General features: G+C 36.3%; 2 protein-coding genes and 1 long non-coding RNA gene across 3 annotated transcripts; 2 read left to right on the top strand and 1 right to left on the bottom strand.

Moving 5' to 3' along the window:
* The first annotated feature begins 10,913 nt into the window (after positions 1-10,913).
* LOC124408150 lies at positions 10,914-21,899 on the top strand. The gene is made up of 3 exons (XR_006929400.1): positions 10,914-11,011; positions 20,111-20,115; positions 21,888-21,899. It is a non-coding gene; the product is annotated as an uncharacterized LOC124408150 (long non-coding RNA).
* A 2,829-nt stretch (positions 21,900-24,728) lies between these two features.
* LOC124408078 lies at positions 24,729-27,417 on the bottom strand. Its single transcript, XM_046884746.1, has 5 exons — positions 27,203-27,417; positions 26,656-26,797; positions 26,488-26,570; positions 25,937-26,093; positions 24,729-25,210 (listed from the first exon to the last, which is right to left on the bottom strand). The coding sequence occupies exons 1-5, from the start codon at positions 27,254-27,256 to the stop codon at positions 24,978-24,980; spliced, it is 669 nt and encodes a 222-aa protein (XP_046740702.1). The 5' UTR covers positions 27,257-27,417; the 3' UTR covers positions 24,729-24,977.
* Positions 27,418-28,698: 1,281 nt separating this feature from the next.
* Positions 28,699-55,988, top strand: LOC124408165 (probable ATP-dependent RNA helicase DDX31). The gene is made up of 9 exons (XM_046884905.1): positions 28,699-28,920; positions 29,051-29,806; positions 29,903-30,169; positions 30,260-30,480; positions 31,644-32,475; positions 32,763-32,993; positions 42,591-42,933; positions 52,094-52,295; positions 55,848-55,988. Exons 1-9 carry the CDS (start codon positions 28,852-28,854, stop codon positions 55,984-55,986), a joined length of 3,060 nt encoding a protein of 1,019 aa, XP_046740861.1. The 5' UTR covers positions 28,699-28,851; the 3' UTR covers positions 55,987-55,988.
* The last annotated feature ends 13,493 nt before the right edge of the window (positions 55,989-69,481 follow it).

Genomic DNA, 69,481 nt, shown 5'->3' with positions numbered 1-69,481 from the left:
ACCAACAATTCCCGAGCTGCTTTCAATTCTACTCCATATGTAAGTTCCTTGATATAATTTCTTCATTGATTTTTAGTTATAAATTCTCTGTTGCTAAACCGTTCAGGATGAAATTTAATCGATTTAGTTTCCTCAGAAGTTTATCTTCTTACTCGCTATGTGAAGTGAAAAAAATTATTTCCAAATATTTCATGCCCTTGGATTACATGTGTTAAATCGTATTCCACATACTGTGAAGTGAAGCAACGATTAAAGTATTTTGAAATTCGATTTATATTCGGGACTTTTTAGTGGATTTTCATAATCAAGTGGAAATTTCGTTATCGATCGATTGTTGTAATATTCGCGCACCGCGCATGCGCGTCTAATTTCAAAAATCTAAAATTCGATCTTTAATTTTTTCAGAGCATCAGTCTGAAGTTGGAACAAACAAATTGTTCGTTAGATTAAATCGCGTTCAACATGTTCGAACCTAGATGAGTAGATATTTAAAAGTAAAACTGGAAATTACAAATCAAACTGATAATAGCAGAAATAAGGGAAAAGTGATGACCGATGCGGCCTTCGCTGGTGAATATTTTTCTCATTTTTACGAAAAAAACCGTTACCTCAGGGTGGAAAAGATACAGGGCAGAGGCCTTCGCCAACAAAGGCATAATTTTTCAAATCCGCTGAGCGATATGGACCCCGCGTATATCAAGGCTGAGAGGATCCATTTATAAAGATATAACCTCGGCCACTCTATGAGTCAAAGCTGCTTACCGTTCTCGGTAAGAATCTTTGCTCTCTCAAGATCCTAAGTGGTTATGACACCGGGCTTTGTACACCGAAGATTTTCCTCTTTATATACGTGAACTTTAGCTCGCGTTATGGTGAGACGATGACAAATAAACAGGAAAAATTGATGGAGAATATTTGAAAAATGGGTTCTTGTCGTTGTAAAACTTGATTGTACAAAATTCGTTGCCGTCAATTTACAGAGAAAAAATTGGCCATTTTGAAAATCAATGTCACACGCTTTGCAAAACAAAATAAAAAATTATTATCATACTACCAGAGTTATAAATTGAGGAAAACTTCACTAATTATGCATAAAATTGTTTACCAAATTTTTCAGCATATGAAAAGGTTATGATTTCTTCTGAAATGTTTTCTTAATAGCTTTCAGATGACAGGAAACTATTTCTAACTTTTCTATACTTTCATGTGATTAAAGTCATCCTTTATTGTTCTTTTGGAGAGATGTATATTAAGATGACATAAACTATCTTACGAATTATTTTCTGACCTTCTAGAACCGTTTAAAATCGTTAAAAGACTTTGGAAATAATTTTTGATAATAAATTCTTTTAATCGATTATTTTAATTTCATACATTCAGTAATTTTTGAAAAAAATAATTCGTTCTTGCGTTTAATTTTTTCAATTCTAAAAAAGTTGAAGCAGCAGCAGCAGTAGACCTGATTATTCAATAACAATATAATTCAATTACACGTAACATTTGTAGTTATTATCATTTTCAACGAGATCGCAAAAATAAAACTTCCCAATTTCTAAGATCAGAAAATCTTCTTCTGCAGTCTCTTTGAAAGTCTTTAGAAATCGGGAAATTTTCGCGACTATTCGCAGGTGTCCTCCTCACCCTCTGCACAGTACGAAGGAGGCGAAATTGAACGGCATGTAAGGAAGAGGGCGAGTTCGTCGGGGGGGAGGGGAGTTGCGTTAGTCACCCTCTGTCTCGGGGCTCTTCATGGCTCTCCATGGCTCTCCACGACTAAGCCACAATGGTATTAAAATTACGTATATACCAGCTGAAATTGAATTGCAAGTTGGAAATGTATCGCGTGTAGTCGTAGAACGGGCCTTTCGGGTCGGGTTAGTTAGCGCGCAAGTACACGTATCAAAGGCTCTCCGAATTCAAGCTTAACAAAGCCGGCATTGGCTTTACTAACCGTGTCACGTATACGGCGTACCTTACCTGCTTGTTACCAAAACTAACCCCTCAACGGCTCCGCAACCTTCAACCTTAATACGCCCACTGGGAGATGCTTTGCGAGCTTGTTTCTCCTCGCTTTGGATAAATCGAGCCTGCTGCTCAGACATATCTGGCTGGATAATCTTCTCCACGCAATCTTACTTTGGTGCTACACGAAAATTCATAGTTTCAATACATGTGTATATATAAACATTAGGGTGGTGCAAAAAAACCGACAATCTTTTCTTTTTTTTTTTTTTTGAGTCTCGTGTTAGAAAATTTTAGTTTTTGATGTTTTAAGATCCCACTCCAAAGGACAGTTTGAAAAAAAAAAAATTTTCAGAGGTCGCTCCACATTTTTTAAAACGTCAGAAATCGTCGTAAATCGATATTTTTTTTTTTTTAAATTTTTTCTTCTAGGTACGGTATAATTTTATAGACGAAAAGAAAATATGTTTCCGAAAGTTTCAGTTCAAAATTTCAATTTTGAAAGGTCGCTCATAATTTTTTTTCAATTTTTTTGTGCATTTTTTTTAGATCTTTTCGAGCGACCTTTTAATATTCATATTAAAATTTCATAAATTTTTTTCTCTTATTTAGTAAGAAAGAAGCGATAACAATACACCACAACATGAATTAAAAATCAAACAAAATACTGAAAATATAATTTTTTTGACGATTTTTGACATTTTTTTAAATTTAGAGAGACCTCTTAAAAATTTTTTTTTTGAGCTGTCCTTTGGATTGGGCTCTTAAAACATCAAAAACTAACATTTTGTCACACGAGACTCTAGACTTGTTTCGGTTTTATTACCATCATCAAAGCAGTTGGCATAATGATTTGAGATTCTTTAAATGGTTTTTTCCCATTTCTCGAGGGTTCAGCACATTCTCTTTCTACTAATTGTTTTCCCATTCCTCTCAACTCCATGACATTCAGAAACTAAAAATTATACTTATCGTAAAAGTTTTGTTGATTCTACGGCACAATTTATCATTTAATCAAAGTAACCCGGTTATCATAGTTTTGAGCTTTATTCAAAGCGTTATAAATCATTGTTCTAGATCACAGATAAAGTTTGTTTACAAGATATGATCGAACTGCGTAAAAAGAAAAATACAAAATATAATTTCTCTCGTGTGATGTGACTGACTATAACTCAACTATCGAAACGAACGGGATAAAATATTTTTTATTAGCAACGTTAAAAATCGCTTCCAAAGTCCGCGGTTCATGCACTGCACACTGCCTGTTAGCATGTAACGGTTCGGTTTGAAGTCGAAAGAGACAAAGACGTAAGGCGTCAATAAGCCGCATATAAAACTCGTCAGGTGGTCGTTCAGTATAAGGACAATAGACGCAGTGCGATAATATCCGCATCAGTCCTCGTTTTAAATTTAAATCCGCTAACTAAATCTCCCATTCAAATTATATAAAGGACGCGCAAAAAGCCCCAGCGTCAAATGGCGGCCCTAAGTAGCTACTTAGCTGCACATTTGGCTCGAATTTCCAACCCCCAATGCACCGACACCCCTCCCTCCCTCCCTCCCTCCCTCCCGCCACTCCGATCGCGGGATCTAGGGATCTAGGGATCTATCTCCATACGTAACACTCGAACCAGCCGCGTATCGCTACAACGAGATCTGCAAACCATGCCGATGGTCCTCGATGGATACAATGCTAATCTGTTTCGAGTGGAACCACCCCTTGTAGTTGCAGTGAAGCCCCTCTTCTATTCCACACGGCATGCGCCACACTTCAGTCAAAGAAACAAACCCTCGATATTATAGGAGTGGATATAAATTGTCTGAACGCCGAGAGAGTGATACAGTTTATTTATTTATTTATTTATTTATTTATTTATTTATAAATTTTACCAGACCAGCTCATAAATCTGTAACAAAAGGGCATATATATATATATATAAAAATAATAAAAATTTTAGAGGATCGAGGAGAGAAGAAAAAGAAAGAATTTTATTCAAAACTCCAGAAAATCAGGGTCACAGGTTTTTTGATACCATCAAAACATCAATTTCAAACTTCGTTTTAGACGATTTGGGTACGTGTACGTATACACAATTCGAAAAAGTTGAATCTGTATAATTTTTTTTCTAAATCTAAATTTTCTCTTTTAACATTCAATAATAATTTTCTTCCAGACTATAAACGATCCGTTGCGAAGAAATATTTTGCCAATGGAAAAAATTTCACAACGGCAGTAGGATTTCAGCCGGAGGGCCTGTATAGGGTGAGTCTAACGAATTTGTTCGATTCAGTTTGGTGATTTGGGCCGATTAGGCTCGAGGCGATATTATTAGGCAGGACGTGGAATCAGATGCATCTGCCGGTGGAGCTATTGTAGGTGCGATGCGTTACACGCCTGCGATAATCATCCGAGCGTAAAGGCGTGGATTCTAATTGACAAATTAAATTTCACATAGAGGAGCTAGCAGCCTGAGGTTTCCCCGAATTCATCATCATCATCATGCATGTGTGCCCACGGGATGTAGGTATAATTCTAAAATGCCGCGCGCACCCTTGATTCGTCATAGTTTTCGCATTATCGCAAATCTTACACGTCAACTTATTTTCCAAAAAAATTTCCCGCGATAATCCTCGGATTTTTGATCGATCAAAAACCGAATGAAAATGGTGTCGAATGCTCGGTGCGTTTTCGTATTTCCATAAAAAAGACCCGCGCCTGAGCAAACGTGCCTCGTATTAAGGGTGAATTATCACAGAATCAAAATAATTCGATAGCTAGGGGCGGCTCATTCGAGTGGGGTTGGCATTAGGGGTTGTTCCGACCCCTCCGTTCCATGTTAGGATAAAGTTTTGTCCGTGGATTGCTTGAGCCGATCGTGTTTTCGGTGTAAAAAATCACACGTATCAAAATTTTAGCCAGATATTTGAGAACTGCGATATCGAACGGAAAGATTTTTCCAATCAGCGTTTCGCTGCCCGGTAATTCGGACCCGAAATTCTTCCTTTAAGAGCTTTTTGTCACGGGCATTACTTTTCCTCGAGGCAAATCATATTTATTCATTTAAGTTAATTCACTGGGCGTGTATAGCTCTATTAAACCACCGTGTCGATGCTGCAGCATCGCAGCACTGCCTACAGGCTGATTTGCTCTGTGGTTTGGAAAAAATTTATCCTAGATGCAGAGAGAGCATAACGCCTAATTCCGCCCCTCATCGTCAATTATATATAGGCAATACATAGGTATATGAAAGTGGTTTTCGGCATCAATTCGAAGCGCTAATATTTGAGAAAGATTTTTTTTTACAAACGATGGAAAATTATTAATTGTCGTAAGAGAATGATCTGAAATCGGTGAACAATTTCGAAGAAGGAACGTAGGTGTACGCATAAATAAATAAAAATAATTTGAATAATCAAGATAGTATTTAGACGAATTAATTGACCTTCTTGATTAATATGAGAGGCGTTTTTTTTTTCTTCGTATCCAAGGTAAATGACAAAAAAACATTCATAGATGGTGGACCCTTCTCTTATTGAATAAAAGTTACGTTGTACATAATCAATTTGACAAGAATGAAAAATGAAAAGCAAAAAATGAGGAACCGTTCCTCGTTTTTTTTTTATCGGTTGTTTATTTTTGATATCGGGTAACGAAAAAAAATCTCTCATATAAATCAAACAGCGTGTTTTGAAGTGAACTATATATCTAAATAAATAACATTGAATGATAATGAATTGAAAAGCAAAAGTCGTTAACAAATTGACGAAAAGTTATAAAAAATTATGATTCTTCTTTAAAATTTGAGCGACCGACATTTTGTAACCGGAAATCGAACGGTATTATTCTAAAAACACAATATTCATATGGTCGTAACGAAACATGAACTAAAATTTTGTCAGACCTTCTAGCAATCCATAGAAAAAAAAATAAATAAATAATCAAAATTAATTCAGTTATAGTTCTGTATATGTATAGTTATAATTATACGAACAGACATATATCTATAGATAGACATTGAGTTTTCTATCTATATATATATATACATAGAGTCAGATAATAGAAGATATTGAATCTGCGGAAATTGCTAAATCAGGTCTCTTTCCATATCTCGTATACTCAATACTGACTTTCATCTACACTCTGCGTTAGTTAGAGAAAATCCAGACTAAACTAGAGTCTTCTGTTCCTCTAATGCAAGCTCTACCTCGACTGCACAGTACCTAACTGATAGACACAAAAGGCAGCCGCGCTAAGACGAAGGAGAAGCTTCCAGATCTGATGCACAAAGCACATGCAGATGATAATTTAATTAGATTTCAAGTTAGAAGAGCCAATCAGAGTATAGACATGGCAGTCTTTAATATGATTAGACGGAGGTGATATCGGCGGAATATCAATTACTCTAATTAACCAGGATGCTTGTGAACTTCCCGCAGCATCTCTCGGGACCGAGTGGGGTGAATAACATCTTTTGTCTCTAACTAATTAAGGGAAGGGGGGATATTCAAATTTCGTTCGGTGCAGATTCGTGACGTCTTTTCAACTCTTTTCCGCGTCGCTCTATTTCACAAAACCTTCCGAATTACACGAGTGACGTGCATGACAGGATGGGATATTCATATATATATATATATATATGCTGCGACTCAGTGACACGTATCAGGCACATTAAGCACGCGGAAAGATTAGCTCGTCAGCTCAGCGAGGACAATATCACAATAGAATGAACCGCTTCCTCTGACTCTCGACTTTCAATTAAATGCATTTTTTTTTTTTATTTTTTTTTCTATTTTATTCACCTCTATACCATTATTCTCGCAGAGCGGACGTTTTAACGCTGCTAACAAATGGGATAATAGATGCGTAAAAAGAGCGTTGGGTCATATTCTACTTTCATCAAGAAAGGTACATACGTGGGTATGAAACGGACATTTTTTTGATCACCTTACACTGACGTCTCGGTTTCAACGATCTATCATTTACGGTCGAGCAAAGAAATTAGTAAAATACAAAATGAAAAAATAGTGGAATTAGGAATTCAAGCTTGAGTGAGCGGGATTGAACTTGGTCGAGATAAATTTCGTTAAACGAATTTTTCAGTAACTCGGAGAAAAAAAATTAAAAAAATGGCAAAATTCATGAGTTGAAAAAAGCTGAATTGATTTTTTTTTTATTACATTACAACGTTCGTGTGTTTTTATAATCTACCGAATGCAAAATCTTATTGAAACGAATCGAGGAGATGAGAAATTACATGTGATTTAAATTTTAAATTATTACGAAAGAACGTTATTCCTTAATTGAAAAAGATTTTTACTAACTTCTTTTCATTCCGAAATAAAACGTGACTTCAACTCTATACGAATCACGTGACAACGCATGACATTTTCTCACATAATTCTACTAGAATCAAACTCGCATTTTCTTTCGGATCGAAAACAAGTTAACCAAAAACAAACAATTATTAAGTTAGTCAACCTCTGCCTAAGACTTCCGGACTGTGTATTTTTCGAGGCCTCAAAGAAATAGGTGATCATTAAGAAACCACGCAATTAGACAGCTCTCCATTATACCTGTCACATATACATATAGCTGCACTCGGAATGGTTGACATCGGTATAGCCAAGAGACGAACGATAAACGGCATCCGCAAAAGGCAGGATCGTTACCGTTCTGAATGTGAATTGTAATTTTCCGAAACATCGAATTTCCATAGAATTCCGGCTCGGTTCTAAGTGGAGAACGTTTGATGACGGGTATTACCATGATGCCCTGTTTCCTGCGACCGTGGCGTGGTGGTCACAAATGACGTAGGTACCGTGGGCTTCAGGATACGTGTGTGCAACGCGTGTAAGAGAGAACGGGAAATTTAACTCGCAGATAGGTATGTATGTACACACACGAAGTGCAGGATGATCGTTGTTTCTGCCATATTAATATCGTTCCCTCGGCGGACATTTTGCGTTGTTATTACGTAACAACTCTCGTTAAACAAGGTATCATTGTCATGATTACCGGATCAGAGCTGACTGCATGCGTATAATATATATCTCTGGGGATTGCAGCCACGGTGCGATTGTTTAAAATCGGAATAACATCGGTAGTTTCACCTGTCAACCGAATGTTACTATACGATAACGCCTCGAGAGATCACAAGTATTACCTAATGCTCGTCATAATCGCTATTTACTGCAGAATCAGCCATGACAGCGAAAGGACCTCGTTTGTCACTATAAACTGCAGCAATTTACGGCCCGTTGAGTTGACATTTTCAAATAATTCTTAAGGTAAAATTGTTGAACTTCAAAACACTTCGACATAACTTTCGTCTATCTTTAATGATAAGAGTTTAGTCAGCCTTAGCATTACAAGTGTGTGATCCTCTTTCGACTTACAAGTATCGTTGTATCTAAGAAAAAAAAAAAAAAAAAACTGTTGATCTGGCGGTAACGAAATATGACTTAAGATTTGGTCAGACATCGTAGCTGTCTATAGAAAAAAAAAAGAATCAAAATCGGTTCAGCGGTTCTGGTATTATAAGTTTTATACATGTATTGGAAAATGTCTTCGTGATGACGGAGTCTGGTTTTCGGCGCCATTTTTTCACCACTTAACTTAAGTTTTTCAGTTAAGCTTATTCTTCTCTTCCATTCTGCAACATCCTGTAGTTGAATTTCATTTTCAAAGCGTGTCGAGTCTGCGTTGTGTACTCTTTTTACAAACATTGTCGAAATGAAAATTTTGCGCACGCGTATATTCGAAGTGTTCTATATACTTTCAACGTCAAGACTTTTTTGCGCGAGCTTATTTGTGAAGAGAATTTAACAGAAAATTGTTTAAAACACCGTCGAACAAAATAATTAATAAACATAAAATAAAAGATATATATTTTAATTCAAAATCAATAAAAATAAGAAAGTTCTCGAATATTTTTACCGAATATCTGCAAAAACTCGAATAGAAAAGAACCTACGCTTAGAACTGCTAGAAATCATTCTGATCGATTGAACCAGCAATTTTTTACCAGAGAAGCATTCAAGGCTTCTGAGATCGCGTTTGATTCCAGAACAAACTTCAGCTTATTACGATTTTGCGAAACTCTTCTCATTGAAAGGAAAGTTCGCCTGTTGGATATCCCGTGACAGTAGGATGCTAAGTTGATTAGAGCAGCTCTCAAGCATTTCATCAAGAGATTTGAACTTGGACTAAAAATTCTCTCCTCGTTTTGTCAAAACACTGCGATCATTGGCCTTTCTTGAATACGCTTATTATATATACCATTCAAATTCAAGTACAGACATTCGAACAATTTTCTTTAATTATTATCCAATTTTTTCAAGATAAAGTAATCAAAAATTCAAGTTCAGAAAATCATTTCCCCTTTGACAAGTCAAGAGTGAAGCACAACTTCAAACGTTTCGCGTTACGAGTTCTGCAATTACTCGATTAAATCATTTCCAAATAATTCATCCATAATAAAAACTTCAGAAGTTCAATTTTATCCCTTGTTATTTAAAAAATTTCAAGGAGCTCACCTCGCCCAAAACTCTTTGAGATATCAAAAATTTCAAGGTGCCCATTATGCCCCACCATCCCCTACAGCAAAGTCTCACTGTCTTGACGTGCCTCCGCTATCGCGCTGCTAATACCTCATCACGGGAGTAAAATTTTCGCGTACGTAAGCTATTAAAATTGTATGTGCACAAGACTCGTGGAGGAGTGGGGAGGGGGAGGATCGTATAAATCGGGGGTGACGGGGGCACTTTGCGCCAGGTTCCGTCAAGCGTATCTGAAAATTATGTAAATCGTGGAGAAAAGCTTTGATAAACACGCCAGTCTCTGATCGTTATGCAGATGCGGCCCCTCTGTAAAATGGCGGCTCCCGGCAGCTCAGCTTCCTGGCTCATCTCCCGCCCCCCACCACCCCCCTTTCGACCCCTTATTCATCGCCATCGCGTTTCGGATTCTCGCCTACCGCTTTCTCTCTCTCTCTCTCTCTTTCTATCTTTCTCCCTCCCTCCACCCTAACCACCCCCGCATCGGGATGTTCATTTTCACACCCTGCGCTCGGCGAAGCATCACCAACATCGTGCGCCACCCCCGACGACTGGGGTGCGGATGACGACGGCGGGGTTGGGTGGAGGGGCTCTTGGGGGAGGCGAAACTACGCGGCTGCGTAACCTGGACGGTCTTCTCGTCCTCTCTTTGCCGAGGGGACTGAGATGAACTCGCGATTTCATTGGAAGAAGCGTCTCGGCGATACCAACCACGGGATTACTCACTCTTATACCGCGTACCTGTAGAGCATGTATGTACGCATGCTTTAACGACGCCGTTTAAACACCCTTCCGTCGAGCCCCGTGCACTGACGGATGTCCACGAAACGGCTGTGGAAAGTTCGTTTTTGCTTTCCGTTTTATGGTGATCGTGGAAAAATCGTGGAATCATGATGTATACTTACTAGGGTGGTCCTTAATTATTTAGGGTGTTGACGAATTTTTTCCGCCCCACCCTCCGAATCAAATTCAAATAATTCGGAAACAATTGACTAATTTTTTTCAGATTTATACCTCAACTCTGAGATGGTCCGATTTGTGATCGAAGTTTCTTATGGGAATATATTTTCTTGCAAGAGTAATAATGTTTGAAAAAATCTGTAACTGCGAGGTTTTAGTGGGCATTAGTGATACTATCTGTAAAAAAAATTTACATCACGATACCAGCAAATCTAGACGAATTGAACTTCCTATAAATGTAAATAAAAAGTCAGATTTCGAGGGTGTGCAATTCGTCGAGATTACGTGGCATGATTATGTGGGAATTTTTTCCCAGACAGCAGCACTAATGCTGACTAAAACCTCACGGTTACAATTTTTTTTTAAACATTATTACTTTTACAATAAAATATATAGTGAGAAAAAATGTTTTTCTCGTGTTATTTCCATAAGAAACTTTGATCACAAACTGGATTATCTTAGATTTGAGGTAAGAATCTGAAAGAATTAGGTAATTGTTTTCTAATTATTTGAAGTCGATTTGGGGGATGGGGTGGCAAAAATTCTTCAATACCCTAAATAATAAGGACCACATTGAATTTCTCGAATTTAAAATTATCCTTCCAATACGCTGTCGAAAAGAGACGTGAATTTAATCGAATACATGAAAAATTCTGCATTTTGTTAACTTACAGTTTACCCTACGAAGCCCTGTTTTTAAACACTTCCTATATTTTTTACAACCAAAGATTGACTCAAGACACGATAAGGATTTTTTCACTTGTTACGTTACAGGATCAAAGTTTTTCGCGCACTATTTCTTTTAATGTTGAATAACTCCGTGGAAAATAATCTTAAACAATATTTGACAAAATCGTTTCAAAGGAGAAACTCGAATCTATTATACAAAATAGTTATTTTGAAAAACTAAAGAAAAAAAAATGCATATTTCAATTGATTTTGCTTAATACTTTTTAAAAAAACAGAAAATGAATAATAAAATTTTTAGATATCGCCGATATCTGACTGGAAGTAAATTCCGTATTACATCTTTCTTTTTACTTTCGCTTTTTGTCGTGGATACGCAAGAAGCTAACTACTGCGGAGTGCCACGTTGATGGTAGGACAACGACTAGCTGCTAACGTGTGGGTGCAATTATCATCGAGATGCGCGCGTAATTAGTATCAAGTGTTAAAATATTCTAGTGTTTCCGAGGAAAGCTCTGCGCCCATCTAAACAGCCGCCTGTTACTTACTTACCTACCTACGAGTTATTCAAACATCACGTGCATGAATAAAACATGACTCGACACTCGAGACGTGTTAATGCGTCTCTTTTTACGGCATGACTTTTTAAACAGAAGCCCAGAAGCGAGGTTTGTCGAACATTTGAGCCGACTGGGAAGAGGAGAAAAAACCAACACCTAATACTCCGATTCTTACACGAAAAAACCAGGCTACTTGCATTCCGCAGGAGCATAACATCTCGCTACTACACAATCCGCGCAACAAGAAATCGATTCGTATATTGAGATTTGATATCACTTAATACTCATTAGATATACCGCGGATGTAATACGCTTGAAATCCGTTGCGTAAGAAGTAATTTATACCATCTGCACGTACTCTAAATAATATAAATAATATACGATATTGATGCTTGACTAAACGATCTGAATTATGTTTTTCACCGTTGGTTGTATGAATTTAAGAAAATTAATTGCTAAACTAATTAGCGTTGAATTAAGATTCAAAAATAGCGCGGCCACTTATTTGCATTTCCATTTTTTATTTCATCAATGTGATTAAACAACAAAAAAAAAAAAAAAAAAAGAGATCACTTCTCATTGCTAAAGATATCTTCACTTCTGGAATTAGGGTAACGTGAAGAAAAAATGTGGAAAAAATATACGAAATTTTTGAGAAAAATCTGTAAAAACAACGAGCCACATTCCTTTCAAACATTTTTCAAGAAAAGTTTCGTCAAAGTTCAACTTGAGATGCAAAAATTAATGAACAGAGATTATAAATTGGAGATAAAGTTTGATTATAAGGTGGTTTTTGTTGTAAATAAAAGCATCCGGAAAATATCGGCAAGGATATTAAATGCGTTGGAAAAAATGAAAAATTAGCACAGTTTGAATATCGTTGGATAATATAATTGAGGAAAAACGATGTTGAGCAAGTTGCTTAAGGATTGATTAACGATTTTTGTTTCACAGAAAAGCTTTTTAGTTTTCTCGCGTAACGCAGGCTGACATTTGAGACGCTTTTCATTAATTATTAGCAATATTGAGGGGAAGAACTGCATTAAACGACATTTGCATTTTATCGTTTGATGGTGCCGTTCGACCCGTGACTAGATCTTCGGTCGAGATAGAAGCGATCTGTAATCCCTTGAAATAGGACCTGTTAGGGCAAACTGCGGTATCTCCGATCACCGAGGAACCGATCTTATCGCGAATGCAGCCCTGCTGATGGACCCTTTTGCTCCATATGCTGAGCTAATAAGCCTCCTAATAACAAAACCACCCCTCGCAGCCTGTCACTAAATATTTTTCTCCACCAACAGGCCCGCCGGGAATTATTGGCGAAAATCTTTCGTCCTTTCTCCCATCGCTGCATCGCATCGCTTCTACTCCTTTTCTCGCTACATCGTGTATCACGTTTCGAGGGTGATTTCCGTTCCACTGCAAGCCTGCCCTTCGCTCTTGTTGTGGATAAAACAACCCCTAAAATAGGTGGAATTCAGAAAATAATATTGTCAATTTCTTTATGTACGATTAATTTCTCAATTTTTTTCCTTCGAAGTAAGACGCGTTTAAGTCTGATAAATTCTTAGCTAAGATCAAGGCAATAAAAGGTTATTTAAAGTATTTTTAGAGTCACTCAATTCGAATAAGATTTTCTGGATCTGGATAAATCTTATATCATCCTTCGAGTTAATTTTACACGATTCAAGTCAATATTTTTGGGATCGAAAGGGACTTAAAGTACTGGTGAGATACTTACTTGTTCGTAGTAGAAAAAAAAAAAAAACTAACCAATCAATTAATTTCTTGATCGTAAGAAATTTATTAAAGTCAAGTTTAGTCAGTGTCTTGTTTGAGCAAAAACTTTTATTTTCACGGCATGGGCACTGAAAAGTCGACTTTTTGTGGCAGTTTTCGTTCCGTAAAGTGACGCTTTATACGGCAGCGAACAAAGTTGCGGAATAAAGTCTTTATTCCGCAGTTTTGATGCGCAGTTCGAAGTGCGCATCCCAAACTGGCGAATAAAGTAGCTTCGTCGAACAGATCGCGACATAACCTCACTCTTCGTTTTGCTTTTCAATGCCTATACCGTAAAAAATATTGTATGTGGCATGCCCGTAAACCGTTTTTTGGCTCGGATAATTTCAGTACTCGCTTCCGGCTCGCCTTCAGCTCGTCCTGAAATCTTTATCCTTGTCAAAAAAAAAAAAAAAAAAAACAGGCGGTTTACGGGCATGCCACATAAATAGCTATTATCCACTGAAGTTAATCAAAGAAAAAAGTAATCTTCTCTCCCTCTCTTTCTCTCATTGAATTGTCAATATCAAAAATCTACGACGTATTAAGTATCTGCAAAGATATTATACACTTGGAGAAATTCTCCTAAAATTTTCAACCCCATAGGTTTTTTTTTTTTCTTTTTTATAACGATTACGCAGATAATTTTATCAAATTTCTCGAATAAAATTCGTATTCTCTTACCAGACATGTGTTTTTTCTTTCTTCTCTTTTTTGACTAACTTCTGAACTTCTTAGACTTAAGACTTTTCCACCACATTAATGTAATTCTCATACGCGGTCTCTCTTTTTTTTGCACAAAAATATGAATCAGCGTGACGATTGTTCATTCATCATAAAATACTGCACGGGTATGTATAATAACGAAGTTATTCTTCACAGCGAGCAGGGTTATAAAATTATATTGGTTGTTGACGTAATTTTTGCGGGAGGCAGCCAGCGCTTAAGAGCTTAATAATCCCGTTGACACTTTTGACGGTGCAGTAAAGGGGCTTCGTGTGTCGCCCCGGAATTGCCTGCTCAATAATTCAGGGCCTCGTAATAGAACTTGTCTGCGGACTCGATCTATCATAGGAAATTGCTCACGAGCCTGAACGTGCAAGTACCTACCTTGTACGGATGGCGAAAGTTATCCACGTTATAGAAAGATAACGGTGCAACGCGTTACAAGCGTAATCCGTCTCTCTTATAATTCATAAACACCATTTCCAACGATTGATTAACTCGGTAATAACCCTTCATAACCCCACGTCTCGTACCTACGCATCGTATTCGCCGTTACGTCGAACCTGGTATGAAAAAAAAAGAATTCTCCAAAAATCTGACACTGCGTTGTATAAATGGTAAAAAGACGTAAGAAATAGGCAATAAACTCGAGAAAATTAATGAAAATTAGGCTCAAAAATTTAATTTTATCTTAATTATGTACATCGATCGAATGTCTGAAAAAATAACCGAAAACTGCAGGATATTCAAAGTTGATTTATGAAAGCTCAGATCGAGGGGTTGTATCACTTGTAAAATCTATGGGGTACAAACTTTCACGAATCTTTTGAAATCCTGTGAAATTCCATGACATGCCTTGCAATTTTTTGAAACCATCGAAATCTCTGGAAATCGTTTGAAATTATTTGATATCTTTTGACATGCCTTGAAATTTCTTGAAATCATTTGGAATTTTATGAAATATAGGACATCTTTAGAATTGATTTAAAATCCTCTGAAATCCTTGAATTCGTATGAAAACTCTTGAAATCTCGTGAAATTCCATTACATCCCTTGCAATTTTTTAAAAGCATCGAAATCTCTGGAAATCTATGAAATTATTTGAAATCTCATGGAAATTTTCAAATCGTTTGATATTATTTGATATCATTTGAAATTTTCTGTCGTCCCTTGTAATTTTTTTAAACCATTGAAACCTTGCAAAATCTATGATATTATTTGATATCATTTGAAATCTTTTGAAATCTCTTGAAATTTTTTGGATTCATTTAGAATCTTATGGAATCCATGAATAATTAATTTAAAATCCTCTGAAATCCTTGAACTCGTGTGAAAACTCTTGAAATCATTTGAAATCCTGTGAAATCTTGAAATTTCGGAATTAGGTGTACATCAAAACTGACGAGTGATTAATCCCTCGACTCAGTTTGATGTATTTTTACAAAGAATTTTTTAACTTTCCTTCGAGTTTATTTGTGAATGTAAAAATCGGCTTCTCCGTACAATTTAGATGATTCAGAGAAATGGATTATTTCAAATTCGATTATACAGTCAACTATTGTAATGTCATTATAACATATTTTTAGTATTGCAAAAGCTCATAAGCAAATATACCGTTTCAAAAATTTTTGCTCTTAAAGTTTTTCTCAACGGCTAAAAAGTATCGACAGAAGAAAATTCATTTCAGCAGTATACATACTTGCAAGAATTCATTTTGTTTCATAGAAAAATACTATTGAAGGTATAACGTGATATGTCCATGTATATATAGCGCATTCTATGCCAAATCTTCACATGTCCTCTATAATTTTGTTCGCGATTTTTTATATTGTTGTTTTAACCGAAGGTATTAAGTTTTTTACAATTTTATTTTGAATCGATTTAAATTATCTAAAATTTAAAAAAATGTACATATAATTAAAAATTTCTTCAAGTGGACGAAAGAAATTTCGAAAAAAAATGAAATAAGAACGTTAGCCAACTCCGGCTTAAAGCTGAAAATCTTTTATATGTGACACATGATTTTACAGAATTATGTAATACCCTTAAATCGTGTCGATCAATATCTCCATTTTCAAAAATTGTCGGCAATTCAAGTCGATTCGAAAACTCGCAAAAAAAAAAAACTGAGTGCCTTCGAGAGTGAAAACAGTGATGTATAAAAAATCGGGAACGAAGTTAAAGATGTCGAGGGTCGGGTCCAGGGGAGTTATCATGGAATGCCCCATACATAGCACGGTATGCATGTAGAGTAGATTTTAAATTCAGATGCTGGCGGTATGGAAACTGAGAGGGGCGTTGGTGCGAGGAGGGGGTGGAGGTGGAGGTGGAGGTGGAGGAGGACGGGTATGCTCGACAAATTAGCACGTTTTAAATCCAATCTGAGTTGAAAGCGAACTGCTTTGCATATCTCGCGCACGCCCAACATTTGAGGTGTAAAATATTAAATCCCGCGCGCGCACTCTCCGCGAGTTTAAATTTGAATGTAAAAGTGCGCGTGGAACGAGCAGCCAGCGAGCTCGACGGGCTGCTTTGCATTCTAAAGCCAGTCATTGCTTCTGAGCTTTGCTTTTGACTTCACGTGCTGCAGACGGGGAAAATGGCGTCCCGTCGGCCTCCTCCTCGCACTCTTTACCATCTTTATTCTTTCACAATCGCCAATTTTTCTCCAGCGTGCAGTGTTACCGATTCAATGTTACAATGGCGGATGTTGACGCGGCAGCTGAGTCGAGAATTTTTACAGAGATAAATTCATTCCTGAATTAGGACACTTCGTAATTCAATGCCACGGGCTCGAAGGGGTCGTTCGTTATTTTTGACGCTATAGCTGTCTATTTTTTCTGCTTTTTTTTTGCTGCCGTGATTTGATCGTTTCATTTTCAAATTTTAAGCGTAAATTGAAATAAGAATGTGTTGGAAATTCGACTTGATGAGCCGTTAAAAATGTTATTGGGCTCATAAAAATGGTCAAAGGTAGCATGAATTTTCGTGAGTTTGGTAACCTGTTAAAAATATAAATTAAGGTTGACGCCTTGGACAAATGTGTTTTTTTTTCTCTGCGATAAAACTAGTAGATTTTAATTTTGTGGGTATTAAAAGGGTCTTGATTTTATTTCTAATTTGACAAAATCGATTTGTATTGTTACTTGCATAGATCGGAAAATCGTGATTTGTTATTAACTGCGACCTGAGTTGCAATTAGAAATTTTATTCATGCTGGATGATCTAGAAATTTTTTTTAATGGCAATAAACTGAGACCGTATAAAACAGTCTTGTTCACAGCAACGACAGAGGAATGACATTATAGGTACTAAAATTTTTTCATTGAAAATTCCACATAGTTCGTCCGAATCTAATGAAAACTATCTCATTTCATTTGCAAATAAATTTCCTACAAACCGTCTGAGCCAGGTTTTTTCTCGATCTTATTAATTGTTGTTTTTTCAAGCTGCTTTTTAATCGACATGTGCAATTTTTCCAATAAACGGATGATAAACCAGTGATTCAACAACAAACACATCATTTTGCGATATGAATTTTCCGGTGAAAACAAATGATAGAATAAACCGTCAATTGCCGCATTAAAAAAAAAAAGTAGGCGCAGTTCAAATTCAGCGTTCGAAAATAATTTAAGAACACGTTGTAGACCTGACTGTACGCTGATCCTTGCATCCTTAAAAGATTGAATCAGTCGGTCAGGGATCTGAAAATTTATGTACCAGCGATAGTTGAATTTTGGGATAAATGTGATGGTATTAGTGATATCATTGCCTTCGACTTTAGGTTGGCATCACTGACTTCACTGGGATTGAGTGACGCTAAATGTATGACGCGTCTGTTTTGATGGTATAAAAAATACGCAGCACGACGCGTTATGTTTCAATGTATCCTGAGTCCTTTCTGCTGCAGGCAATTCCTGGCACATTGTCGAGTCAACATATAGATGTGGGTCATGGGTCACTACTGTTGGTGGTTAATGTACTATTAAATGTAACCATTGTGTTCACCGTCCACGGGGTTCACAAATTTACTTTGTATCCATTGACCGTTGTAGGAAATCTCCCTTTCGATGGAATTGCGGGAAAGGCGCGTGCACGTGTCTATCGAAGCTAAAAGTGGAGAGAGGAGAGAGAGAAGACTGCTCCAAAATTTTCCCCATTGCACTATACATTTCGGTTCGTACCCTTAATCTGACAAATTCGAAAGTAATCCCTACAAGCAAGGCAGCAATACAGACGCATGCGTATCGGGTTCCACTTTTGACTGCATCAAAAGTACCGTCGATGCAGTGATTTGCAGTTTTCTTTTTCATCGTTCACCCCTTTACCCGAAGTCGGTTTGTCAAAATGGTCATTAAGAAGGTCGGTTGGTTGAAAATCAACACCTTTTATTCATTTCATTACGAGATACTCGCGTGAATTTAGTTCTCACCAAAATTAGTATGCAGAGTGAATTCCTAACGACTAGACGGCACGTTGTCGTCTGCTAAAATTTAACGCGCACGTGTTAGAATCTGAGAGCCACTGTTTACCAGGGTGACCAATCATCTCTAACCCTAAAAATTTCGACAATTCTTTTGCGAATTGAGCACAACTGTCGTCTAAATTTCTGACCGTTGGTCACCCTGGCAAACAACTGCTCCGGGATCACAGCGCATGCGCATTAAGTCTCAGCAGACGACGGACCGTGCAGTCTTTAGAAATTCACTCTTTTGTTTTCCACGAATTCACTGGATAACAATTTTTTTCATTACATATTATTGATTATGATTAGTAATTGAAAATATTGAATCAATTATTCAAAAAAACACGAAAGTCTGTCTGAGAGACTTTCAGAAGGACTGCTGCTCGCGTGTTTTTGTACGAGAAATGGAGATCCGGCGGCGAATCGCGCGTTTCAAAAAAGAAATAAATGAAAAGAGAAAAAAGGAGGGAATAAAAAATCGACTCTCCGATGAGGGGAGAGCCTGGCACGCGTATTCATATGCTAAGACGACCCGGAGAATAGCCTCAGCATTTTGCCAAACAAACTTTTCACTCAATCGAGAATTTACGGCGGCCGGGGCTGAACAGTTCCGTATATGTATGTAAGTATACCTACATCGAAGCTTCGCTCTCACTTCCGGTTCTTCCCTCGATTACCCAAGCGATTGGTCCAGGCCCAAGGACGCGGAATAATTTTCTCTACAGAAAGAAATTTGGAGAAATCGTTTTATATTGTTCACGGATACGTAGAGATAGATTCACTTTCATCAGGGGTTGGAAATATCCATTATTTAAACTATAGATAGACCAACGATCGTTATTAAATAAATTAGTTCATGTCAGCTGTGGGATCAAAACGATGAATTAGAGTGAATAAACGCGATTCATTTATTCAATAATCATTTCTGGGTATTTATTTGTTACAAACAAGTTTTATTTTTGCTTTAGGGAATTCGAAGTATTTAATATCTGCAGAAAAGCTTAAAAAAAAAAATCTAACATTTCCTGAAAATTTTTTTTTTCTCTCCTCAAAGCAAGTGTTCAACTCGATGCCAATAAAATCGATAAGAATTTTTCAGCGAGGAATATTATGAGGTATTAATTACTTTTACAAGTGGAATTTTCATAGTGTCAACTGATAGAACTTTGCTTCATTTTCTGTCGCAAAATTTCCACCAAAGTGGGAAAAAAATTCGCTTCAACTATGTTACACTATATTTTTTCTCATGATAAGTGTAACAAGTTTCAAGAAAACTTATTATTACTATTATTATTATAGTACGTTTATTTAAAGTATTTGACTAAACACTGTAATAAAAAATCATTCTCTTCGAAGTAATTTTCAAATTTCAATTCGCCATGGCGCGCAATTTAATCGTGAAGTCAAGTAGCCGAAGTTATACAGATTACATTATGTAATACATAGGTGTGATATATACATATGTACATGGACTCGCACGTCCTTCCAACCTCTTGCAGGCGGGTTACATAGGCAGCTCCCTCAGAGGGTTAATAATTAGCAGCGTGTAATTAATCTCGCGTGTATGACGGGAGGCTTGTAACACCCGGGGTAACACAACATCCCACTTCGCCGAAAACCCTTCGAAAAACAATTGACACGCATGAAATTGATTGATAATCACACCCTAATTATTCCCTCTTGGATTCGCATGTTACACTTTCGTCACCGGGTCGCGAGTAAGAAGTTTTAATCAGGCTTAATTCATCCAGCATACGGTCTGCGGGCTTCATTAGGCATGTAATGAATAATAAGGTAGAACCTTCCGAAAAGTCATTATGAGCTCATTTTTTATAGTTTTATATAGTTTTAATATTTCATGTAGATTTTTTTCGATTTTTTATTATTCAGATCAAATATTGTAAGATTGAGACGATAAAATTTTCTACAGAAGTCCACACAGCAATTTTTTACATTTATGTACGTTCTTCTTAGAGAAACCAGAAATTTAACCAGGCGGAAAGGAGCGCTTCTGACTATTTGAAATTCTGAATACCGCCTGATAATCTCTGGAAATATTTATAATCAACATAAGCTTGATTTAATTCTTATTAGGAGAGGGATTCAGCGATCTCAAGAACCATGTGGTACTCACTCACGTCGGAATAAACCAACTTTCGAATTTGCGTCCGCCATATTGGATCCGCCACTTCGAATTTTGGAAATCCTATTTCAGATTCAGATTCAGCAACCTTAAAAACTATCGGGTACTCGCTTTCGTCGGAATAAAACTACTTTTCAAATTTGCGTCCCTTGTATTGGATCCGCCATTTTGAATTTAAAAAATCGCAATACTAAAATCGTAGGATAAATCTATAAAAATTTATTTCCAACATAAAAATGGGACGAAAATCTAATTTTCGTCGGACAGCGAAGGGGTTAAAATCAATTTCAATCAACTATAAACAGCAAAATTCTTCTCACAATCAGCCTGAGCGAGTCTGGACCGGCAAAAATCGAGGGCTGAAGCCGGGCCTTCGTCCTTCGATAACACTTTAGTGGGCTATTTCCTGCGATAACTCCGGAATTAGGCACGGTGCCTAGGTGGAGGCAGACTAACAATGCCGGGCGATGAGTCCGCCGACATTACGAATTAGACTCGGTTTCGCGTTTATGGGAGATTCCGGTCGGCCGCATTGGCGTCGCCTCTCCGTCCGCCGCAGATTTTCGAGGGCGAAGGGCCGAGAGGCGCAGAACCGATTCCGCGCCGTTGCCGGGTGCCGCGGTATTAGCATTGGTTAGCTTTATGAGGCGCTCAGTTCCGCCTTCCCCGGCTCTGCAGATCAATAAAATCTTGCTGTCTGGAAAAATAATAGCAAATAATCGACTGACTCTGCGTTGCACTTTCCGCACCGCGACGCTTCTTGCATTTTTCGTATCTTTTGATCTGCCCTTTTTCTTTCTCCTCCAGATATTCGGGGCTCAATTTTTTTCCCCCATTTTTACAATTTTCTTACTTCGGTTCTAACGATCGATCTGTAGAATCGAATCCCTCTGCTTAAAGACGTTATCGGTATAGATGTTAAAGATTTTTTTACATTTTTATTCTGAAGAATATTACTGATGTATCTTACAAGTAAAATTCTGGTGTAATAACTAAGAAATAAAATTTTGGTAATCATAATAACATTTTTCCGAGTTAAAGTCAGAGAAATCATAAAACACGATTCTATGATTTTTTTTCTTTAACAAATGATCGGTAGAAATCGTCCGATTCTAATGAGCAATTAGCTGTGTAGCTCATTTATTCATGACTGATTTTTCAACAAATTGTCTGAGACGGATTTGTCATTCCAGTTTGTTAACTATAGTAAAAAAGAGGAAGAAATCTATAGCCATTATAATTTACAGATGATAAATTTGAGCTTCAGAAATAGAGAAATAATCAAAATATAACTCACAATCAGATGATTTGTACTGTTTTTTGTAGAGAAATAATTGAATACTTACAGCTAAATTTTAACGTTTTCAAATTTTTCTCTGTATCTTAAGGGCTCTTTACTGTGATGTTAGCTTTAGTAAAACTATTTTCAAGCTTTCGTTCCATCACTTTTTTGCTTCATCAATTTTGTTTGCTTGACTATAATTGTCGTATACATCCTTGAATTGTTCAGGTCTTTAGTCAATTAATAATACTCTGTGATAATAATTAATTAAACATAATTATAACCTATAAAACCGTGATTGACTTTGAAATCCTTGGAGATCAGTCTTGCATCCACTTGTCTTTTGAAACGGAAATTCCGACACAATAACTAGTTCCTTTAGTTTTCGCTGTTTCAGCAATGGTTCGATCGGCACATGATTTTGAAAATCGCCTGAACAAATGCTTCTTCAATATATGTTATACATGCGATAAAAACATAACCAAATCTCTTATACAGACCGTGTTATAGTAAAGAAACGCCTCTTTGCGAGGCATAGAGAGAAGCTTCCGTTCCTGCAGGGACGACGGCATTAGCCAATATAATAAACTTCGTAAAAATTCATGGCTGGGTACATTACCTTCCCCTTACCGAGATCCCTCCCCCTCCTCCCCTTGAGGTGGCCGAGGTAGTCGTAGCTGCTCCGCGGTTGGTTGGCTGTCTGGTGCTTTTAAAAAGAACTGAGCGAGCCAATTTGTAGGCTGTCGGAAACTTTTAAAACACTAGTTGACAAGCCCCAAGCCCCATGGTGGCTGGTATAGCGATCCAGCCTGCAACCCCTCGGCGCTCCCCGAAGAGAGACTCGATGGATTGTAAAATATAACGAACTTCCCTCTTTCCTCATTCCACCACTGGCGAAATCTCATTTCCAGACTTTGGGGAAAGGGGGAGGGGGAGGAAAAAAAAAGGATTTTCTTTCCCTTTATTTCCCTCCTTCCTTTATTCTCACTCTTGCATGATGTATATTTCTCTGGCTCTGGCAAATTCAAATCTCGCGAAGTAAGGTAAAGAGATGTTTACTTGAGAAAACAGAAAACTTTGGAATTAACGGAAATCTGTAGGTATACATATATATATGCACGTACCTATAACCATCGATGTGTATACCTATACTACCACTTTTTTCGCTTTCGTTACTTTTTTCTCCGTAATTTCTTACTCTTCCATTCGCCATTGCTCGCAATAATCTTTTGCGCTGTGGAACATGCTGTCTCAACTTGGATTTACACCGTAGAAAAAACTTAGCGAAGTTACAGACGACGGTAATTGCTTTCCTTCGCGCAGAAGACGCGTCATATGCGAGGGAATTTGTCGAGGCGAATATTCAGTTATTAGGGTTCAATCAGAGGTTAAATTATTGATAATCTGTTCTTGCCATTATTTCGTTTGGTGTGATACAGTGCTCGAAAACTAGCAAGTGTTCAAAATTTTCGTAGAGACAAATTACAGTCCGAAGTGCGTCAACGACGGCCATGTTGGTTTGGATCAGCGCTTCGATTCGACTCTCAAATGTTTGTGAATAAAAATTGGTGCATCCGATTACCCAAGACAAACTGTTTTTTCAAACCGAAGATCTTGAAGTGAAGAATTACGTTGAATAATTTACTGTTTAGATATTGAAAAAAAAAAAAAAAAAATTCTTTAGAAAATAGCAGAAACTATTTTTCAATGTTATATTTAAGCAAAGGTAACGTAAAATTCAATTTAATTAAACAATTTTGCCACGAATAATTTCACATGATATTAGAAGCCGCATGATTTCTCACATCTTAAAAATATTTGGTCAATTTTGTTAATTCTCGAATGGCTGTTCAGAAGTCTAATGCGTTTTAGGCAATAAATGAAACGAGAAGTACCATTTTCAATATTGAAAATCTTTTCGGCTATTATCGTAAAAATATAGTTGAAATAAATCGCCTATACATGCAGAAACGAGTCTGCACGCATACCTATAATAATAATAATAATATAATACCTTGTATACCCGAGTCGAGTTCTGCGCGCTGCGCAGCTTTGCCAAATATGCTAGCGGATTTAAATATGGGGAGTTTAAAAGTGTTTTGACGTAACCACACGACCATTTCTCATCTTTTCTATGCAGACCCGGTCTGCTGCTCTCCCGTTTGATACACACTATTAGCCCCATCTTCTCTGATTTATTGACAGCTTAGCTTTCACCGCATAGATGGATATATATTGAAAAAGCTTTGCCATCATAGTTTGCTATTCAAAAACTTTTGCATACATAATAATAGTGATAATAATGCATAACGATAGTCGAGTAGACTCGCCATATCGTGACTTCGTCTACAGAATTTTAATAATAGCTTTTTTTTCGAATCTTTATAATGAAAATGCAGATTTTTCATTATTATTTCAAGTGTAATTTGTGAATATTCTTCAAAAAAATTTTGATATTGGGATTAGATGATCAATAATTCGTGTGTATTCATAATTGTGAGAAAGTTGAAAACGGAGAGTTTCAAGGTTTTAATTTTCTTTAGTCATTGGTTTATTTTTTCTTGTACAATATTTTTATATTGGTAGAACATTTCGAAGGTACAGGAAATACTATATTAACAATTCCATCACGTCTACACTTACAATATTATAATATGCATATCAGAAGAGTTCTATTAACTGAAATACACGTTGTCACGTGTCTCACGCATTGCATTTGACCTAGTTATTTATTTTCAATCAGTTTTAATCTTCCATTCAATTATCTGTATTAAATACATATAATCAATAACAAAGTTCAGTACATTATCGTCGAGAACCTCACTTGCATACAACAATTATACGCAAGTTATTTCAAAGTTTGTAATATTTTGGGGATCCTCGAGTTGTCTTCAGAAATTGAAAAGAATTCAACGATTGAATTCGTCCCTGAAGCGATAGACTCTTCGGTGGATTTATACTCACTTTTTGCGTAGCGACGGGAGAGGTTTCCGTTTCTGAGACTGAAACGACCGTATCGGATAGTTCGGCATCTTCCCATGTACTTCGAGCGATGAATACGACGATCCAAAAATACGCGGTCAGAACTGACGGCAAAGAAATTAAATGATTGATATTAAAGATTTTATGTAGCCAGGTATTTCGGGTGTTAACGAATTTTTTTCCCCCCGCCCCCCAAATCAACTTCAAATAATTCGGAAACAATTGCCTAATTTTTTCAGATTTCTACCTCAACTCTGAGATGGTCCGTTTTGTGATCGAAGTTTCTTATGGAAATATATTTTCTTGCAAGAGTAATAATGTTTGAAAAAATCTGTAACTGCGAGGTTTTAGTGGGCATTAGTGATACTATCTGTAAAAAAAATTTACATCACGATACCAGCAAATCTAGACGAATTGAACTTCCTATAAATGTAAATAAAAAGTCAGATTTCGAGGGTGTGCAATTCGTCGAGATTACGTGGTATGATTATGTGGGAATTTTTTCCCAGACAGCAGCACTAATGCTGACTAAAACCTCACGGTTACAAATTTTTTTTAAACATTATTACTTTTACAATAAAATATATACTGAGAAAAAAAGTTTTTCCCATTTTATTTCCGTAAGAAACTTCGAGCACAAACCAAACTATCTTAGATTTGAGATAAAAATCTGAAAATATTGGGTAATTCTTTTGTAATTATTTGAAGTTGATTTGGGGAGTAGGGCGGCAAAAATTCTACAACACCCTAAATAAGGGATACCCTAAGGTACATACGTCATTTATATTTTGTGCTCGATTGGGAGTAAAATTTAACGATCAAGTACTCACCCAAATAGAAACCTGCTGCTAACACGCTTTCAGAATTAAAAATTTCAACATCGCAGACACATTGGGGTCGAAGGAAATGTGTGATTATACCGCTTCCTTGATTTCCGAAGCTGATGATTTCGAACGTTAACCAAGGCACAGCGTGATGCTTATTTCTCTGTCGAAATCATACAAAATATGAAATATTTTCGACAATCACATTCGAAAAATATTTACATGATTTCTGCGAATGCGAATATCAAGAAATATGCAAATGTATGAAAATGTATACAGTGGAAGTAATTATTTATTCACATAAAGCAATTGTTTTCGAACAAACAAACCAGTTTTCAAAGAAACGAAAAAATCATCGGGGTGCAAGAAAATTTGATGTAAAAAAGAAAAAAAAAAAAAAAAAAACAATTACTCGCAACGATTCTTGTGAGCATATAATTCCGTTAATTCAACAATCTTTTACTAACAATGAATGTAGACTGGTCAAATATCCTTAATCGCAGATTTCCTGTCGAATGATGTTTCTCACGCGATGTTTAGAATTTGTCTTTACTTACCGAAAAAGTGGCTAATATAAGTCCAGCACTGCAGAAAAAGTAAAGCGTGGAATAAGCCAGAAGCAAACCAAAAATCCAAGTATCTAAACAAGTAAAAAGCATTCCCGGAGTGAAGAACGAAATAAATATGCAAAGCAATTCGTAATAATTTAATTGAAATATTCTTACTGTCCAATTTTCGGTCGAAATGTGTCGAAGATTTACTCCAACTGAGTCCCATAAAAATTTTTATGTCATTAAAGTCGATCAATCGTTGCTCGTCACTGAAAAATTCTTGAGCCAAAAAAAAGATTCCAACGATCGAGGCCGACTGTAATTCACAGATGAACAAAAAAATAAAAAAAAATCCTCAAGTTTCTATTTGAATAAATAAATTTCATTCTAAATATCGACTAATGATCAAAATCTTCATTTATTCCTTATAAAGTTTGCTTTTTGTGTTTTCTACCTCGATAAATAAGTCTTCAAGTTCTTCTTTGATATCATACAAGCAGCACGTTCAAATAAAGAGCAAGCTTTATCTAATAAAACTATTTTTTCCTTTATTAGTTACATGAAAGTAATCAAAATTTAACATCTAGAAACCAGACTGAAAATTCGCTTTCACCGGTGTAATGATGTAACGAATGATCAAAATTGTAGCACAAAATTACAAAATTGTTGTGTTTTATTTTTAAGACAAATTTAATATGCGTCTATAAATAGAGTATCTTACCAAGTCGAACAGGCCAATAAGTCTCGTTGTTAAAGTCACGCTGATGCAACACATCTTGTCAATTCTAAAGAACTTATGCCTGCCTTATCGTGAAACAGCGACGAATTATATTTAATTTTGCGATGAGCCTGTAAGGCTGTTTTTTTTTAGTTAACGTTACAAGTATTGATCCAGGGATGTCAATCTTGATCAGCAGTTGCGTGACGTGTGAAACAGTCCTCTAGAACTTGAGTGAAGATTCGCCACACTCACAAGGTTGAAAAAAATGTAAATACAAGTGTTGAAATTGCCGAATAATAACAGCTCATTGGTATTACGTTGAAGTGTACACATGGCATGCTGATAAGTACCCTTCGCACTCTCGCTTGTATTGTTTCTTGGTTTGTTTGTGTTTTCAGTTACAAGAAACTTGCGACTATTTCTTCATGGAAATTTAGAAACTTATATGGTATAGCCAGAATTTATGTAGTCTGAAAGAATTAAGATTTACGTACATAGTCATGAAGTCGCAGAGAATTGAAAAGAAATTACATTTTTAAAATTCTACAGAAAACTCGCCAGGGATTTCAGAAATTATACATAAAATTTCTTCACTTCAATTGAAGTATTTTTGAAGAATTTTCTAGACATTGTTTTATACTCACATCTTACGGTATTGAACATTTTATTATATAGTTACCAAGAAATTTATTCAGGTGCCAAATTATTTGTGAAACGTGTTTTGCGCATTGATAATTATAGATTAAAACAGAGAAAATTTAATCGATTTTAACTTTTGCTTGATTATAAGGAAAATTGGTTTGATTCTAAAATTACTTTGCGATAGAAGCGAATCTGAGAAAATTCAGATTACGAAAGGTAAGATATTAATAATTCGAAAAAAGGTTTTATAAGTAGAAAGTTTAAACTGATCGACCTCTGGTAATTTTTTTTATCTGATTGTAATATATTTAAACTTGTTTTTATCGCTGACCAGATCCCCACTAACGGTCTGAAGATATTCAAGAAATATAACATCATAGTACGGTAATAAAAACGCGCAAATGTATATATGGATAAACATCTGTTGTATTGGATGTACAGAAATCTATTAATATTCACTTTAAACGTGAGAATCTGTAGAAAAAAATTTCATTTAATCTGGAGGTGGAGATTAATTTAGTGATCAAAATTAGGTCAAAAACATTAAAATTGTATCAAAAACACTAGACTTTGATCATTTTCAATTTCCTGATTAGAAAACCTTTTTTTAAACTGTTGATACCTCAGCTTGAGTTTTTAGAATATTTTTCAAATTTCTCTTTCGCGTATCTTAATTTCTTCCTCCCAATCATCCATATATAATTGCGAAGTATCCTCACTCCGTAAAATTATATAAAAGTTATCCTAGAATCCAGAATTTCAATTCATATTATATAATAAGAATTCAATCGCCTGAAGATATGCGAGTGTGATACGAAATTCAAAATTAAAGTTCAATTGTTTCGAACTGCGCAGCCAAGTTGCGCAGCAGCCAAACAGCTGAGACACGAGACGATTAAAATTGAAACAAAATAACGTGCGTCGAGCACGTGGTTTAATTCGTTAAAATCGAACGGCAAGTAAAGTGACAATATTCGGTATTAATCAATAATTAGATCGCGAGGCAAATGACGGTTCAAGAAATGGACATATCCTTGAACATTTCGTCCTCTCCGGTCGCTGGTAAAGTGAAAAAGGTAAGCAAACGAGCTTCCAGGTTATGTTTAGAGTTAGGTTAGGTCGCTGATGTTTCCACGTCCCTTGACAATGCGTTGCCTCTTGCAAAACGCAGCGATTTAAAAGTGCTTCGATTTCTCTTTTATTCAGGTCGCGGGATACAAAAAGGAGTTTTTCAAACCACAGTTTAAACGAGAAGCGAAAAAGATTGCGCGTGACAAGGCGAGGGCCGAATCTACAGCTCCTGGTCCTAAACAGAGAGTCAAGCAGAAATCACTCGCAGCTATCGTAAGCAGGAATTTGGGCCAAGTTGGAGACGCCAAAGCTTTTTCTAAAACAGAGACACCTCTGGAGCCTGATAAACCAAAGTCTCAACTTAAACAGGCTATAGATTTAGGCTCGAAGAGCCAGGATCAGGAACCGATCGTTTCGTTTGCCAAACCTGGGAAGAAAACTGGAATCAAAACAATTTTAGCTAAGAGGCGAGAGACGGGGGAATGTAAAGAGAAAAAGTCGCTCGATGATATATTTGGAAAGAAGTCGAGTCCCGTTACAATCTCTTTGCCTGGTAAAATCGAAACTCCGGGTTTTCATAGCGCCAAGAGAAAGTTCGGCGACGCTCAGGGAATCGTCGACTCGAAAGGCCAGTGGAAAAAGGGCAAGTTCGATTACGCGACAAATCTACAAGCTGGAAACGCGGCGAGAAAAAAAGTCGGCTTCAAGAATGCCGTCGAAAATGCAAACGTCAAAGCTGTGCCAAACAGAGGCGGTAGTTCCGGAAAGATTTCATCTTTGTTTGGGAATAATCCTGAGATACCGAACCTTGGGCAAAGGTTCGTCGAGCCTGTGAACGAAGCAGTTTTCAGCGGTACTAAATTCGTGGACTTCGATCTTCATCCATTCACGGTTTGTAGATTCTTTCATAAATTGTCGCAACGATTTGTCCGCAAGGAATATTCTAACGAGCCAGTTAACTTTTGATGGTCTTTTTCTTTTCGTCAGATTTCTAACTTGGAACAGAACATGCAGATAACTAAATTAACTACCGTCCAACAAAAAGCTATCCCTAAAATATTGTCGGGGAAAGATGTTCTCGTTCGGTCTCAGACTGGTTCTGGCAAAACGTTGGCATACGCGCTACCCATCGTTGAATCGCTTCACAAAGTGAGACCAAAACTTACGCGGGACAGTGGCTTACGTGCTTTAGTCATTGTGCCGACGAGGGAACTCGCCCTGCAGACTTACGAGTGTTTTTTGAAGCTTATAAAAGTGAGTTGAAATTTACTGTAGATTAGTAAATTTGAAACGATTCGAAGGACTACAAAGATTTTTATCTATTTGCTTACTCGTCGTTTCCAGCCATTCACTTGGATCGTACCGGGATATTTAGTGGGCGGTGAAAAACGCAAAGCGGAAAAAGCTAGGCTGAGAAAAGGGTGTAATCTTCTTGTCGCTACACCCGGTAGGCTGCTGGATCACGTCAAACATACGGAAGCGCTAAGGCTGCACGATGTTCAATGTTTCGTTTTAGACGAGGCTGACAGAATGCTCGATATGGGATATGAAAAAGATATTTCCGGGTAAGTTTTGTACGCCAATTTAGTAATTTTCTAGTCTTTGGTTGTTTCCAAACTTTAAAGTAGTGATTTTTCTTTCGATGTTTTATTACATCAATACTACGAACTCCAGTTTCTTAATTATATGAAAAACTAATTACGTTTCGACATTTTTCTTTGACAAATTTAAAGACTCGCATTTTAATAATGATGTATTATCGATTATTGCAATTCGCAATTGTCTTGTCTTTCTCTTGCGTAGCAGCTTTATTATGAGTTTTCTTGCTACAATGTGCTTTTTTTACGTATACTGTGAGGCTGTAGTTAGTAACATTAACGTAACGAAATGTCATTAAAAAAATCATTATTGTGCAATTTTTTAATGACTTTCAGGGAGTTGACTTAAAACAAAGTTTTTATAAAAATTTTACACGACGACGAGTGTGAGAAATTGGAAACGTTGTATAGAATACAAGTACTTTTACAAATTTCAGCTGTGATTCAGCTTATCCAGTCTTCTCTGATCAACAAACTGATAATTTGTGTTCTTGAACAAAGCTCACGTGTTACAAAATTTCTCCAAATTTACATTTCTTGCTCAAATAATTAATTTGAAAATCTTGGATCGTTGGTATCTTTTTTTCAGTGTAGCTATTTATCAATTTTTAACATATGTAAAAAATTCTATATCCGCAAATAATCACGAAACTCAACAACTTCAATGTTTCTTCATTCAGAATTTAAAATGTGTAGATCGATTCAATGAAAAAATTTGAATCACTCAAAGTTTCTTCAGAAGGTTGAAGGATTTAGTATACTATACAAATTGGGAAATTTATTATGTAACCACTTGAATAATCAAAAATATATAAAAAAGTAAAATTTAATAAAAGAATTTCAGTTTTCAAAAATTTAATCACCAATTAAATGATATTCCTGATATAATTCTAATCGAAATTATGATTATTGTTATGGTTATTTGATTCAAGATTTTAACACGTGAGTACAAGAATAATGTATCAAAGTTTTGTCTACTGCGTATCTTAAGCTATTGTTATAATTTATGTTTGATTATATATAATATTTCGTATTTCTCTTCATCCTTATTCGTTTTAAATTTAAACCCCCCCCCCCCCCCCCCCAAATTATTTTGAGTTTATTCACTTTCCCTTTCATTTTAATTCCAGCATCGTTTCTGCCCTGGAAGAGCAAAAAGGTTTGCCAAGATTTGGTGTAAAGAAGTATGTAAAAATCGAGACGGATAATTCGGGTTACAATCCATTGGCGATGCTTCGTCAAAATGGCAAGAAAACATTCACCGACGAGGACGTAGACTCAATGTTAACGGAAACGAGTAAAATCGTCGAGAAAGAGGATTCCAGTTTCCCGGTCCCAGAACCGCCGTCGAATACCGTTAATGCCCAGAAAACGAAACCGTCGAACGTCACCGTCGATTCTGAAGTCGAGGAGAACGACGTCGAAGACGAGGATGACGACGAGCTTACGACGAGGCGCGAATATCACTCGGGGACGGACAGCGACATCGAGAAGGAGGGACAAGAGTTTCCAATCAGAAACGAGGGGAACAAACGGAAGAAACTTTTGCCTTTCTCGCTTCGCGATAAGACCAGGATCATCGCCTCGCGGCACAAAATAAATCAAACGGTCGAATCGGAGTCGGAATCGAACGATTCGAACGATTCGAACGATTCGAACGGTGAAAAACATCCGAAGGAGAGTTGCGAGGCGGTGGAAACGACGGTGAAAAATCAGAGCAGAAGACAGACAATTCTAGTTTCAGCAACTTTGACTCAGGCGGTTGAAAAATTGGCGGGACTCACGATGGACAATCCGATTATCGTCGATGCGGCGAAAGAAAATTTGATCAAATCTGGCGGTAATGTCGCCGAAATAAATGAGGATCTGATCGTTCCGCAGAGCGTCAATCAAACCTACGTTGTAACTCCTCCCAAATTGAGATTGGTCAGCTTGAGTGCCTACGTAGCTGGCAAGTGTCAGGTAAACTGTTTTTAAAACTTCTTTTAGGGAATTAATAAGCTTGGAAATTATTGTTGGCAATTTTTTGTCATGCAGAAATCGGCGTTAGTATATGGGACGTTCCACGCTAAATCAGGCGGTTTGAAAAGTTTTGATTTTTGATTTCCTTCAAAAGAGCCTTTCTGGCGAATTTTGAGATTTTTTTTTTTATCACTTGCTATAACAAATTAATTTTAAAAATTTTACCAAAGTTTTTCCTTAACTTGTTTCCAAAATTAGTGAAAACTAATTTTTATTATATATTTCAGGCCGCGGGACAGCACAAGATTTTAGTGTTCATGGCGACACAAGACATGGTTGATTATCACGCCGAAATCCTTACCTCCGTGCTCTGCAAGCAGTCCGACGAGGACGACGAAGACTCCGAGCCTTTGGTCGACGTTGAATTCTTCAAACTCCATGGAAACATGACGCAGAAGGAACGGACCGAAGTTTTCAAAACGTTCAGGGCAGCCAAGAGCGGCGTTCTCCTCTGCACGGTGAGTGTTCATCTTCCAAAAAAGGAAAAAACTTTCCTATTATTGTGCAGAAAATTATTGTAAAAAAAGTCGATAAACTTTCCTATCGATATTCATCGCTTTAACATATTTATTGTAAAAATAAGTCTGGCAAGTTTACAAAAACTTTAAGCTTCACATTCCAAGTCTTTGACTTTCCCACTAAAATTCAAACTCACGATGATACATGAATCGGTTCAGATTTAGTGTAAATTTTCATTTTTCTTTCAATAATAATAGTTGCTTGCACCAGTATAATATAACACGACGAAGAGACTATAGTTTTGCATGCTAGTAAGTCTTGAAATTTCACAAAAATGTCTGTTAATGTGACAAGAAAAAATATCGTTCACGTGCGTTGATTTTTTTTTTTTTTTTTTTTTACCTTTCTTAATATTTTTTCTCCTACAAGTAGGCAATTATTTATTTTTCTCCTTTCGCGATTTTCTTTTTTCATTGTTACTTCTCGCCGAAGTCTCGTCCGTTTTATTAACTCCTGCAACGATTGCGGCGTTTTTTTTTTCCCCGAACCTTTCGGCGAAAATTTGTACAATACAAGACAGATCGTGATACTCGTGATACTTGCGACCAATTAATGGGACTAACAAGATCTCGGTAAAGCGAGTTTATAAAGGCTGGATCATTACGAGATCAGTGGGTAGTCTCCGTCGATTTAGTAGGCATCATGCATAACTTGTCTATGTAGGTATCTTTCACCCATATTCACACCTAACTTATGTGCTTACCTACGTATAGGTGTAGCGCTACTTGACTGTATTATGTATATCTCTCAGAAATGGGCTTCCGAAGTTCGCGGGACAAAGACGAGGCCATTATATCAACGGTGAATGCAATTTTCTAGTATAATCATTGCAATTAAAGTCCTCACAATGACCCGCGCTGTGGGGGTGCCTTCCGAAAAACGCTAGTTCATTAAAATGTACCCGTGCACACACTGTGTAACCTACACCTCACACCTCACACCTTATGTACCTTATACCTAGGCATGTACCACCTGCGCAACCCTCCTCCTCCTCCTCCTCCTCCTTCTTCTTCTTCCTCGACATCAGAAACCAGAAACATTCTCTACTAGATACAGATTATTTTTTACTATTTCGTTGGCCAACTTCCAGATTCATTTTCTATCGTTAGTTTAATCGCGTTTCTTTAATTCAGAAATACTTTAATCATTTTATATGCATCAAGAATTTAAGATCAATTCTGGAAATACTTATGTTCGATCGATTCGATTCAGGGTTTGGGGAAAGTTTTTGTTTCTCTTTCATTTTTTTTTTTTTTTAGGAAAACAGAGAGCTTTTTAATGTTGGAAATTTTATTAACACACCTATCTTCATTTTTCGAAAAACCACTTAACTAGCTTGAAAGAAATTTTTGTCAGAAATTGACTATTTTATCGATAAGTGTCGACTGATTTTTACAATTTATACTATCTACTTCCGGTCGCGACTGATTCGAATGCGTTACAAAATTTTCTTTTTCATATACTGTAGAACGATTCTAATGTAGAATAAATTACGCAGCATAATTTCTTATGCGAATTTCAAGTTCCTTCGTGTATAAGAAAAATCTTCATGTATATAGAAACGAATCTCCAGTATATTCGCTCCGTAGAACTGATTTCTGTAGAATCGACCCTCCCGTTATAATTAAAATCCGCTTAACGCGAATACGCGATCCTTGTATGACATGCAAACTTATGAGCATAAGCGGACAATAATTACGTAATGATAATTAATACGAAGGATGGCTGGGAAGACGGTTAATGCCTGGTTATCAATTAATAAAGCCGCGTGTGTACGAGGCGGATTGTATATACGCCTATAAATTATATAAATATATATATATATATATATATATATATATATATATATATATATGTACGTAGGAATAAAAAAAAAAAAGAAAAAAAGAGAAAGGTACAGTTGAAACGTGAGATAATCGGGCAGTCGACATGATCGTAAATATAAAGAGGAACGCGTACGTCACTTCCGTGAGTGTAAATACGTACCCGTGGTTATACCTACGTGTGTAAATTCTCTAAATGTCTGCACGCACCACGCACATTTAATCAGAAAAATATTCGTGCGTAATGAAAAGTAAAAAAATAAAAAATTAAAAGATGAAATATAGCTGCCACTCCCCGGCCATATTCATGCCGTAGGTATACATATACATGTATATATGTATACCTGCAGGTATAAGAGAGCGATGCTGTAAATTAAACCGTGACTTATTCTTTCAAGAAGAAATTTAATATCTTAGCTTCATGCTGCGCCCGTTGGGGGGAAAAAATTAGGTCTCTGTACGCACAAACGTTGAAAACACCCACACGCTGTTTTTTTATTTATGCACACGAGTTTGAATACGTTAGTGAACCGAACCGAAGGAAATAAAAACTGTTGCTGAAATAAAGGTCTCCGTGCAACGATTCCATTTTTTTTTTTTTTTTACAAAACGCCATTTTTAACGTTAAATTTAAACAGATCGTTCCAAAAATTCTTATTTAATTATACGAGGTGCCCAGACTATAACTATATATACTTTTTCAAAACCATATCGCAGAACATTGACTAATCGTTCATACCTTCGAGAGAAATTTTTGAAAATTTATATTCTCACCATTTTTAAATTAAGTCTCAATAAATACTGTTTTGTTTTTTGTTTTTTTTCATTCCTAAACGTTTTTGTACTTCTTCCATCTTCTTTTTTTGTAAGGCTCGGTATTATAGTATTGCTTAAAATGTGAAAATTACTGAAAAATGAAGATTTATTTTGAAAATTTTTATATTTCATTTTATTTTCGCACGTTTGAAGTTTCGATGTATAGGCCGTTCCAAATATTGATCCTTCCAAGTTTTGATCCCCATCGGTATGCACGTAGATACACGAGTGTTTGTGTGTTGTAACTGCATCTTATCAAACCTTATTAGTCATTCATCTATTTTTTGTCCCCTTAAGCAAGTTGGCCACGCTCTTGCCACCGGGCAGGAATGCATGACAGCAACCTTGGTATCTATTTCATATACACAAATAACGTGTGTGTCCCGTGAATTAATTCCAGAGTACCGCGGGGGGTCCGCGACAATTTACCCGTACAATGACGTCGTCGATCGAAGGTTCGGTTCGGTTCCTCGACGAAATGTTTCGTGAAGAGATCATTGTACACTGCACATTCTCGATATCGTTTTTGTTTGATCTATAAAATGAGACTCACGCCACCCTCTCTCTTTCTCTCTCTCTCTTTCTCTCTATTTTTCTCTCCAACACCGATCATCGTCCATTCTCATACACGCATGCATATACCTTCTCCTTCAGACCATCCTTGACGGGATGACACAGGTGTGTAATACCGAATTGTGATCGCTCACAAGCCTTCCAATCCGCCTTCTTTCCTTCTCGTATATGTCACAAATTCCACGTTTTTTTGTATTGAACGTGTAACTATAACCAATCTGGACAAATTCTCGAAAGTCTTACGCATTGTATATGAAGCGACAAACGATTTCAAACGGTTTCAAAGTGATTTCAAGCTATTTCAAACTAATTTCAACGAGTTTCAAACGATTTTTAAACGGTTTCAATGCGGTTACTAAATAACTTTTTAAACCAGTTTTAAATTATTTCAAAATTATCACAAATTATCACTTCCAAGCAATTTCAAGATGATTACAAACGTTGCGAAACTGATTCGATTGCACGTGATATGATTAAAAACAGTTTCAAACTGATTTCAAAAAGTTTCAAACAATGTAGAACTAGTTTCAAACTGATTTCAAAGGATTTCATCGAATTTTTGAGCGAATGAAAAGTTCCGATAAAAGTCAATCACCGACGTCCGTTTCCAAAATGATCTGCAAGTTCGTCAACTTGTTCGAAATATTTCTAACCACGAAATTCTCGTCGTTTTTCTTTTCTTTTTTTTTTTTTTCTTTTTCATCAACCCCATTTCTTTCGTAAGACGGATTTATTGTTTCTGAGAAATTTCGGAAAGTGGATGGATTTCGAACCGAATTTCTTCTGGCTGAAGACGGGACAAAGCGACGAGACTGCTCCCTGGTGTGTTCCCCGCAGTCTAAAGGACCAAGTGTCCGGCAGGACGATGCGGAGTCCGCTTATAGAGAGTCGATGAAATAATTGACATTTGGTTCGATCAAATTGACACGGACAGTTTCTGAATCGGAATTGAGGGGGGATGGAAAAAAATTTATTTAAGGTGAAAGAAGCGCGTATACAGTAGAATGAGGAGGGGGAGGAGGGTACGATGCAGCCTGGAGTGACGTATCCGTGACGTCCGTGTCATGCAGAAGAAGTAACTCGATCGCTATGAGAAGAGGCTATGAAGGCAGCCCCGTGGCGCGGGTTTCATTCAACGGATAACGTCCGATGCCTGTGCAGTCGTAACAGAGCCAACCGAGTGCAGTATGGCTCTTGAAGTCCGACCAACTCGGACGAAGAGACTCTCCATTTCATCAATCCGATTCGAATTTCATGCTACGCACCATTCGCCATGGGCGAATGCCCCTTGATCTCGCTCGTTTCCGCTGGGACGAGGATTATTGGTCTCTCCTCTGCGATCCTGGGGATGATGTCGATGCTGGATCGTTTATCCTCGGATATATGGGCACGATTTGTGTATCATGCTGACATCGGGTCGAACACGCTTTCAATACTGACTTTACTTCTCTCTGTCGAGTTTATCTATGGTTTTCTTTTTTACGGTGGTATCAAAATTCCTCTGCCATCGATAACCATCAAGGAGCCCGATGTCTTGTCTAGTCCATGCATGGCGGATATTCATGTAGAGTGGCAAATTGTGTGCTTTTGGTATTCAGCTTCTTCGTGGTATCCAGTCGTACCTACTCGATATGTCCTTGAATTTTGCTTGCTCTTCAAAAGTCCTGGAAACTATCGTTGAATTTTTCTCGTGCCCTGGATATATTCTGTTTTCAATGTTCTTGAAATGCCTGAAAATGTTTTGGAAATATCCTGGAATTTTTTTACAGCTATTTTGCTGGACATTGTGAGATTTTTTTTAATTGTTCCATAATCGAAATCACGAGTAAACTGAATAAGGGATAACCCATGAACCTTTTTTTTTTTTTTTCAAATATAAAAGTCTACTTGTATAATGAACGAACGTTTCACTGGTCTCGTATCCTTAGAAAAAATTTATTCGATGTACGTCATTTCCATAATGCAAAGAAGTATTAAGATGTAATTTTGAACGATTCTAATTTGCTCCATACTAAATACTCTTGGTATTTTTTTTTTTTAAATATTGTACAAATCAGTGCAAAAATTAGAATATTACTGAACAAGCTTTGCCAGACTTGGACAAAGCATTTTTTAAATCGCCAAAGATTTTTTGCTATCGTCGATTTCTTTCTCCAGACTACTACGTCGTTATTCAATCGTTTTCACCGTTTTTCGAAATTAGCGAATAAAACTAATCTTTTCGTCACCACTTACAAATAATTGAGCAAGATTCTTTGGAGTCGATAAAAAATTCTGTTTCGACTGACTAGTAGGGGATTCATTTATGATCAACATAAGTAGCTTCAGTTATACTTTTCAACTAACTTCTCTTCGCACAAGAGAAGTCCGTCACAATCACTCCGAGGGTGATTATCTGAGTTTTCACGATATCGTGACATTTTGAGTAAATATTCGTATCAAACGATAACTCGACATAGCTAGACCAAATTGAACAAAAATTGGTCCACTTGTTCAGCCTCATTCAGCTCGCAACCAATTAGATTGTAGATAAAACCGCCCGAGTGATCCGCAAAAACGAGAATTTGCGCTGTGAAAATTTTTCACTTTCGCTAATAACGGGACCAGCAGAAAGCTCCAACCCCGCTTCTCTAGGGTCCGGATCCAGTGTTCCCACTTACGTTAGACCCTCGTTTCGCCACGTTTTTGCACCGGACTGTATATCCGATAGATCCTCAATCATACAAATGTCTTACAAATTGACTCGGTACTCCGTCCTGCAGGGTCTACTAGCATTAAAAACACGTAGGGAAAGGTGCAGAAGACAGACCGTGGCTACGCTACATGCGTACACCCGATACGTAAACCGTGCGAAAAAGCACGCGTGTATCTCGAGCAAAATACAAGTACGTACATATTTCGATGCGCAAGCTCGATCGTAACGCGGCTGACCACGTCTACCTACATAGGATAGTTGCAGGACGCCACCGCAGCACGCCACGCCACGCCACGCCGCGCCACGCCACGCTGCGCCACGCCGCGCTGCGCCGCGACGCACGCCCGCTGCGAACTCCAGCGGCGAGCGTTTGAGCGCCGTCGGTCCGCGCCCGTGCTGCTTCGCCTTCTCTACTATGTTTGGATAGGTAATGATTTAGTACGACGCGCACTTGAATTTCAACTTGATACGAGCAGGGTCAGACGCGGCGGGTGGCGGGTGGCCGCCGGTGGGTGCCTAAGGGAAAAAAAAATGAGCGAATGAAAAAAAGGGGGGAAAAATGGCGCCTTGAGGCAGTGGGCGATGAGGGAGGGAAATCGGGGTATAAAATTCTTTCACGAAATCTTCGTCTACACGTGTTTTTTTTTTTTTTTTTTTTAATTAATATACGATTATTATGGTCATATAAACGTGCGGGAATCTATATACTTGATTTTTATGTAGTTTTTTAACTTTCTAAAATTTCGAATTATTCGTTATTGAAAATATTATGAAATTCGTTGTGCACCAGTTACGTGGAATTTATGATGTTGGATCCTTGGGTTCAGAAGCTATGTTATTATACCGATAATACAGGGTAGGTTGAATAGTTTTATCTACGGACCTACTGGGTGTTAACGGTGAAACTTTTTACGCTGAGTTACCGACTGCGCATGGCAATATTTTCCTTCCAAGGCAGGGCAGCCAACTAACTTACTCGACATGGCAACTATCTCGCGTTAAGTGGTGAATTGAAATTACGTTGGTACGATGGCTCGTAGCAATAATCGGTCATCAATAAGGTAATAATAAAGGTTTGAAAAGCCTTCTTGAATCTTTACATCAACTGTTTTAAATTTGCTTAACTGTAGAAAAATTGCAACACCTACATAACCTCCATAAACCGCATTTTATGACTGGAGCTTAAGATGGCCAGCCCGCGTGAAAATCCCACGAAGCTTGCGCATGCGCAGTCGGACTTTCAATTTGTGAAGTTCTGCCGTTCGAGAAAATTTTCGAACAACATCTGAACTCTTACGCTATAAATTCTTTAACAAGAATTCATCTTATATGGTTTTTTCTTTATTTCAAGGTTAGAATTCCCATTATGAACGTGAAAATACAGGCAAAGTTTTGAACCCGAACGATCAATATACTGAAGTAATTTAAATTTTCATCCTATTAACGAACATGTGAATAAGAATAAAATTATTCTGAAAAAGAAATGGCGCCGGTGAAGGTGAATATTCAAATGTGGCGCGTTTTGCATGACCGAATTCTCAAGGATACAAGCTTCCTCTCAGCGAATAAGTTTGCTTTTGATCTCTATGCGTGTGCAAGAGTAGACTTATAAAATGGGCTTCTCGTTATTAATTCCTATGGTGAAACCCATGGAATGGTCTCCCGTCCCGAAGTCCGCCTCCCGCCGCCAACCACCGGATGATCTATGACCGGAGTGAGATGTTTTGAACGGCTATCTGTTTCCGATCTCTCCGATCGCTAGGTGCTCTTAAACGATCGTTTATTTTAATCGCTCCTATCAATTTCGTCCCTGCATAACGCTTATGCACGTACATATACATGCGCATTGTACATAAACACAATGTACCTAATTCCTATCAAATGTCAGAGGCGCTTTCCTTTGAAAGTTGTAACGGCGTCGCTCGTTGATCGCGTGTAATGCTTTCCGCGTTTCTTTTTTTTTTTTTTGCTACCTTCAATGTCGTTGTATGTAGCATTTTGAGTATTCCTTTTGAAAAAAAAAATTCATGGAAATTATGGAAATATGAGAAAAAATGGATAAATAATTATGGAATCTGTATGGAAAACTTGGAATTCTCAGGGGACACCCTGAAGAATGTAATTGAAACTAATATTATAAACTATGAAACAAATGAACTCTTCATAACTTCACTATTTCATAAATCGATATTAAATGATTACAAATAACAAAAGAATTTCTTATTTATACTAGTATAGATCGATATAATTTGACAAAATAATACGTGAGTTGAAATTCGATTTTTTGACAATATTCAAATGATTAAGAGACAAAGTAGTTTTATTGAAATGTAAATTTAGTGTCAATTTTTATGAATTTATTTACAACAGAAAATTCTTATAAGTATCATCTGCGCGTGTATGTGTGTGTGTGTGTTTTTTTTTAATACACTCGTTTCGTTCATTTTCCTCGGTACTTGTTGTTTTCAAATTCATGACGGTGTGTATAATTTGTAAACACCTACGATGATTAATTCATATGAGTTTTTATAATGCTTTCCTTGTTTGGACGATTCATTTTCAATTCTTCAACTTATCACTAATACATTTTCATCGTTCAGTTCCTACATCTTCTTCACAGCGTAAACAAAAGTGGAGAAAAGAAGATGAAAAGAGGTCAAAGTTGTGTAAAAGAAGAAGAAAAAAAAAAAAAAGCAACGCGAGTCTACATGAATTCTCGGTGTTCACCGCTTATGAAGTATCATTTGTTCTTGAGGTTGTGTCCTACACGATATGAGGAAAAAGAAATCGTAAATTAAACCAATCTCCCTGCATTTTATGCTCACATATAGGTATATTTATACAAGTGTATAATGAAATTGACATGAATTTTAGTTGAGGAATCTTATTATTCTGTAGATAAAAATTTAAACGAACAAACGAATCAAGTTTGATCCTTAGCAATTCTTCAAACGCTTGCATATTATTATTTTGAATATCGATGAAATGAGATATTTATAATGAATCTAAAAAAATCTGAGATATCAACAATTTTAGAAATGCTTTCACTATCAGCTCGTTCGTCAACGAAAAATCCGGTGAAGTTAATTAAAAAAAAATATCTCTGTGTACTTGATCGAAGCATTTTTCCAAAATGTAATTTACAAACGTTTTTTTTTTTCGCTAAAAAAAATCGCTCATTTTGCGGCTCAAAAAAAAAAAAAAAAAAAAAAAAAAAGAAAAAAAAAAAAAATCATCGATCAAAATATCCATCGATCAAATACACAGAAATATTGTTTTTCAATTAAACTCACCGGATTTTTTTTGCGTCAGATGATCCAGTGACGAGTTCTGCTGCACGCTGCACAATTTTTTTTTTTTTTCTCATTCTTTGGAACTTCGAGAGATTTGCTGTAATTCGATTACTTGTTCCTATTATTGCATAAAGAAAATTTACTGTAACTTCTTCAAATGTTTATTGTTCCAACAACCAATTATGGTTCAATAAATAATGAAACCTTTATTCAGAAAAAAAAATCTCAATATAAAAAGGGTTTCTTTGCACCTTACAAGTGTACCCAACCTCTTAAGACCGATCCTTAAACCGACCTGGACCATCTAATCGGAATATTCTTCTCGCATTTTTGCAGGACGTCGCGGCTCGCGGTCTGGACTTGCCAAAGGTTGACAGCGTGGTCCAGTACACAGGTCCACTGTCGGCGAGGGACTACGTCCATCGGGTGGGGAGAACAGCAAGAGCCGGATCCTCAGGGAGCGCTGTGATATTCCTGACCCCGCCGGAAGTCGAGTTTGTCCGGATGCTCGAGTCGCGAAGAGTACGTATTCGCCAGGAGGACATGACCAGCATCCTGGATAAACTGCTGGGTCCGATTTCTCCGCACAATAGTGTCCAAGCCGCCGCCACAGCTCTACAAAATCAATTTGAAACCCTGGTTCTGGAGGACAAGGAGATGCACAGAAGAGCCTGCAAGGGTGAGTTTCGTTTTAATTTTTTAGTCTTAATTTTGAATATTTTTGATATTTTTAATTTGGTGCAGTCGATCACATTTCGACCTGCGTTCGATCCTTGATATCTTGGATTTGGTCCGCCATTTTTTATACGATTCTTCTCTCATTAAAAGGTTCTAATTTTTTTTTTTTTTTCCAAGACTTTTCCGATGCCGTTTGAATTTTTTAAAATTTTTGTAAAATGATTTTATTGATCAACGCGATTTAAAAATCTGGAAATAAAAAATTCTCGACAATCAGGGGACAGATATAAAAATTTTTAAGCCTACAGCCGAAGTGGACAGATTTTTACTTCTTATTGTTTTCAAGATTTTTCTGAAAAAAGATACGTTAAGAAGATTTGAAGCGAGAGTGATTTTACTTATGGCTGCTGAAACGTTTTTATACGTCACACCGGATTTTTGAGTATTTTTTTTTTTTTTACTATCTCAAATTCGGCTTCTTTTATTAATTGATCGTGGTTGAAAAAAAATTTATTAGTAAAATAAAAAAAGAAGAAAGAAACAAACTCTTGCAAAAAATCGTTAAAAAATTGCAAAAATCCGGTTTTGGCATACGACAATCTTTCGGCAACCATCCAGAGTACAATGACTTCCGCTTTTAATTTTTTTAACGCTTCGTTTTTCTCACTCCGGCCCTAGGCTTCAAAATTTTTATATCAGATTTTGAAAAATCATGCATTTTAGGAATTGGTTTTTCGATTATTTTTTTTTCCGTCAGATTTCACCGGTGCTGGTAAAATAAATCCGGAGAAAAATCTGAGACCCTTTTTGGTCGGTATGAACATCATACTATATAAAACAATTGAAATACAAGAGGGTGAGAGGTACATGGACTGCTAATTTGACACTGAATACCCCATATATATACATATATAAGTCAATTTTGGTAGAGAGAGAAAAATAAACAGGGGGATTTAACCCTCGATCTATATCTATATCGTAACCCTGCAGGAGGTGCGTGTCGAGGGTTGCAGGGTGTTCGAGTAGCTAGTCGTGTATTTACATACAGGGTGAGTCAATTGAAACACCGAGAATGGGAGGAGCTTAGTTGACGAATTAGGCCGTATCGCTCAGCCAATCTGGAGTTAGTCAATTGAAACTCTGCGAATGGGAGGAGCTTATTTGGGTTGATGAAAAAAGTAAGGTTCGAAGTCTACAAGCAGGTGTTCAGTGGTTATAAAAAATGAAGTCACGATGTGACGACAAGTGAGTGATGACATCGAGACAAGACGAACCTAATTGTTGACGTTTCGTGCCGTCGTCTTTCCTTTGTTGTCATATCTTCATTATTGTTTCTCAGTCAGAATGGTTACCTACGTGTAGACGTTGAACTTTATTTTTGAATCACCCTGTATATTACGTAGATACATATTTACGCAGGAGATATATTTGGAGGGTGGGAGGGATGATCTTGGCTGATGTGGTAGGTATGGTTATCCCATTACGACTGCCATTCGCACGGGGAACTATTTAAATATATGTATATTTGCTCCAATAATAAATCCATTTGGAATAATTTTCATTCTCTATGGGGGTCGTGACGCGATGCTGTATATTAAGTGTGGTATTAATACATTATGGGTTACGCTGTAAATAATATATATAATCACAAATAGATAGATTCAACATTATTGAGATGTAAATTGAGGTATCGTTGGTTAGAACTTCACGAAGACGGAGGAATAGTTTTGGTGAAGTTTACACTTAACAATACGATTATACTCGTTTAAGCCTGTATTAATGAATAAATGCAGACTTTGAAGAATTTTGTGAATTTTTTCATAACAGAGAATATTTATTAACGCATCTTTCGAAGCCATTGAAATAGGCGTAATCTAACCAAGTTATTAACTGTTACATAGTCACTCCGGAATTCTTTAACAAGTCAAATGAAGTTTGGTTGATTCGTTCGGTTCAATATTCTCCTTTTCTTGGCCTATCATTCGATTTCTTTCGAGTCTATGGAAAAGCTCGTTTACCTGCTTTCGTTCAGTCTTCATTTCAATGTGTCTTTCAATTTGATTTCGCGTTGAAATCGGTACAAATCGGGCGACGATTTCTTAAGATAACTTCGGACATTGGAAAAAAAAATGAGCTTATCAGAAAGGTCAAGTGAAGTTAAGAATGAAGTGTTGACAACGCGTCAGGTTTTTTGTACACCATATTTTAAGATTGTATGATTTTAAAACTTTTTCAAAGTTTTCGTAGGATTTCAGGAATTTCATTTGATTTTAAAGGTTTCAGAGATTTCATAGATTTCATATAGTTTTACAGGATTCTTCACATGATTCAGGACAGTTTTTAAGGTATTTAAGGTATTTTAGAAGATTTAGAAGAATTTCAATGGATTTTATACGATTTATACAATTTCGTGTATTTTCATAGATTTAAAAGTGATTTCACGGAGTTTCACAAGGTTTCGAAGAAATTCAAAGAAATTTTCAAAGAATTTCAATGCATTTCAAAAGAAATTTCATAAACCTGCTGAGATGTCACAAATTTCCAAAGACTTCACAGATTTCATAGATTCAAATCATTTTACAAGACATCACATGATTTCATAAAATTTCAAAAACACTCGAGGTATTCCAAATGATTCTGTATAATTTTTTTAACGTTATGCAATTTCATACATTTAAATTGATTTCACAGTATTTCACAATATTTCTAAGGAATTCAAAAAACTCTGTAAAATTTTTGGAATTACACGTAACTTCGTAAATTTCAAACGATTTTACAAGATTTCAAATAATTTCAAAGGCTTCATAGCCTTCGTGTCATATTTTCAAAAATTTCATGCCAATATCAATGATTTCATAAAATCCCAGCTTTCATAGCTTCCACGAGTTTCCAAATGATTTCATGACTGGTGTGGATCACCAGATCTTTTAAGGGTGGTCTACCCCTCTGTAAAGACTGTGTCTAATGGTCCTTGGATTCGGAAACGAAACTTGGACAGGGGGATCAGCTAAAGCTGAATCTAAGCTGCAGCCGTCTTTCGATCGGAATAATCGATCGATCAATCGGGGACGGTCAAGTGGCTAGTTGTGTACCGTCATTCAGTCGGATGTAGACGAGGGTGAGGGGGTGGACACAGGCTCCGAAACGTGAATTTGGTAGAGAAAACGCCTCCCTTAACCGTTTCAAATCCGCGACTAACCTTCGTGAAAAGCCTCGGTTGACGGCCCGGACAACCGCACGAGAAGCGGCAAAGCCTTTCAGGCCCGGAGATTTATCACCTCGGTGCTTTGGTTTATTTCTGCCTGATACTTTTGCCCTTTGAGTTGAGACCTCGAGGTTAGTTCGCATTTTGCGTAGACTTTAGAGGATCCAATGGATACGAATTTCGGTTAACTCTCGTCATTTAAACAATTTAAACAGATTTACACAGGGGGGGGGGGGGGGGTAATTGCTTAATTCGATTCCCAATTTCTAGCGACTTAGATTTCAGTTTAATGATATTATGGAGAATCGTTGAAAAAACGAACAAGGGTAGAAAACTGCCTGCTTAATTCGATTTTTGTTTTTTTTTTAGCTATTTCGACCTCAGTTTAATGATATTGTAAGGAATCGTTGAAAAAACGAACAAGTGTACAAAACCTTCCACTAACTGTGTGTAAAAATCCGACCTTGCCTTTGTAATACGTTTCCTAAAATAAATTTTGAAAATTGACGTTTTTTTGCGTTGAATCGTTATACCAGCACCTTAAAACCGGTCTAAGCTTTCTGAAATGTTTTTTTTTTTTTTAGCTAATAAGAGTATTGTTGAATTTTTTTTTGGCATCTTTGCGGGGCGGGGGGTTAAAAGTCCTTAAAATTTTCGAAAATCATACGTGTTTTTTCCCACTCAAAATATCAGACAAATACTCGTGTGTTATGTAAAAATTTGACCAAGTTTTGCTGAATTGGTTAATTTTGGTTGAAAATGAATAAAATGAAAAATTTTACGAAGTTTGAGAAGCGGTTTTTAGGGGGTCGGAGATTCGGTCGAGTATATATTACACGGGGAATGCCCCATAGATACACTCAACGAGGATCGTAAAAACGATGATTAAGAACGAAGTCGTCGTTGTCGTCAAGCTAGCTGTGGTGAATCCTGTGGTTATACAACAACAATAAAGAGGCACCATACACTTGGCGGTGGGGGGGTGCAAATTTACGAAGCACACGGAAGTGAGCCTTTTTTATTACACTTACAGCGCAGACTCGTCTTCGTGTATGTAAGTAGGTACCTATATGTGTAGTATACATGTATATAACTACTCGCAAAAGCTTGAAGAGGGTTGCCGAGAAGAATTGAAATTTATTTTACTCCCTCTGTATGCGGAGGCGACGCGACGCTTCGCACACACGAGGCGCGTGCAGAAGTTGGCAAAGTGGCGAATGGCAAAGGGGAAAGGGAAGGGGGGGGGGGGGGGGGGGGGGGTGAGGATAGGAGAAGTGGAAATCTCGCTAATTCGCAACATTATCACCCCGATAGAGCTCAACAACCCTCAATGCCGCTTGCCGAGGGGTTATTCTCCCCACTTCACCCCCCCCCCCCCCCCCCCCCCCCCCCCGCCCTCAAGTCGGCTGGTCCTCGGTCTACACTCGGTTCGTGATAAATCCATGCTACTATGTGGATCGTGGCGTTGGTTGTTGCGAAGAAAATTAATTTCGTCGATACAAGTGGTTTGGGAAATTAGCGAAGTTGATGAAAAATCAGGAAATACGATTGGGAAGATGGTCGTTGGATCGGGTTTCATTTAAAAACGACGCTTTCACAAGATAGTCAAGTTCGTAACGTTGATATAATTGTTCATTTTCAGGAGAAATCATTGACACGCAATTGTTGTAGGATTTTTGCAAATTTAAAAATTTATTTTTAAAAATGAAAGTCTATTCAAATCTTTGGATATTAAACTCCTTTATAGCATGAGGATGATGTGAGGACCTTTGAGAATGTCGGTAATTCAGTGAAAAAATAAAATAACGATAAACGAAAAACGTAATGTTATTTTTGAAAAAAAAAACCACACTTCGAAAAAATCATTCTAAAATTAATGCAACAATGACTTTTTTTCCCCTGATGTTTCGTTGTAATAATAAGTTTATTAACTTCAGCCTCGTTTTAAAGCCCAATTCTATTACGTTTCAATATTTCGTTACATTAACGTTGACGGAAATATTTAAAAACTCTCAGCTTAATTTCGAGACGTTCGATCCGATTGCGTGTAACAGTTTTTTTTTTTAGAGATCGCATTATTCTACAATTTTTTCAATTTCGAAAAAAAAAAAAAAAAAAAAAAAGAAAAGCAACCGAATGAATTTTAAACGCAAGTTCATTTATTGTAAACGATTTTTTTTTCCTATTGCAAATTTTTAACAGTGATGTAGAATTACGACGAGAATAACACATTTTCAGATCAATTATTATTATTAACTTACCATTCGGAACGGAGATTTTTGTCACCAACCGTCGAAATCAAATTAAAAAAATCTCGCCTAAAAGCAAATTCTTTGATTCATCAAATTCATGAATATCGAATTTTCATTTTTACTCGCAGGACACTCTCCTCTATATTCACGATAATAATAATCAAATAATTTTGTCAAGCTAAAATTACAAATATTATACCAGAAAAGAGCAAAAAAATTTCAAATTCACTCATCCATTCAAATCTCGCGTTTATACTATTATTATGCATAATATTTATGTCACTTTTCTCTTTTTCACACTTTGTGGAATATGAATGAGAGTAAAAAAAAAAAAAAAAAAAAAAATAATAATAATAATAATAATAATAATAACAACAATAATAATAAAATTAAGATCAAATAAACGACCGAAATGTTTTTTTTTTTTTTTTCTCCTTCATTGTCTTTGTTTTTCCTCATTTTCCTTCAAGTTTTGAGGTCAACTCTTGGATACTCTCGGACACGACGCGGGTTTCATCGTGTGTAGACGAGAGTTACGTCGAATAAAGGATATCGTTCACACCGGTAGTTGCCGAGGGGGTTGCAGGGATAGAGATGGCGATGGGGGCGGGGGTGGGGGCGGGGGTAGGCCGACACAATCCAACCACTGAATGTGGCTTCCGCCAGCCAAAACCACTTACGCTTTGTGGCGTGGAGAGTCTTAACAATGCGATACAGCCGTACAGGATACAAATACAATAAGACGTAGTTATATCACTTAGGAACAATATAACCTCCTCCCTCCGTACACCCCTTGCCGTTTCTCCTCCCCTTTCAGATTTATGTGCTAAATGGAGAAAAATATTTCTTTCGCTCTCGCCTTTTTCCTCCTCCTTTTCTTCTTCTTCTTATTCTTCTTCTTGTTATTCTGCCGCGCGAAGCTTGTTATTCTTGTTGTTTTCATCTTTTTTTTTTTTTTTAATCAATCTTTGATTTTCTTAGTTATTATTTTTATTTTTTTTTTTTCTAAAGTTTCTTATTTATTGCTACAATTTTTTACAATTTATATCTTCACGCAGCTTTTTGCATAATACGTGTATAATTATTAGTTAGATTAAAATTGCACGTTGCAAGGTAGGAAAAAAAAAACAAAAAAAAAACATATATAAAAAAAATCTCGCGGGGTTCGGTAAAGAAGAAAAAGAAAAAAAAATTATCAAGGTTAAACCTTATAAGGGATCGAATGGTTGACTTTTGATTTGATCCTGAACCGCAGCTTCGAGGTCAGTTTGAGTTCAACTTTTGATTTTTAAACTTTGACGTTTTTTTTTCGAAAATTTTACGCTCTTTTCAATTGTAGTGCTAAAAACACTGTTCCAATCATTAGAGAATTGTTTTTTTTTGGCACAATTAACTTTGTATTAATTTATTACGATTGTTGATATAAAAAATTGCGATTTTTCTATTAGGTACGTTGTAAAAATTGAAGTACAGAACTATTTGAAATTTTTATGGCCGTTGATATATTCTTGCAATTCATTTGCTTCGCGAACATGAACAGAAATGAAACAGTTTCATGTTACAGAAACGTATTTCGTGTCGTTTTTTTTTTCTCTTCTGAGGATTTTGAATCACTGCGTAGGTATGTCATCGACGATGTATAGCCTGAGGTGGTCTTTTATTTTTAACTTTTTGAAATTCTCACTTCACCGATCTCAAGATTGCTTCCAAATTGATAGCAAAAAAATCTTCGCCAAACTAAAAGTTTGCTATTTAAAATATACGCGTTTTTATATAACAGTTTCGGTATACATTTCGTCGCAGGATCAATTCAATTGCTGAAAAATCCGTTTTGTGTGTAAAATCAGTTAGCTTTGATTCTAACGCTTCTGATGCTGATTGATTTCTTACACGATTAAATTTATGTATCGGCGCTCCGCACTTAAAGTTAAGTAAAAATATCTACATTTTAAATGGCAAATTTCACAGAACTTGCCAGAGAACTCAGGGTCATCAATTATTTGGAATCAATTTCTACAGCGTCTCGTTCAAATTTCCAAAAATTTCAAAACAAAATCCCCAATATTATTATATTTTCCTTCAATTCGAATTGAATTTCAAGGGAATATAAGGGCTATAATAAACCGGACAATTTAGGTTACAGTAATTCACTAGAATTGGAAAATTGTCGGGGAAAGCTAGGTTTTAGGTAATTGAAAATCTGGAAATGTCATGGAATTTTTTAACGGATATAAGAGAAAGGTGGTGAAAAGGAAAAGCTGAGTAAGGAGGGAGAGGAGAGGAGAATGTCCACGTGTGAGGTTCACTGGGGATCGAGGAACCCCCCGAGTTCCCATCGCGTCGCACAAACACACGTAGAAATGCGACACGTACCGAAAAATTTCTGTATGGGGCAACTATTAGCGGGAGCACTTGACTCCGAGGCCCTTAATGCCCTGTAATAGCACGCCATGGTACTACAGAGCAAGCTGCAGAGCCCCTCCCCTTCCTCCCTCCATCCCCTGCCCATAAGGTCCTATACAGGGATCCTAATGGAACCGCAATTAATCAGGGCATGTATCGAGTCGTTACCCCTACCACAAGCTGTACGATGTACACGCCGAAGAAGGAGCCACGTGACATTATTTATCATCCCTGAGTCTATTTATGTATTATGTGTGTATATAGGTATGTATATGTGTGTGTAACATGAGGTCAGCATGGGATTCGATTTCTTTAAATTAGTGCCAAATCTGCACCCCAAGGAATGACGACACTTTTTTTTATGTTAATTGATGTATGATTTTATTTTCTTTATTTATGATTTACGTGATTTTTTTTATTCATTTGTATTGGGGATGTGCGATTGAACGATTTATCGGATCATCGGATCAACGATTAATTCAGAGGGTTGAGTGATCGGGAAAATTTTTGATCGATTTAAATCGTTGATTGAGCGATTGATCGAGATAACGATTTATTGGAAGTCGCGATTGATCGGTTAATCATGAAAACTATTTGTTGAAAGAGGCGATTGAGAGATCAATTGAGAAACCGATGGTCAGGATAAAAGGATTGATTGGAAAAACGATGAATCGAGAGTGATGATTGATTAATTAGTTGGATTAACGATTAATTGAAAGGCACGAATAATTGAGTAATTCAGAAAGTGATTCAACGAAATAGCTGATTTATTAATTAACCGGATTAACAATTATTGGAAGAATTATTTATTGAAAAGATCGATTTATCGACTAATCGAAGAGCAACGATTAATTTAAAAAACAGTAAATGAAATTCCAGCTGGCTTTTGAAAGATTTAAAACTTTTAGTAAAATGCATGCGAAGAATTTTTTTTTCAACAAGAAAACCAAAAAACAAAACCAAAAAGTCGGCATCCAACAAGTGAAATATTATTTTTTTCCAAAAATTGGCAAACCTACAGAACACATACGTATATATTGTATAAAATGAAGTCTGGATATTTGGAAAATGAAAAACAATATCACGAACGAAAAAGCCACGAAATTTGTCTCACTGTTTTAGAAAATAACCATTCTTTGCGTTAGGAAGAAAAAAATAAAAAATGATTTGAAAAAGAAAATTATATCGTAGAAGAAAAAACAGTTACTGTTTCATGTTATAGGATCTTATTTTTATCCGTACAAGCGAGGATAATTTTTACTGAAGTGAATAACGTGAAGAATTTCATTTTCTGTTCGCAGCTTACGTATCCTGGATCCGTTTTTACGCGAGCTACCCGAAAGACATGCGGGAGATATTCGACAGGCGAGAACTTCATCTTGGACATTTTGCAAAGAGTTTCGGACTCCGAGATCCTCCGCAAAAAATTGGCGGTGTTGGAAAAACGATTCAGGACAACGACGGCAAAAAGAAGATTCACGATAATCGTCTATCGAATGAACGGTGAGATTATTTACATTTTTTTCCCCCTTCGACTGTCATTTTTATCTGTGTAACAAGGTTTTACGGATTTTTTCAATCGACTAATGAAAGCAACGAGTCAAAAATCTTCCGACACGCGAGTGGAAGTTAAAAAACTATTCATTTTCTTTTTTCTTAATTCATTAATTTTATATTCATTCACCTTTTGATTTCTTATGGAAAATTTATTATTTCAAACTCGTATATAAATTTTTCAAAAACTTGATCGCGACATTGTTACTTGTAACCAATGAATCAATGGTGAAATGGTTTTTTTATTCAACTAAATTTTGTTTTACAATCTACAGCGTACAAAAAAAAAAAAAATCACGCGCAAAAAATTCAATAGCATTTGAAAATTGTTACCGCCTATTGTTGGTAAATGCAATTAATTCTCTAACCATGCAGCAATAGATTTTTATTCGATTCGGTCAAGTAATTTCTTCGTAAACATTTTATTTTCATGAAATGATTCAATTTTTGTATTTTGAAAAAGCTCTCTCTCTCTCTCTCTCTCTCTCTCTCTCTCTCTCTCTCTCTCTGTAGTGATCAATATGGAGATAAGTCTTTATCCCTGTAAGAAAGGAAAGTAGATACACCGGAAGTCGCGACGTTTGTTTGTCTTTTTCTTTTCTTTTTTGTTTCATCTTACTTTTTGTACAGACATCAGACAGTAATCTTGTGCATTATAAGTAAAATGTTTGTTGCGACGACTCGCGCGTATTTACACGATGCTCGATGTATTCTTACCCAGTTATGGTCACTGACTAGTACCTATTATTATACCCATAAATCGGTACCACTCTGGCTCACCAATCCATCCTTTCACCGATTAAAAATCGCTCTGTGGTATAATCTAGCAGCTGGGAACGCGGCGTCATAGTCTCGAATAGAATTATATGTACACATACATACATACATATATAGTAGACGGTGCGAAATGACAGATGAATGACGTTTAAATGACGGAGGAAAGGATGGACGGTGGTCAATGTAAAGGTTTGCGGTTGGAGAAAAATTAACTAACGTGAAATATTGCCGTGCATTCGGTATAAAATGAAATGAGAAAAAAAAAAGAAGGAAAAACTAAAATAAAAAATAAACTAACGGACGGATCGAAACGCCGAGAGGCATTCAAATTCGTCTCGACGTCGCGCGGTGGCGGTGTAGGCGCAACGTAATAATATCTAGAAACGCTCGTACGGCGGAAACAGCGGTCGCATCAGTCTGTTTAATAGCCGTATTGTATAATTACGAACAATGGGGCTCATGTGCCGCGGAGGGGGCTGAAAGGCTCGCCTCCGACTCGGGAAACGTTATTCCTACCTGTCCGCGGGTACGTACTAACCTCAAACTTGCTTCGGAAAGCCTGGATAACGTGGATGACGCGTGACGTGCGTCATTTATACTTTATAACGTCATTCAGGATCTCTTTGCTTGTGATTGCATTTCTTGTGTCGCATCCACATGCGCGTGGATTGATTCCCGTCGGTATAGTAGCCGTAGACAGCCAGTTCTGAATACAGATTTCTACTATTGACAGTTATCGACATTTCACCCGAGACTCGAACCTTTTCTGCGATTATGTTATCACCGCTGTAACTGGTCGTGTATATCTACTAGGTACACTTGAGTCCTTCATTATTTCCTCGTTTTCTTATTTCCGAGTAATTAAAGCGCCCTTTTCGCTTCCTAAAACTTTAGTTAAACGAGTAATTTCTGAATACCTTTTTGAAATGCAATTTTAAGAATCAAGTTTTCGTTAACAATTCGATTCCAAAACAGCTGTCGTAAATAATAATAATAATAATATGTAAAATATTGATTGAATTATGGAGGAGATTGATTGGTCAAAGATTGATTGGACAATGCTTTTCATTTGACGATTTTTCTAATCAACTGTTTAAAAAAAAAAAAAAAAAAAAAAAGAAAGAAAGAAAGAAAAGAAAAGAGAAAAAAATAACCAATAAAAAAAAGAAGAAGATAATTGACCAATGGAAACCTCACGGGCTCGTTCTCGCCATTAGATAGGCGTGTAGAAACACGGTATACGTACATCCGTGAGCACGCATAGGCGTATGGTTACCTTTGTAAGTGAGGCGTGCGCCAAGTAGGAAAGCCAACTGACACATGACGGCTGCGGCGCAGAATGTATGACGGATGACGGATGACGGATGACGGATGACGGATGACACGAGGTGACGCAGGGCGACAGTTTTGACGATGATCACCGCGCTGTTTCACCCGTTTCTCTATAATGGTTGGCGGTACCTGCCGGCAGTCGGGCATTTCGCCGGAACCGTTTCGGTTCAGTTTTCGTATCCACATCGCGTCACGTGCGTCTTATGTGTGGATGATACCAGAAGTTAGATTAGGCACGTCTTACATTACGTTTTACCCGATGCGCTCCGGCTGCTGCAACCGGAAATTCGGGGCACCATTGCTCGTCGACCGATTTTTTCATAGCGAAAGCCGCGATCTTGATCTTCGGATTTCACTTTTAGGCTGTTTTCACTATTTATCGCTGTTGGATATTGTTGCTTTTCTGACATTTCAGATTTTTTAATTGCTTTCAGATTTTAGATGAATTCAAATTTTATTATCTTCGGGCAGGAATTTAAATATTATTAAAGTCTCAAAAAAAAAAAAAAAAAAAAAAAAAAAGGAAATATCGTTATTATCTATACGAAGTAACTTTAAAATTTTATTAATTGAACTTATTTCAATAAAATACTTCGCATCTTTTATTGTCCATTATCTTATACCGCATGCGAAATTTTTGCCAAATTTTATCATTTATTATCTTGAAGTTTGTAATTTTAATAACACGACGGATCTTTCAGGAAAACTCGTTTTTCAAATTCAGTAAACACCAATCTAGCATTAACTTACTTACATATTTTTGAAAATTAAACACCTTAAAAATTGTTAGAATGTTATAAAAAATAATTCTTTTTCTTTCAATGTTTCGTTACATTTATTTCAATCTGGTTATTACTCTCTATATTCTTTATTACACGTACCTACTAAACATTTAATTACACTTTAAATTGTGGAACGATATTTTTTCTTCGTATTCGTATTCCCCATTTTTATATATTTTTTTTTTTTTTTTGTTAACCAATGCCCTCATTTACACTAATCACAAAATCTCTTTAAATTATTGTCAACATATGTATAGTATTACAGCTTCGATGTTGGTTGGAATACGTATTTATTGGCATTGGCCGTAACTATTCGAGAAACTTGAGGTATTCATTTTAATTTTTCTGTCCCGTTTTTCTCTTTGTCAATTTTACATTAATATCGGTCTTCTCGCTGAGCAGCCGTAGTGAACATATAGGTATGCGTACAGCATTAAACCCGCAGGTACCACATGGCGTTTGTTACAAATTACCCAAAATTACCGGCTTTGCAACCGTCGCGACAATTTATACGACGACTTTTTGTCGTTTCCATTTTTTCCGTTTTTTTTTTGTCTCCTTGTTTTTATACGTTTCACCCTCATTTTCTACTTGACCCTTTCTTTCGCAGACCGAAAAAAATCTTTACGAAGAAACAAGGAGGGGCTGGCCCTGGATCAAAACCAAACGCCCTCAAGAAGGTCAGAATGCTCAACACTTCCGAATACGCCAGTGGATTGGAGACTGTGAAGAAACTGAAGAAGTTTTGAGGCGATAAATTGGTATGATTTAAAGTAAAAAATTTTCCTGAATAATAATTGATGATGAAAATATTTCGACTATCGTAGATTTTCGGATTCATCATTCGTTTTTTTTTTTTTTTTTTTTTTTTTTTTTTTTCAAACCAATTATTTTCGATATGAAAACTTTGAAAATGTTATTTATTTGTTAATGATTGAATAAAAGTAACGATGACTCATCAGAAATCGGTTCACGCGTTTCGGAGGTTTAATCGCGTGGCTCAGACTCCTTATATTCCAATTTTCCTAATTATTTCCTGTGCAGGTTTCAACTTACAAGCAATCATGGTCGGTTTGTGTAAATATATTATTCATAACACGATCAGATGTACGGATAACTTCGGTAAACGAAGTGAAATTGTAAACACGCAACACGAAATAGAAACTGCAATAGACTCGGTCTTTACATTGTAGTGGAGAAAATAGAGAAAACATGAAAATTTCAACGACATAACGTCCGGTTAACGTACCTATATGTATACATATATTCGTTTTATAATCACCCATTTCGGTTTGGCTGAAATACTTTTTATAATTATATTCGTTTGTGTAATAGGTGTTCAATTTTTTGAAAAACTTATCGTTAGCTTCTTGAATCAATATCAATGTTCATTTTCAAAAATCGAAGGGAAGAGTTTCGTGTAGAAAAAAGAATTTCAGATGATTTGCGTTGATGAGAAAAATCTTATTGGATGATGTTTACTCCAAAACACAAATCCAACATTTTTTCAAAAATCTACAATTTTAACTTTTCTATTTGAAACATATTTTACAAAGATTTAATGGAAGTTAGATTTGAAATCTACTAAACTAGCAGATTGAACGTCCGACTGCGCACGCGTATTTCAGTTTTATCGCAGGCTAGCCACCCGAAGCTTCAGCTATCAAACAGAGGTTATGTAGACGTTGCGAATTTTTTCACACTAAGCAGATGACGACTGTTACAAGTCATCATAACAACAGATTTCAAAATCTGCACTATAAGCGGAAGATTTTTTTAAATAACGCCCCGATTCGATTAATTTGGCTCCCCTGCTTGGTAGACGCAAATATTGCCGCTTTTCAAAATTTTCTGGAAACTTTTTTGTCACGCCCCCCTGGTGACGGAAATTGGAACTAAATCCAGAACCCTCATATTATTGAGTTCAATTGTTTTCGCACCTGCTCAGTCGATAATTTGTAAAATGTTTTTTTTTCATCGCTAGAATACGCGCAGCATTTCGTTGCTGTTTCGACGGTGTTTAGTTGGTATTGTGCAGTGGCTGCAAAGGGGGCGGGAGGATCGAGGGCGCAAGCGCGAGATGAAATAGAGAGAGAGAGAGAGAGAGAGAGAGAGAGAGCAGCCGCGGAGTGTAAACCGTGCGAGACATGATTAATACGGTCACATTATTTCCGATTTTTTTTTTTACACAACGCGTCCGAGATAGGTGAGTGCAAATTGGTCGAAAATAAAAATGCAGGCAGGTAGGTAGCCGTATTGTATAGAGCTAGAAGAAAAGAGACGGTATATACGGCAATAAGGGGGCTTGATTTAAATTTAAATTTAATTATCGTTTCTTTGTACCACTGGCTAAAGATAAATGATGCTTTCGGTGAAATTATTTTGCGATATACTTATATTTTTTATTTATTTATTTATTTATTTCGTTATTTTTTTATCTCGTTTATTTCTAAATCATTTTCATCATTTTCATCGTTATACATAAATCAGAACCGCGAGAATAATTCGTACACCCAAAAATGAAGATCATCAAGAAATGCCAACCGTTGGTTGAAAAGTTCTCTCAGGGTAAAGAAAACGGATGAACGATAAATCAGAATGAAAATGAATAAAAGTTAATAGGTAACTGTGTGAAGCGTTATAGACAGGAAAGAATACCGCGAATAGAAAAGCGCATCATCAGGAGGCGGCGCAGACTGCAGACTGCAGACGACGCGACGAAGCGATGATGGCCGTTCGGAACAAAAAACTGTGCGCACAGCAGTTGCGTATGGTGAAGGAGGTCGATTATTCCGGATGATTACCGATTTCCAAGCAGTTAACAACTTTTTCGATCGCTTACGCACTTGTAGTTTCGGTCCGCCTCGAATAATTCACCCTCTTTATACTTCTCGGCTCTTCATTCATATGCGGATCCCGTAATTTATGAGCTCGACGACGAAAGTCCGAAAGCCCAAAAGTCCGAAAGCATTGCCTCTGATTTTACGGTTCGAAATTAGCGTTAATCCATAACCGAAATTACCCTCAGCTACCTTGACAAAGAGAAAGTAATTCCCTCTCCCCTCCCCTTCCCTTCCCCTCGTTTATATACATATGTTTTAATTTTTATTCTTTTCAACACCCTAATTTCTCGGCATTAATTTTTTCCCTATCGGGAGCACCGGGTTGAGTTTTTGACGCTGCTGAAATTAAATTCTAATAACAATTCGTTCGAATGTTGCGCCGCATTTCCGAAATTTTTCTGACCCCTCCCCTCCCTCTACTCTCCTCTCCCAATCTACGCACCTTTCAAATTTCCCGCCCCTTTGCGCATGCGTAGTGGGTCGATTCGGGGACTTGACTGCCTCGTTTTTCTTCCCCTTTTACATTTTTTTTTTAAATGATTTTGATCAAAATTCGCGTTACTGTTTTTTTTGCCTCAATTAGAAATAAAAACTTAATATCATAGCGCGCAAATTTCTTCAATTTTAACGATGCGTGGGATCTAAAATTACATGAATAATTTTTCAATGCGAAAACGTGACAAAAAAACTTTTGGTATCAAGATCTTGAGAAAAATTACATTATTCTACTTGTTTGTTTGTTTGTTTGGTTTTTTTTTTTTTTGCTTTTTTTTTTTCTTTTACGAAAAAATTCATATTGTTCATGGCATTCTGATGACAAACGGCTGATTTTGTACGTAAATTTAATGTCGTACAAATTATCTGAAATGATGTTTTTTTTTTTGTACAAAAACTTGTACAATCTCTGTAATATTTGTAACTCGATAAGATATAGGATGATTTTTATGAATAATTTAATTCAGGTGACTTTCGGAGAATAGATTTACGAATAAAATTGACGAGACATTGTTTATTAGAATTGGAAAAACGATATGGATTTTTCAGTGAAAGTATAGTTGAATAATAATTAATTTTATAATTTGATGCTGTAATTGATTTGACGAGGTAATTATGATTGAAATTCAGTAGTTTTGAATCTTTTTTATCATCCTTATGGGAATTTCCCTAATTTTATGTGACTGGATTGGTTTTCAGTGTCAGTTTTAAAATCTATCTTTAATCTTGTTTTTCCTTCAAGAACGATTTTGATCTATTGAGTGAAAATTACAACTGATTTTAAGGGAATATTTTTCTGTCCAAAGCAGATTTGACACAACGATTGCATTTTTATTCCAAATATAAAACAAAGAATAACAAATAATTTTATGTCTTTATTGCGTTAAGTTATTTCAAGTTATATGATATATATATAGTTACAAAATTAATCAAGGATCGTGGAAAAGGATGGATCTAGTAAAAGTCTTGAAATATTCTTTCCAGAAATTTTCTTTCGTCATTTCTTTTCTATATTCTTTGCATATTTAATCGTTGTCGCGTTGAAAAGTGATGAAAAATGAAACGAACTTAAGCGATTGGTAGGTTACACGGTGCGAATGATCGCATTTAAGGCACATCCTTAATTTCTCCTGGCGTGCAACGAGCGATCATAATTTGTTCCTATTCTCTCGTAGCAGCGGATGCACGCATTCGAAGCTCTTCGCTTACCTGCAAATGTGTAAATACGTGCGTCAGGTGAGAATGGCAGACACCGCGGAACATCGTACTGGGATGTCTATGGCTTCTTTGCACGACAAGCCAATAAAAGGGGAATGAATCCAGGCAGGCAGGCAGGCGAACTCAGCTAACCCGAAGGATGCATCTCTAGTCTGTAAAATGCTAATCCTTTGATTCTTTCCCTCCCGCATTTTATGCAGCAGTTTACACTCGAGGAAGAAGCGGCTGCTGCAGAACAGGTGATAGGATGAAAAATGAAGAAACAACGGATGCATGGAATCGCCTGTTTCTCACACCGCGGACGATGGAGTCTGAAGTGTAGAAGATGACCGATTTCCAAATCCTTGGAAGATTTATTTTGTAGAATTATAAAATGGGTTTAGAAAAATTATTACAAAGTTTTGACAGGTGTTTTTAGGATATTCTAATCAAGGTGTCCAGTCATCAGCGAATTCTCAGGGAAGTTGATGTTCCCTGGAAAAAATCTGGAAGACTCAGGGAATTTCAGATTTTATCTGGAATATAATAATTTTTATCCTAGGTTCATAAAAATTTAGCTATTTGATTAGAAGAAACAAATTTTTCTTTCAATTTTCAGGTAATGATCATGAATCCAGTCCTGACTTTTTAAAAATTGTACGTTCTAGCGAATTCTTACAATGAGCTGTGTTCTAGTCAAATATAAAATATTCTTGTTCGTATGATTATTGTGTTTTTAATTTATCGTGTACGTGAGAACAAACTGCAGATCAAATAATGATTCTTGTCTATGGAAAACCTGGGAATTCTCAGGGAATTACGTTTTCAAAAATAACTGAACACCCTGTTCTTACTCGTTCTGATAATTCTGTACTTTGATATTTCTTACAGGATTTCATTTTTCCATATTTTTACTATCTGTATTTTGAATTTACACAACTTTGCAACATTAACAATCAGCGAGATGAATATCTTGTAATATAATTACTTCGGCTTATTTCGAGTTTCTTAAACATTACAATTGAATTGATTGAATAGAGGACGATAATAATAATGATAATTACGATGTCTATAATAGAGATTATCATAATCATTGCACTTAGCTCGTGGAAAAAGAAAGTTTGCGGTTTTAAATCGAGGTGGGATCTTGCGTCTCTGACTAGGAAATAAAATCGGTTCACGAGTTGCTAAGCGCGATGTACAGCATACGTTAAATTGCAATGGTTACACGCATATATGGGGTATTCCACGCCAAATCGTTAAGGGTTTTTATCCAGAATCTCTTGAATTTTATCCAAAATTGTTTATGTGTTGCTGTTCCAAATGTAAAAGTACTACACTTGGGGAAAAAGGTTTTTGCCAGTTTTTTTACAGCGATCATGTTATCGGACGTAACTTAAGAATTTGAAGACAAATTTTTAATTTTAAATCTGACACAAGATTATTGGGATTTTTTTCTTCATATTTTGTAACCCTCAAAGTACACATCAACATATTAATTGTAAATTCCGTATGAAAAACGTCAAAAATAATCTGATTCGATCCAAGTTAAACAATGAAATATCGTAAAAACTGTTAATTCATGTTTTTTTTTTCCAAAAATTCAATAAACATCTTTTTTCGTCGCTCAGTTTCTCCATATTTTTATTTATATATTTTTTTTTATCAATTACATCCAAAGGGACGTTGGTTTTCAAAAATCACGTGTCAAAAAAAAATTAACTCAAAATATCTTAAAAAAAAAAAAAAAAAAATGTTGGCTGCACTTTATACTTGAAACAATTATATTAAATATCCTGAACCAAATCTATAAAGTCGAGAGTCAGAACGCGGTGTATTTCGCGTGGAATGCCTCGTATATATGTAGAGTATAAAAATACATGAAGTAATTCATATGTTATACAATTATTATCATTATAATTGTCACAGTGCTCTGCGAGTAGGTATATGAACAATATAATAATTCAGTTGGGTGAGAAACTCGACACTAATTAATTAAATGTATACTTACATTCAACTCGACATTTTATTTTCTGATCCTTATTTCTTTTCTACTTTATACGTAAATAAAGAAAAAAAGAAAACAACAAATCAAACATTCAAGTAGAAATTTTATACAGAAACTAAGCATTTCTAAATAATTACACGGTTATTAATGATAATTGCTAATGCACATCTATTTAGTAGACAAGGAGATTATAGCTCGACTAATACGACTCGTCGAAATTATCGTTGGAAAGAGTTAATTATCGCTGAAAATTCGTGCGTGCACGTACTCGTCTCGTTTGTACGACGATAACTGGTTTGTCAATATTCATACTCTACGGGGGGAAGAGGATAAAGCTAAACGATCGTTTTTTCGCGATAAAATCTAATGCTCATTTAATTACGGAAAGTATTTTTTTTTTATTTTTCTTTTTTTTTTCTTTTCAATCTTCATCAACTCATCAATTGTGATAAAAAAAAAAAAAAAAAAAAAAAAAAAATATAGCAACGTTGAATATTCTAGATAGCTAGGAGAACAGATTTTTCATTAGTTTTGAGGAAATTTCAGTCAAAGAATCGCTACGTATCTCAGTTTTTGTCAATAAATCGATTATTTTCATTTTTTTTTTGTTTTTTTTTTTTTTTTCCATTTCTCTTAATAATTTGAAAGAGATGATTTTTGTAGTTTGCGAGTAAAAAAAATTTACAATCTGTCTATAAACACACGATCATCTCAGTATGAAATGAGGAAAAAAAGTGTGAAACTTTTGGCAAACCAATCTTCTCAAAAGAAAAAAAAAAAAAAATAATGATATACGATTATTTTATCGAGCGAGGCAATTAACACCGTCGAAAAAAACCCATCTAAAATAAATGAGCTTTTATTTAGGGTTGCTTTTTCGGTGTGAATAAGCTGTGTGCGTCGCAACGTGCGTGTAAAGCAGGTAGGTAATAATATCTCGGTACTTCAGTCCGGTCGCATCAGCCGCTCGAAAATTATTCCAATAAAACTCATTCTGAGCCCCCAAGCCTCAAAAGAGCCAATTTAAAAAGACCCTTCCAAGATTATCAGCTACTGACACGATGTGGTGGAGGTGGAATAGGCCCCCTATAAACATACAAACACACACAACACACAGACCCTCGGTATGGGGAGTGAAATATTAAATTGGTAAACTTTCGAGTAATTCTTCGTCCTCCTCGCTTTCGATCTCGTTTTGCAGGCTCCACAACGCGATTCGCGGCGAAATTATACATTAAAAATATAAATTCATTCAAATTTAGTGTCACCTTGGTGTTAGGAAAAGCTCGAGGAGATTCTCTTTGCGTTTTTTCTTCGTTTCGTTTTTTTCTCTCCCTCTCTCTCTCTCTCTCTCTCTCTCTCTCTCTCTCTCTCTCTCTCTCGTCTCGAATTATTATTACGCCATCGTTGAAATTCTCCTCAGTACGACGCTTAAATTGCAATCACAGATCCACTTTTACCTACTTCGTTATAAATCTACTCATATTTTTTTTTTTTTTTTTCATTACCTCTGAGAAGGGATGATTTTTTTTTCTTTTTCATGCAAAAAAATTCGCGTCGTTTGTTTTCTCTGACTTTTTTTTATTCGTGACTTTAACGTGATTCGAAAGAAAGTTAATTTCTGTGCGCGTGATGTTGGCTGTTTTTTTTTTTTTTTCTTGCGTAAGAAGAAAACTGTTGTTGTTGTTTTTTTTTTTTTTTTATTTATTTTCTTCTTCGAGTTCTCTTCTCCGGAAAATAAACGTTAGTTTTTTCATTGCACAATGAATCACGTATTTATTTCGATTTTTATTGGAGACAGGAAAAATGATTTCTTCCAGCTGTTTATTATTATTTAGACTCTGAATTCGATTTTTACTATCATTACATCGAGTATGGAAAAACAGAAAAGTAACAGATGATTGAATTTTAAATCTGAAGTAATTTTCACATCCTGTTGAACATTCCAGTCAAATCTGATTAATTCTCGGTACAATTTTTCTAATAATCAAAAGTTGCGAATATTTATTAATCAAATCTCTATACGATTCTGTAATAAATATGAAACGACTTGAAAAATGAAAAATTAAGAATGAGCATCGATTTTTCAAATGATTTTATAGATTCCATTATTCAAAAAAAAAAAAAAAAAAACTATTCGAGTCTTCAAAAGACTTACACCGTCTGAGACTCAAATTTTCAACTTCATGATTATTTTTAAATTTTGGTATTTTCTTTAATAAACCTACATGCAATTTTTATTCCACATATTTCCAATATTTTCGTTCTTTGGATTTGATATTTCGGTAATTCTGCTGATATTTGTTCGGTCGATAACATCCCGAGTCTATACAATCGTTTCAGTCGGACCGCTGCAGTGTGCAAAGCATTGAGATCAGGCCCTTTGGGGCCCGCTTCAGGCCCTCGGGGCCTCGTCTTCATAAAAGTTCAGTTTCGTGACTCGACGAAGCGCAACTCCTTTGAATCGAGCACGCGATCGCACATGTCGACAGATGGTCAATCGAAACATGGAATACTACTGATCGTCGCCACTTCCATCGTTCGCCATTTATCATACTCGAATTATTGCGCGCGTATATCAATTTATCTCGAAAAATATTTATCCTTTAAAAATTTCGGGATGGAATGGGGTCGAAATTCCGATTTTGCAGACTCGCGAAAGTCCCAGATTCCCAATTTTTTATTCGCGAAAGTCCACGTAAAAAAGTCAAACTTTCTTCACAATATATATATATCAAAGTTTCGAATGGCTCGAAACTACTTAAAATTCGGAAATTGCAAAGTTCCAAGAGGGCGAAATATCGCAGGAAAATAAGAAAAATTATTTTGAATCTGGGAAGTGAAAAAGGTTTTGAATTTTAATATCAAGTTCTGTCAAATTGAATAAATCCGATACACAATAATTTTTCATCATCGACGTATTGCGTAATTAATTCGAATCAGCCGTGTATAAATTGCCAATAATTACGTATTATTCTAATTTTTTCAATTCAAATTCTTCGCTTTAATATTTTCCTTTATTCCTGCAAACGTTGAAATATTGTTGCAATTATACACGTAACGTACCTTCTTCAAACACGAGGAGTATACAACTAAATCGCGTTTAAACCTTGGTGAAATAGTTTAAACCCTTATTATAGGCACACCTTAGACGGGGGGGGGGAAATATTAAGGGATAGCTAAAACGGCGTAAGAGAGGCATGAGATATGAATCTGGAGTGAAAAGCGGGCCGAACACGTTGTTTTAAAAGTCGTGCGCGCGGAGAGCTTGCAGGCAACTTTGCCATGCGTCGAGATGTGAATTCGATGATTAAAAACGATTGGATTGTGGCTGCTGCCTACCTCAATTACGAAGGAGGCACGCCATTCCCTCGTTATAACCGGGCGCGTTCACGCCGTTCACGCGTGCAGCTTAGACTTTCACGTGTGTTGGTCAGCTCCTTTATTAGTAGCGTGACCAATGAGCGCTGACGTCATTAATCAAACCTCTAACATTTCAGCCGCGGTGTAAAACCGGCATTTCGCTACTTTGTTCAATTATTATTAAGTACTTCTTGCCACTCTATTAATCTATTATTCGGCTATTATCACCGGGTCTGCGAATCTTCTTCGTATAATAATAGAGTTTTTAATAGTTTATTATAACAGGGAAAACCCGGAAAACTCGAGGAATTTCTTTCAGCTGGGAAAAGTCACGGAAAAGTCAGGGAATATAGAAAATAAGACTGGAATTTTGAATTTCTTCTTTCTTGGAATTTTTTCTCTCTTTTTTTTTTCACTCAAGTTCGGAGTCGAGAATCGTTCTTAACTTGAATTTTGCCAAAGAAGTTTATATAGTGTTTAAAAATATTGGAAACTGTGTAAAATTTTTTCCTATTCAATTTTATTAAATGAAAAAAAAAAAAAAAAAAAAACACCATCATTCCGTTTCCTTACTTTAACATTTATAATTGTAGACAGTTAGAATAAAAAATGTCTTTATCCGAAAAATTCTTCGTTCAAATTCATTTCGTATCTGACAATTGTGATGAAATTGAAATTGTTAAATAAGTAAATCATTTTTTCGTCTAACTTTATATAACGTGATTTGCTTCCTTAATACAAGAGACGAGAATATTAACTTGCTTATTTCAATCCGATGAAAACAATATTTTTAATATAATAAGCGAATGCAAAAATCTCTGAGCTTAGCCACACTATAAATCTTCACTTTTACTTACACAGTCAGTGTAATTTTTTTTTCTTTATCAAAAGGTAAAACGAGGGCTTTTCGCGCGAAAAAAATTCTGCCGATATATTCTCCCATCGAATTTCTCCCAGTTTTAATTTCACGGTTACGCAACCCTCTAGCGAAGCTTTTGACCGGGTTAATTACGCCCTGGAGAAGGTCGAGCGGCCATGACAGCGGAAGATATCTGGGCGTGTTCGTGGATTAATTCGTTCGCGGAAGGGGTGAGAAAAAAGGAAAAGAATTTACGGCTGCTTCTCTCGCCCGTCACCCTTTAAATTTGAAAATTTTCTTCTTTACTCGGTTAGGAAACCAGTTTCGCCATAAATTCCGTGCGTTAAAACAAGAACGAAAATCGCGGGAGATTACGTGAAATTATGCAAATCTCGAGGCATTGTAAAGCCACGGTTTTTCCTTTTATTGGCTTGCCTCTCGACTCTTATACAGCCTCGCAACATACAACTGAAACAAAAGCTCAGGCAACGCCGTCCGAACAAAGGCTCGGTTCAGCTCTTCTCTCTCTCTCTCCTTCGCCACACACATTATATTATTCTTATACACTCCATTTATTTCCATTCTCTTCGTTTATACACGACATATATATGTTTGTGTATATATATATATATATATATGTATATTAGGGTGGCGCAAAAAAACTGACTATTTTTTTTTTTTTTGAGTCTCGTGTGACAAAATGTTAGTTTTTGATGTTTTAAGAGCCCACTCCAAAGGACAGCTCAAAAAAAAATTTTGAGAGGTCGCTCCAAATTTTTTAAAATGTCAAAAATTGTCAAAAAATTAAATCAAAAAAATTATATTCTCAGTATTTTGTTTGGTTTTTAATTCATGTCGTGGTGTATTGTTATCGATTCTTTCTTACTAAATTGAAGAAAAAAAATGTGTGAAATTTTAATATGAATATTAAAAGGTCGCTCGAAAAGATCTAAAGAAATGCACCAAAAAAATTGAAAAAAAATTAAGAGCGACCTTTCAAAATTCAAATTTTTTACTGAAACTTTCGGAAACTAATTTTTTTTTTTTTTTGTCTGTAAAATTATACCGTAAGGAGAAAAAAAAATCGAATTTTGAGGATTTCTTACGTTTTAAAAAATGTGGAGCGACCTTTTAAATTTTTTTTTTTCAACTGTCCTTTGGAGTGGGCTCTTAAAACATCAAAAACTAACATTTTGTCACACGAGAATAAAAAAAAAAAAAAAAGATTCAGTCGTGTTAAAATTCAATCGTCGAAGAAAAAATATTACTTGACAATAAAATGAAAATGAATTATTTTAACATCCGTAAATTATTATCTATTGCAAACGATAAATTGTAAACGCATACCTAATAACGTTCAATTCATGTTTGACGAGAATCGCATAAAAATTTCGAGATCGATTCTTGATGCGTGTAAAACCGGTAATTCGAGGTCTCGAATGGAATTGAATGAAGTGAGCTGATCGGCGGTGTAACGTGCGTATGTGATTTACAATTAACGCGGCTGTATTGGAAAATTGGCGAGTGAATGATCGCTGACTAATTTGCGCGAAGAGACCGGAAGTAATGGGGCGAGTTAACCGACGTTAATACTCTGCTTCGTAACTATATGTATACCTACACGGATATTCTCACGCTAATTCCACGGCTGCAGGTATAATTTTATATCAACGAAACCGCGTATTTCATTCGTTATTTCATCGCCGATTCATTCATGCACGCATAAATGGTGTATTCCTTTTCAATATACGGTGCCTCGAAGTGTTCTCAAATTTTTCTCATCTCGCAGAGTTTTCACTTTCATTGATTTTCATTTTATACTAAAAGTCATTGTTTGAATATCATTTTTACACCGTCATAAAATTCTTTGTTATTTAAATAGTTGAAAAACTACCGAACCGATCAAAGCCAAAACACAATCAGTTCTAAATTTGGAAAAGCCACGTCGACTGAGGCCAAAATCGTTGAAATCCGGTCACTCGTTGTCGAGATATCGTCGGACAAAAAACTCTATCACATATACCTAAGTTCGAGAGAAATCTCGTAAAAACTCAACTTTTCATTCTCTGGGTGACTACAATAACGTCAATTCTTTTTTGCTCTGAAAACAGAGAAACGGGAAGTTAAAAAAGAAGGCAAATCTTCCGTAAAGGTCGATAATTAATTATTTTCCCCATTGAGAACGCGGGGTGGTGAGGCAAAAGGCGAACGAAGGGGGGCGGGAGGGGGAGGAGGGGGAGGAGCCTTTTCAGGGTGCATCGAAAGGCAAGGATCGATCAGTTTTAAAAGGTGACAAATTTTCGCAAACTCCATTTTGCCTTCGGAAAGGGCCAAGTTACAATTAATTAACTTAAACCTTGGCAATTCGGGTGTTAAGTCAAACTTAATTAATTACCGTTCCCCAGAGCGCGGGTCGAGTGAAATCTACCTTACATCAATCGCCGACCACTTTTGACCCGCCCTTCACTTCCTCCATATCGTATAACAGCTCGCTGATACTCAGTATTTGATTATGAATACACGAATTGACGAAATATTTTTTTTTTTTTTTACCTTATATCCAACGACTGGTGATATTTTTCTTATTCTTTGTATCAATTCTACAGATTTTCTTCTAGAATTCTCCAGATTTGAATCTATCAAAAATCTGAACTCAGCGGTTTTTCAGGTCGCTGATTACGAATATGAACTCGAAATTTCGAAATTAAGATGGCGCGGGCGGACCAAAATCCGAAAAATCACTTGATCTGGATGAAACTCGGTATTCGTGGGTTTTTGAGGTCACTCATCACGAATATGAACTCAAAATTTCAAAATCAAGATGGCGGACCAAAATCCGAAAAATCACTCGATCTGAATGAAAATCGGTATTCGAGGGTTTTTGAGGTCACTGATCACGAATATGAACTCAAAATTTCAAAATTCATCATGGTGGATCTAATATGGTTTTGTAGAGTATTTTTTTGGATTTTTTCCCGCCGTTAAATAATATTCCGGATAAACGTAATTCGAATAATATTGAGATATAAATTTTCTCAGTTATGGTCGAGCGAATTTCCTCCCGGCCGAATATTCCTCTCGTTTTAACCCCCGATGACGCCATCTCGGATCGAATAGAGTGCCACTTGACGGAGACTATTAATTACAACTCCGTCGTCGTCATTGTGCTGAACCCTGCCATCCTCTACCCGAGTCGATAACTTTTCTATTATACTCCCTAAAAGGGGTTTAGAATTGCCATTCAGTACGTTAACTTTAACGGTATATTAACCGTGCATTAGCATTGTTTTAACGTTAAGCTGTCGCGCCTACAACCTTCGTGTCTATACTACTGGGTATACCTATACATATAGGCACGATTTACAGATATACGTTTTGTACTTTCTCTGATGCGGAATTGTAATTTCTGGCTTAGTTGATGTTCATTGAATTTCGATTCAAACATTCGCCGAGCGATATACTGGGGCTCAATTTATTGT

Source organism: Diprion similis, chromosome 7 (genome assembly GCF_021155765.1).
Source record: "Diprion similis isolate iyDipSimi1 chromosome 7, iyDipSimi1.1, whole genome shotgun sequence".
NCBI lineage: Eukaryota > Metazoa > Arthropoda > Insecta > Hymenoptera > Diprionidae > Diprion > Diprion similis.
Note: the sequence above shows the minus strand (reverse complement) of the source record. Positions and strands in the feature narration are given on the sequence as shown.

Bases quoted from the DNA above. Each gene is read 5' to 3' on its own strand.
- LOC124408078 (XM_046884746.1), bottom strand. From the start codon at position 27,256: ATGTGTTGCATCAGCGTGACTTTAACAACGAGACTTATTGGCCTGTTC. The intron at 26,571-26,655 runs GTAAGAATATTT...TTACTTGTTTAG, and splicing joins TTTCGACCGAAAATTGGACA to ATACTTGGATTTTTGGTTTG. The intron at 25,211-25,936 runs GTGAGTACTTGA...CTTTGCCGTCAG, and splicing joins AGCAGCAGGTTTCTATTTGG to TTCTGACCGCGTATTTTTGG.
- LOC124408165 (XM_046884905.1), top strand. From the start codon at position 28,852: ATGACGGTTCAAGAAATGGACATATCCTTGAACATTTCGTCCTCTCCG. The intron at 30,170-30,259 runs GTGAGTTGAAAT...CGTCGTTTCCAG, and splicing joins GTTTTTTGAAGCTTATAAAA to CCATTCACTTGGATCGTACC. The intron at 52,296-55,847 runs GTGAGATTATTT...TTTCTTTCGCAG, and splicing joins AATCGTCTATCGAATGAACG to ACCGAAAAAAATCTTTACGA.